Raw genomic sequence first — 67,270 nt, 5'->3', positions numbered from 1 at the left:
CAGACCTGGCAGCCGTCACAGAGCGACGCCGAGTCTCCGGGCTTTGGTGGCAGGAGCCCATCTGGTTTGAAGTAGTACAACAAGCAGGGAAGGGCCCTGAATCAAAGGCCCGATGTGTGCTTTCTGAAATCCAGAAAACGTGTGAGGTTGCACCAGGAAAAAGTCGCATCCTGCCCTCACCAGGCTGGGCGCCACCACCTGCTCCGCGGCGGGCCAGGGCAGATGCAGAGGGGCTCTGTGAGGAGGGGCAGGAAGGGCCTGAGGAGAGCACACGGCCTCTTTGGACGCCGCGGGAGGAGGAGTAAAACACGCATGTCCCAGTGCCCGAGGCGCACGGGGTCTCACTGTTCGCAGAGAGCTTCCTGCACAGGGCGGGGGTCACACCACAGCCCGAGGGGCAGCTGAGGCCGGGGGCCCTGGAACACGGGCCACATGCTCTCCTGGCACCCAGCTCCTGCTCGGGCCGCGCTGCCACACTGGGATCACCTGGGAGCCACCACTCTCGGTCCACTCGCTCAGCAGCTGTGGCCACGTGGCATTCTCCAGTGTGCGGGCGCTTTGATCTGCGGCACAGCCGGAGCTCAGTGCCTGGGCCTCGCACAACTGTCATCACAGGATCCCACACGCTCCACGGGCTGCCCCAGCCGGGGGGCGCCCCCGGGGCGGTGCCGGAGCCGCCACGTCAGGTCTGCTCTCCCTCTGCAGCTCGAGGCGCCACCCGACAGAGTCCCAGCGTGCTGCTGCTTCTGCACCCCACGTGCCTCCCTGGGGGAGACGCCCGTGACCAGCCCCTCCAAGCAGCGTGGAGTTCCCAGGACTCCCTTAGACAAGGGGGCCAGTGCTGTGGAGGTGGCCGCGGAGGCCCTGTGTGGCTCTGGGCCTGGTCTCATCCTCTGCAAACAGGGAGCAGGGCTACCGCAGGGTCTTCCGGCTGCACCCCCGGCACCCAGAGGGCTGAAGTGGGTATGGACAGCCCACCCCCACTTAGTCAAGAGCTTACCCACTTCCTGTGTGGTGCGTGTGTTGTTTTCTGAAGGGTTTGGAGGAGGGAACCAGGGACTGGGTACCCCAGCTCTTGTCCTCCTGAGTCCGGCAGCTGGACACCTGGGGCCAGACCAGGGGAGGGGATCGGGGCTTCTGGACGAGCTGGGGAACCTGGAGGAGGGTGCTGGGGGGAAGCCTGGGAGGAGACAGCAGGTGGGACGAGACCCCGAGTGACAGCGTGGCTCAGAGGGGCAGGGCGGGCGGTTGGCAGAGGAACCTAAAGCGAGGGGGATGGCAGAAAGGAGGCCACTGTCTCCCGTGGCCTGAGCGGGGTGACTAATCACCACAGACTGCAGCTTACGAACAGGAGGCATTTGCTTCTTGCAGACCTGGAGGCTGGCAGTCTGAGATCGGGGTGGCAGTGTGGCCGGGCTCTCCGAGGGGCTGCTTCTGGATGCACGACGGCAGCGTTCCTGCTGTGTCCCCACGCAGCCGAAGGTGGTAGGGTCCTATCTGTCTACCGTCTGTCTATCCAGTTTATTTGACAAGGTCTCACACTGTCAGCCAGGCTGGAGGGCAGTGGTGCCATCATAACTTGCTGCAGCCTTGAACTCCTGCGCTAGAGCGGTCCTCCTACCCCAGCCTTCCAAGTAGCCGAGAGAACAGGTGTGTGCCACCATGCTAATTGTTTTAATTTTCTGTAGAGATGGAGTCTCACTGTGTTGCCCAGGCTGGTCTTGAATTCCTGGCCTCAAGTGATCCTCCTGCCTCAGCCTCCCAAAGTGCTGGGATTACAGGCGTGAGCCACTGCACCCCATCTGGGGTCCCTTTTATGAGGGCGCTAATCTTATCCATGAGGGCTTCCCTCATCACCCAATCACCTCCCAAAGGCTCCACCTCCTGACACTACCACCTAGGGGTGACTATTTCAACATAAGAATTAGGGGAGACATATTCAGGCCATAGCTGTTACAGAATGAAACTGACAGAAGCCATTTCATAGGGGAGTCCAGAGGTGGCTGCCCACGGGAATGTCATCGCCACAGGGATGGCAGTGCTGGCGCCTGCAGCTGGTGGGCACTCGCCAGGCACCCGTTAAGGAACAAGTGCGTGAGAGATGGGGGTGGCCAGGGCCAGCCTCACAAACACAGGGCGGAGCGGAAGCCGCCCCCGAATGCCTTGCTGCACGCTGTCATTTACGGGATGTTCTCGACAAACTCTTCTACGGGAGTGGAGGGGAGAACATGCCTCTGGGAACTGTCACCCAGCGAGGGAGCGCCCTCCTCTGCGGTGGCCAGTGAGGTGACCTGCAGCTCCCATTGAGTACTTGCAACAGGGCCAGTGAGGACCTAAGTGTACGTGGCTGGCCAGAGCGGTGGCTCCCACCTGTCATTCTAGCACTCTGGGAGGCCGAGGCAGGAGCTTAGGAGTTTGAGACCAGCCCGAGCAAGAGTGAGACCCCGTCTCTACAAAAAATAGAAAAAATTAGCCAGGCGTGGTGGTGCTCGCCTGTAGTCCCAGCTACTCAAGAGGCTGAGGCAGGAAGATGGCTTGAGCCCAGGAGTTTGAGGTTGCTGTGAGCTATAATATCACTGTACTCTAGCCCAGGTGACAGAGTGAGACTCTGTCTCAAAAAAAAAAAAAAAGGTAAATGGCCATGTATGGCTAGTGGTGACCCTGTTGGACAGCAGGGTGCTCCGTCTCCCCTGGCCGTCACGACAGGAGGAGGGACATCTGTACGTGGCAAGCAAGCTGCATACCAGGGGCTTGGCTGTGTGTTCCCCCCCACACTTACAAACTCTGGGCTCCAGTATTCATTCAGGGGAGGGCTTCTCCTTGCTTTAGCTTTGAACAAAACCAAGGTGGAGGTCTGTTTAATGACACCCCTCGCCCTGTGCCCACAGGACACCCTGGGTGTTGAGAGTGCAGAATGGCTGCATTCCAACGGGAGAGAGGGAGGCCTGAGACGTGCCCAGTGCCCTCCGCAGGGCAAACCCCGGCCGCCACCCCTCAGGCACAGGGCATCCCTGGCCTCCCAGGACAAGGCGGGGTGTGATGCAAATGGACAACGCGGCCCCAAGTGGGGATCACACTGTCACCTGCGGCTGACCAAAGCGAGATTTGCAGTCTGCAGGCTGGGGCAGGACTTGGGCATGGGCCTCAACAGCTGCCCCCAGGGGTGCGTCCCTCAGGCTGTGTCCCCAGAACCTGCTGGCCACTCGGGCAGATGCTGCAGAAGCCTCACACTCTGGTGCCAGATGCCCTCTGAGGCTTGGGGTGGGCCCCGGCCACCCCCTGACTTCCTAGACTGGCCTCTGGTAACAGCTCGTCCCACCCAATTGCTGAGCCCCTGGTCACTTCCCCAGGGCAACACATCCCGGAACGAAGAGCAGGTCGGGTCCAGGGCTGACATCTGGAAATGTCTGGGCATGCCCTCAGAGAGGTGGCACCCAGGCGCAGTGATGGCCCAAACAGCCTAGAAGGCAGCAGTTGCCACACTGGGACAAACACGGAGGGCGGGAACAGAACCTTGGCCACGTGCACTTCCCGTTCATCTGGTGTCCACGTTAGCGGCCCTGACGTCGGTGGCGGTCAGCCCTTCCTGCCGGTGCTCAGGAAGGGAGGCATCAAAGGGTTCCTCTGGCTCCATCCCTGGTGTTGAGTTGATGGGGAGAGGTCCCTTAGCCACCTGGCCTGGGAAAATGCTTCATAGACAGGTTTTAAGATGACTCATGGCCACTGTCATTGTGCCCCTGTCCAGGTCACTCCGTAGGGACACTCACAGCGAATAAAGTCAATAAACAGGGGAAAATGCAGGCTTGGGCTAGGCTAGGCCAGGGGAAACGCTACAGAACACAGCTGCCTGTTTTTGCCTTTCCATGACCCCATCCGGGTCAGGGGCTTCTGCGCCTCCCAGCCCCAACCAGCTCTGTTCTGTCATAACCGTTGTCTCATCCCCCGCTTCCACGGAAAAGCCTCTGTCCCCAAAACCAGTCAGGGCACAGGCCATAGTCCTAGAACAGTGACAACTGCAGGTGTGAGGAGTGTAGTAAAAAGGCAGGAGGAAAACCTGGGGCTGGTTCCCCAGCCCGGGAGGCCGGAACGCGGGAAGCGGGTGCCGTTGGAGGGTGGGGGTCGCGCAGGCGCGGGAGGGGCAGGCGCCGGAGGGAGCAACGCCTGCCGGTAGTGGGTCTGGGAACCCCTTAAGTCGCCCCGTTGTCCGAGATCTCCCCAGCGATCTAACTGGGCGCAAATAAATGGACACGCAGGCAGCTTCCAAAAGAGGCGAAACCGTTTATCAAGTTGGTGCCGGCGCGGTATCTACAGTATCTACACATATCTACACGTATCTACACCGCCTGCAGGCGGGGCTCTCTGGTCGTCTACACTGCAACTGCCGGCGGACCGCGGGCGACGCAGTCCCAGGGAGAACAATAAATACCACTTCCTTCCGCTTCTGACCGGCGCTTTGGCACTAGCGGGCCGGGGACCCCGTGACCCTCGGGGCCGGGGAAGGACCCGCGGCGGCTCCGGGGACTAGGGAACCGGATACTTCGGTGGCCCTGGGGCCGGAGGGTGGAGGACCCCCGCGGCTGGAGGCCGGGACAGGAGACCGGCCGGCCCTGGGCTGGAGGCGCGTGTTCCCCGCGGCCCTGGGCGCCGCGCAGGCGGAGCGCCCGCGGTTATCTGGGGCAGTAGTCGTAGGAGCCGGGCGGCGCGGCCCCGGCCGACGAGTACATGTTGGCGGCGGCGGCGGCGGCGGCGGCGGCGGCTGCGGCGGCGGCGGCGGCCGGGCTCACGGCGGGGTGGTGGTGGTGGTGCGGGTGCGCGTGCGGGTGGTAGCCGTGGCCGCGCAGGCCGGGCAGCGGGTAGGGCGCCGGCCGGCTCTTGGCCCCGAGGTAGTGGTCGTAGGCGGCGGCCGGGTACTTGTAGGGGTGGTGGTGCAGCGGCTCGGACGCGCCCGGCGCCTCCAGGCGCAGCTCGGGGTGCGGGGGGCTGGGCCGGCCGCCGGGCGCGCCGGGCAGCGGGACGAGGCCGCCCGCGCCACCGGCCCCGGGCAGCGCGGGGCTCAGCACCCGGGCCAGCAGCTGCGGCGGGTGCGCCGGATCCCCGAGCACGGCCGGGCCGCCCGCGTCGCGCTCGAATTCTCGCCGGGCCTCGGCCGCGTCTGCGGGGAGGGCTGGGGTGAGCGTGGCCGGCCGGGCCGCCAAGGAGACCCGCCGAGCCACGCGAAGCCCTGGCGGGGAGGCGGTGCTTGGCCGCGCTCGGCGTCCCCGACCCTTCTCCGCGAGCCCGCGGAGACCCCCGCGCCCTCCCCGGGGACCGGCGCCCCTCCGCAGGCGGCAGCGGCGGGCGGGGCGCAGCCGTCGGGCCGGGCGGGCGAGTGCGCGCTTGCCCGCCGCCGCCACGGCCGTTGTGCAACCGGCGCGAAGGCCGCGAGCGCCCCGGGGGTGCAGGCGAGGCCGGGCGCGGCCGCCGGCCCGGGGCGGAGCGCGCACAGGGCCGCGACCCGGATCCCACGACCCAGGCCCTACCTTTCTCCGCGCCGTTGGGCTGCGTGGGGGAGGCCACGGGGTTGCGCGACCGCGCGAAGGCGCTCATGAGCGGCAGCGCGCTGGGCCGGTGGTTCCGGGGCCTGCGGGAGGGAGCGGGAGGCGAGTCAGGGCGGCACCTCCGCCAGACACCCGGGTGCTCATTCGCCTCCTGAGGACACTCACCAGTCCTCGGGGTCGCAGTCCCGGAAGCCTTTGGCGAAGGGGTTGCTGGCAATCTTGAGCTGCGTGATCTGCAGGGAAGCAGGTGTGAGCCCTGCAGTCCGCGGCCCACCCGACCTCGGCAGAGCACAGGCGAGTGTCAGCAAGAGCTGCCCACGTCTGCTGCCTCCCTCCTGCCTTGGGCATCGGGAGCCTCCTCTCCCACTAGAGCACTCCTCTTTGGTGCGCCAAGTGAATGAGGATGGAGACCCTGTGCCCCAGGATGGGAATGTGGTCACCTCTACCCCCCACTGTGCAGTGGGGGGACTGAGTGGGTGCCCTAGGAATCTGGGTAAACCTCGGATCATGCCCCTGATGCGGAGTTTCCGGACTGGTTTGGAAAACAAACTTTCAGGCCGCTGTGACAGTTGCTGCTGGAGAGGTCAGAGGAGGCCAGGCCAGCCAGCAAAGGAGGAGGGGGCTGCCGAGGCCCTCAGGGGTGGGGCTCCAGCTGGGCCCAGCTCCACTGGGACCCACAGCCTGCAGGTCTCAGCCCTCCCTCCCTCCCTCTGGCAGCAACTGAACACGGCACCCTCTGCCCGTCCCCAGGGCCTCCTCCCTGCAGGCCCTCACCCGGTGGTTCTGGTAGGCAGTGACCGCGGTGAAGCGGGTCTCCTCGAACACAAAGGTTTTGAAGTTCTCCTCCGCATATTTTTCACTGTCTTTGCGTGGGTCCACATAGACCACATGGAATCGGGGCTGGTATCTGTGCATGGAGTTCAGAATGATCTGCAAGACAAGATGGGGACCAGCTCCTGCTGTAGGACTCGCCCCGGACCCGGGTCGGAACCAGGAAATGCTGGGTCTGAGTAGGTGATGAACATCCCGGATAAGTTGGGCAAAACCCTTAACTTCGGGGATGAGGCTCAGACCCATTGGGGACTGCCAGGAAAGCCACTCTAAGTGGCAAAGGACCGATCGATCGATCCATCGGGGTTTAGGTTCTCTTTCCTTAGGTCCCTGACCATTGCTGCAGGGCCTGCCTGTGGGGGGTGGTCGCCGTAGGGTGGAGCTCAGCCCGCAAGGACTCTGTAAAACCTCCAGCCCCCATGCACGCCCCGCCTTCCAGTTAGAGAGCCTCCTGCGTAAGATCAGCACTGGAGTGAGGGAAGGAGAGAGAAGCCTCTCCCAGGCCGGGTGACTCCTGCCTGGAGGCCCGCTCTCCCAGCCTGCCCCGCATCCACACAGCAGTTCGGCCCAAGCTCTGCCTAAGCCTCCAGCCAGCCCTTGGGGACTCCGGAGACTCCACCCGGGACAGCCGGGAGCCTGGGGAGGGGGCGTCGCTCACGTGGCCGTTGTCGTCCAGCAGGTTGTTGGTCAGCTTGAGCTTGTCGAAGGACACAATTTGCTTCATCCACTGCGCACCCTTGGCAGGCGAGTCCGGGTGGTAGTGCACGCGGCCCGGCGTGGCGGGGTCCGCCTTCCCAGCCACCAGCCAGGAGGAGCTGTGGAAGGCGTACCTGGAGTGGCACCGGGGCAGGGGTCATGCCATGTGAGGCGGAAGGCAGACGGCCTCGCCCCTCATGTGCCAGGTGAACCCCAAAAGTGCCTCTGCGGAGTTTCCCCAGCTGTGAGATGGCGACCTGTGGTGCCACAAGGGCTGGGAGCTTTGCCGAGGGGATTGCCGAAAAACCAGAAAAGTCCCACCTGCCCCAGCGCACAAAAAACAACGAGCAGGGAATCCAGGACTTGCAGGCTGGGCTCCCCGCTTCTCCGCATTTCGCTACATGCGGGTCCACCCACCCTGGGTGCCGAAGCGGCAGGAACCCGGATTCGGCCTCCCCAACTCTCGTTCCTTTATTAATTGCTGTTAATTGTCCGGGTGGCTGAGGCCCGCCCTAAGTAATCTCTGGCGGCCACCCCACCTTTCCGGCCCAGCTCCAGGACCCAGCGTTCCCTGGGGATGGGGGAGGGGGACAAGGCAGTCCAGTTGGCCTTGTGGGAGAGGGAGACACGAAGAGACGGGGACTGTGTGCTTGGCCCACCCGCCCCAGGCCATGCAGGCCCAAGGGTGTGAGAGCTGTCTGGAAACTGCAGCTCGAGGGGCTCCCAGCCTTTGGGACCCCCTGGGTCGGAGTGAGTCTGGAGTTGGACAGCGGCGGGGGAGGGAGCAGGGGCAGCGGCACAGGTGCCCCGGGAGGGCCTGCTTACTGAACAGCTTCATGGTGTGGGCCCTTGCAGTTGGTCACCGGCGCTTCCCAGGGTGCCCTCCCAGGTCCTGCGTGCACGCAGCCGGCCCAAGTGGCCCCGAGGGCTCACTCACCGGTAGCGCTTGTCATCCACCGGCACGAAGTCCATGAGCAGCATGTAGTCCGCCATAGGATCCATGCCGAAGAGCTTCACTTGGAACGTGGGGAACATTCGCCTGGGGTTGGTGAGGCCTCAGGTCACCTCCCTTGGGGAAAGGCAGCCCCCTCTCCTTGACCCACCCACCAGTCCCTGGTGGCGGCCCTTCCCTCAAGTGTCAGAGGGCTGCCCAGTGAGCCCAGGCCGTGGCTCTCGTCCCCTTTCCCCCAGGCTCAGCTGCTCTGGCCCGAGTAGGCCCCTACTCCACTGTGGGCACAGCATGGCAGGGCAGCCGCCTGGGCCCTTTTTCTGAAACAGAAATGGCTAGCCCGGGCTGGAGCTGAGCCTTGGAGCCCCAACCTTCCTCTGCCTACTTTGGCTGCATAACCCGGCCTTGCCCTCGCCGAGATGTTTTTGTCTTGGGGACCTAGCCGCAGCCGGCCAGGCGCCTAAGATGCGCCCTTGGCAGAGCCTCTCCAGCTCCAGATTGAGGCGGCTCCCGGCTCCAACAAAGTGAAACTGAGTAGTCCGCGAGATTTCGAGGAGTCCCTATTGCCCTTTCAGCTGGGTCTGCAACTGCTCCCCAATCCCTCCAGGGTGGCCAAAGCCTTGGAGCCCACAACCCCCGACTCTTAGGCCATGGCCCCATGCTGGAGTCTCCCCACATTCCTCAGGGACACAGGCAAGTTCCACTTTCCCCAAGACACATAACCCCAAGACACAGCTGCCCAGGGTGGACTTGCCTTGTGCTTTACAGTCCCCCAAACCTCCCCTCCTCTGGCCCCCAAGTCAGTGACTGGCTGGGGCTCTTGAAAGGACGTCCTGGATGGGCTGCTGGCCGTGGGCCGGCCCCCGCCTGATGGCGCAGCAGTACCGGCCACTGGGCCCTGGAGGACGGCAAGGAGGCTTGGCCTCCACTTGCCCTCCCCACTGCCTCCCCTCAAGGCAGCTGCCTGCGGGCAGTGGGCAGAACACGGGGGCGAGGAGCCAGCCCTCCCGACAGGCCTCTGCCACCGCCGCTCAAAGGCCCTGCAGGTCCCGGGTGCTGCGGAATGTCCGTTCCTGGGGTGAAGCACAGCGCCAACAAGGCCCTTGCTGGGCTGGCGGCTGGGCTACCACTGTCCTCAGAAGGGCGGGTGTGCCCAGGGACAGCAAGGAGATCCCGGGGAAAAGCCACAAGGCCGGAGGAGCATAGCACAGGCCCCGGGTTCCCCAGGGCGGCCGGCGGCCGCGGGGAAACAGAAACCGAGGAGGCTTTACAAACAGGCCCTCGGCTCCCCTTGGCTGTGCGGACGCGGAGCCGGTGTGTACATTAGACACAGCCCAGCACCCGCCTTTGTCTGCTGGTCAAATCGGGTGCATCCGCAAAACTCGTTCCCCTTCTCTCTCGGCCCTTAATAAAACAAATACAGGCCCATTGGAAGGCGGCGGGCCGCTCGTCGCAGAGCCAGGCCCCACACCGCCCGAAATTGAGGCTGGAGAAAACTCCTAGCAACCCCGCTGCACAGAGCTAGCTGCTTTTTAGGGTCCTAGTTTTCTCCTGAAATTGTCCAGACCGTTGCCAGACTGCAGCTCTCTACCTCGCCCGCACAGACTGAACTCCGGACCCAAACGGAGTTCCTCTGAGCTGGGAGCTGCTGGGAGCTGCTGGGAGCTGCTGGGCGGCCGCCCGCTCCCAGCCCCGTGCGCTCCGAGACGCCGCTTCCCGGCGCGCGGCGGGCCCCCGCGGGTCGGGCGGGCCGGACCGGTTCCCTGCCGCCGCGCGGTGCCCTCCCGCCTCAGCTGAGGCAGGCAGTGCTAGGAGGGGCGCGCGAGGCGGCTGTCGCCGGAGCCGGGACCGCGCAGAGCGAAGGAGGCGGCAGGGCGGAGAGGGACCCGCAGGTGGCCGGCCGCGCCCCCCACCCGGGTTCTCGGCCCCACTCGCGCGGATCCGGCCGAGGCCCCGCGGCCCGAGAGCGGCAGCACGCGGGGAGGGTCGCGCGGAGGGGCGCCCTGACCTGCCGGCCTTGGTGACGATCATCTCGGTGCCCAGCTGGTTGAACTCGTCCCACAGCGCCTTCATCTCCAGCTGCACGCTCACGCTGGCCACCTTCGCGTTCTTCTTTACCGGCGCCTTGGCGGCGGCCGCGCAGCTGGCCCCGGGACCCTCGGGCTCGGCGGCGCTGGTGGCGGCCCCCGCGGCGGGCGCGAACGGGTAGGCGTGCGGCTGGGGGCCGGGGGCGCCGGGGGCGGCGGCGGCGCACGGGTCGTAGCGCGGCGGCGGTGGCTCGCGCGGGCCGTACGGGTCGGCGCCGGGCGACGCGGCGCCCGGGAAGCCCCCCGCGGCCCCCAGGCTGCTCAGGCTGCTGGCCGTGAAGGCTGCAACGTCGCAGAAGTGCGAGAGCTGCGTGAGCCACGGGCTGGACACGGCGGAGATCATGACCCGCGGGCCGCCGCCGCCGCCCCGCCGCCGAGCTGAGCGCTGCCCCGCGCCGCGGGCCGAGTGGCGGGCGCTGCGCTGCGTGCGCCCCGGGCCGCGCCGCCCCACACCGCGGGCGGCCCCGAGGAGGGCCCCGCCCCGCCCCGCCCCGCGTCCCCCCTCCGCCGAGACAATGGCCTCGCTCCCCTCCCCCGGCCTCGCCCCTCCCCCTCCTTCCCCCTCCGCGGCCCCCAGCCCGCCCGGGCCCCCGACCGCCCCGACCGGCTCCCCGGAGCGCCGGCCCGGCCGCGCCGCTCTGCTCCCTCCCGCGTCGCCCGGCTCCTCTCCCTCGCCAGGCTTTCTCTCTCCGATTCGTTATTCCTTTACCTTTGTCTTCCTCGTTTAGACTTTCCCTCCTGATCATCTTTCCTTCTTCCAGTATCTTTAGTTTCTCTGTATTTCTCTTTTGCTTTCTGCCTCTTCCCCTTTTTCCTATGTCCTCGCCTGTCTTTGCACTCTACTTTTTTGAATCACTTTTTGTCTTTGTTTTACTCTGTCCTTTTCCTTTGATTTCTCTATGTCCTTCTCTGGTTTTCGTGACTTTTCCTCCTTTTTTAAAAAAAGTTAAAAACCAAAGTCTTTCTTTTTTTAAATTACTTTCTGTCTTAAGTTTTTCCCTCATTTTCCTCTTCTCTTTCGTTCTGCCTCTCTTTATTTCTCTTTCATGTCTTCCTTTTTTCTCTCCTACCTTCTTTTTGAGGTTGTCTGTGTTTTCTCTCCTTTTCTCAATTTCATCTCCTCCCGGCCGCCCTCACCGCTTTTTCTCTCCTTTTCCTTTCCCCCGGCTCCCTTGCAATCCCGCCTCTCACCAACTGTCCTCCCACCTCGCCAAGCTCATGGCCACCTCTGCTGTCCTTCCTGGCTTCCACTCGCCCTCCCCCCAGCCTGCATCTACCTGCGTGCCCGTGCCCGGCTGTCTCGGAAACTGGGCCCCCAGGCTGGTGGAGGGACAGGCTTTGGGTGGGGTGGCCTCAACCCCAGAGTCGCAGCCGAGAGCCTGGAGCCCACCCCAACAAGAGTACCCTCCACTTACTCTGTGACCGGGACCCACGGCAGCCCAGGCAGGGGGTCTGGCGGGCAGCCGGTGTAGACACGGTCAGGAGGCTCACCTTCCATGTCCCTGGTGACGGTGCTGAAGTGCATCCCGGCTGGAGATCCTGGCAGCTGGCGAAGCTTCGCCCGGTCGGGGCCCCCCGGACCCGGACCCCGGTGGGAGGTGCGCTCTGCAGCCTCAGCTGCAACCAGAGAGGCGATGCTGAACGCACTGGCCCGGGGAGACAGCGGGCTCCGTGCATCCATAGGCGCCCGGCGGCCTGGCCGGCGCCGCCTCTGACTGCTTGCGCCCAGCAGCACCGCACCCAGCCCAGCCCACGGGCCGGGGGCGGGGGCCTGCAGTGCCATTCACAGCTGCCGGCCCTGGGCCCAGGGGATTATGGCGTCATGGGCCCCCCACCTGGGGCTGGTATCGGGGCCCAGATGAGTGCAGCACCCTGGAAATGCGGGGCCCTCCTGCTTTCCAGGCTCTCTGCCCCTCGCCTCCGCTCCCAGGGACCTCCGGGGCCAACGCCCTTTGAACATCCCACTTCTCCTGCCAAGGCCCGGCCTCCCTCTGAACAGCGAAGCCACCATCATCTTCTACAGCCCCGGAGGAGAGAGAGGCGGCTATGCCAGGAGCACCCAGCCCCAGCCCGAGGTGGCAGGGCACGGATGAAGCTCCTAGGGCTGCCTGGGTCAGCCCTGCCCCTGCCCTTGGCCCCTCCCGCCTCCCCCTCCTCCCTGACTGCCCCTGCACCTGGGTGAGGAGAGGGCAGCTCGGCTCCGCGCCGGCCACTGGCAGCCCCAGGGCTAGAGCGTCCTCCGTTCCTCGTTTCTCAGCTCAGCAGGACAGGACCCGGCCCAGCAAATGCCCCACAGCCCCCTGAGGTCAGCTCGCTGTTGTGGCCAGGGACCTGAGCGGAGGGACGCCGCCCAGGCCGCGCAGCCCGGGAGCCCGAGTGTCACGCGCACCCGCGCGCACCGCCCGCCTCTGGCCAGGACGCTTATACATCCGGAGGGTGGGCAGTGCCCGCTCCTCCGACCTCCCTGCGCACCGGCCGGGCGCAGGGAGGGCCGGGGGCGGGGCCTGGCCAGCCTCGGAGCCGAGGACACGTCGGAGAAGTCAGGCCGCTGGGTCCAGTGCTGCCGCCTCGGCCCCGTCAGCTGGCCTGCCTGCGGGGGAAAGGCCCTGCAGCTGAGGTGCCCAACCAGGCTGGGCAGAGCGAGGCGAGGCCCGCCCCTCAGCCTCGGGGCTTCTAGGCCCAGGCATCCCTAATGCCAAGGCCTGACTTGGCCCATGCAGTCCCCACCTTCTGTCTGCGGGGCCTCCTCTGACCAGTTCCTCGTGTCCATGGCCTTCCTGTCCAGGGGGTCTCTCCAGCTGGGTGTCAAGCCCGGAGCCTCCCTGGCCCCATATTAAGGTGCCGGGGGTCAGGGCCTCGGAGTCCAAGGCCTCTCTGGGTACACCCCCATTGTAGGCCTGGGCTTGTGCTTGGTTGGGATGGGAGTGGAAGGCAGGCAGCTTCTCCCAGGGTTTTACAGTCCCAGGGCCTCAGACCTGGGCTGGGGAGGGCACTGGCTGGGGGCTGGGAAGGCACAGGGAACTGAAGACCAGGGGCCGGCTCTGGGGCTGAGACCCAGGAAATCGTGTGAGCCCGAGAGTGCTGTGTGTCTGGGATGTGGTGTGTCTCACTCCGAGCGCAGGGAGCCCATGTCCTGCCCAAGGCCTGCAGCTGGAGTTTTGTGGACCATGTTGGGAAAGCGAAGCTGTCACCAGGGCTCTTCCCCAGCCCTGAGTGGCCATTCGGGGCCATGACGGTGACAGTGACTTGTGTCACTCAGTGACAGTGTCTAGTGAGGAGTGCTGTGTGGGGACCTGCTGAGCCCCTGGCACCTTTCCCTCTTCCCTGAGCAGAGCCAGGCTGTTGCCCCCAGGCCCCTAGGAGAAGCTGCTGCTAGTGGAGGGGAGGACCCCAGGGAGGAGGGAGGAGGGAGCAGAGCATGGGCGTGCTGGGGGGGCCACCCAGAGAGGCCCTGGGCCCTGCAGGCTGTGCGTGGGTCCTGGGGCAGAGGCATGGAAGTGGGGGTCCTGCACGTGGTTTTGCGTTATCTAGGGCGCACATTGCCCCAGACTGCGGCGGTGCCCGAGGTTGTGTCCTGTGCAACTGAGGGAACCTTCCACATGTGGGCATGTGAGGGCAGCCGCCAGATGTTGAGCCTGCGGGTGAGGCCAGCATTGAGAAGGGAGAAGTGAAAGTGAAAAACCCTGGGGCCTCCTGAGACTCTGTGGCAGCCCCTAAGGCACAGTCCTGAGGTCCCCAGACCTCTGCATCTGAGGCGGAGCAGGGAGCAGAGCCCTCCCAGCCCCCAATTAACCCCTTCGTGCAGAAGCCGGACCCTCAGCGGGCTGGTCGGCAAACGCTCTGCCATCGGAGTGGAGGAAGCCGGGGGGACCAGGCGGGCGGCGCTGGGAAGAGGCGAGGGGCCCCGACCACACTGTTCCAATGCCTGACCGACTCCGCCCCAACCGCCGTCAGTACTCACTCGATCGATTTCGGAACCCCGATCCCGCTGCTCACAGCCAGGGCCCTCCGGAGCCCTCGGCTAAAGGGGCCTGAAGCCCACGAAGTGCGAGGCCGCCGCCTCCACTACCCAGCGGGGCAGGGCTCCTTGGACCCTCCCTCCCTCCTGGGCGCTGCACAGCCCGCTGGCTCCTCGCCACCCGCCGCTGCCCAAGCCGCCGTGCCCGCCCGGCCGCCCGCCCGCCCGCAGCCTAGAGATAGCACGCCCGCAGTCTGGCCTAGGCCCCGCACACAACGGTTCCGCACGGAGCGCAGCGCCCTGGCACAGGCCCGCGACAAGCGCTCCTCCCTCACCTGGACCGGCCGCGGCTCCCTTCCGCCTCGCTCCCCCTGCCGGCCGCACCTCCGTGACGGCGAGGTAGGAGTCCTGGCCTCCTGTGCGCCACCAGAGCAGGGGCGGCCTGGGGGCTCGAGCTGCACGGGGGCTGACTCCTCAGGGCGCGATGCAAGGCTAGGGCCTGGGCGGCTTGGTCCCTCCTCCGCGTGCAACCCAGAGGGAGGACAAGCCCCGCATTTCTTCGGGCCAGGGGCTGCGCGGCGGGGGCTACCAGGAGACCATTGTACAGGCCCGAAAACCGAGGGTCGGGGACCAGAAGCTTGGCTGAGTGCAGGAAGCTGGAGGGGCGGCATGGGTGAAGACTGGCCGCAGCGTTTGCCTTGCCCTCGGGCCCTTTGCGCAGCGTGCAGGGTCCTGCGCGGCTCCCTAGGGCGTCCCAGCACTGCCCGGGGTCCGGGATGCGGAGACTCACACTCCCTCCTCCGCCCCTGCGTCTTCGGAGTTTCGAGTGAAGCGAGCCCTAATTTCGGAAGTTTTCTCCCCAGCTCGGAGGAGGCTGCCCCTGGAGAATCTTGGCCGCGCGGCTGTCCGCCCAGCTCCGCCTCCCTGGGCTCGCTGGCTCCCCTGGGGAGCCGTCAGACAGGCGCCCTCACGCCCACCCAGCGGGACCCCACTCCTCTCTTCCTGTCTGTCACAGAGGCTCCGCGCCTTGCCCGCCGCTCAGCACTCACTCAGCACCCTCTGTTCTCAGCCCTGGAAGGACCCGCACACCCTCCGGTCTCTGGCGGGCCCACAGCGCACCGATCTCCCAGCTCGTGTGTCCCCAGACAAGGTGCCCACGACCCGCGCCCCCAGCATGGGTCCCAAGCTGTTTGCAAATACGCACACAGGCGACCTACGCGACATCGGCACGGGGGTGGCACCCAGGAGTGCGCAATGCTCGGGGACCCTTCCTCCAGGCGTCAGAGCAGGGAGGGAGCAGAATCGGGCTGCGTCCTCCGGGGCGCAGAGGGAAGCGCTGAGAGGAGCCGAGCTCTGCTTGACCCTGCTAATTCGTTTTAGGATTGATCGCCTGCAATTGCTTCCAGCGCCTTCCTGGACGCAGCCTCGGGTCTCGGAGGAAGGCTGGGCGGGGAATCAGGAGCGGCCCGCACCGGGCCCTTCCACCGCCGCCAGCCGCTCAGCCGGGCCCGGCTGCCCAGGGGGCTGGTACTGAGCTGCCCCGGGGCCCAACCTTCGCGGGAGACGGGAAAAGCAGGCGCGCCCCGGAGGTTCTGTGCTCTCTTCCCGGCGCAGTTCCCACCTCTCGACTCTCGGCCCTCCGCAGCGGGTACTTGCGCAGCGACCCGGGCCCTCCCCTCGGGCACGCCCCATCGTCCCTCCATCCCACGAAAGTGCTCGGCCGGCGACACCGGCGAACGCGACATTCCGGATGACCCTCGTGGGCATGGACGGGCCGAGAGCCTGAGCCCTGGAGGCGGGCGGGTGAGAGCCGCCCGCCAGTGCTACGCGCAGGGCTGCTTGGCTGTGGCCTCTGTCCCTTCTAGGGCCCCCAGTCGACAAGCGCGGAGAAGAATCTTGAGCACCCCTGTTGGGGGAGGGGCGGCCGCGAGGCTGCGTTAAAAGCGGGGTCGCACGTGTCGCCCGCTCGCGGCAGCGCTGGCGTCTGCGCAGACGCGGTGGGTTTACAGACCCCCGGGCGGTGCTGAGTCAGAACTGGGGGTTTTGGTGGTGTGGACTGAGTTGGAGCCCCAACAGGGACCAGGCCCACAGGGAGGGAGGCAAGGAGAGGGGGCGGCTTCCCTGCCCCACCAGACTGTCTGTTGTGCCGCGGGGACACTGCCTGGTGGGGGTGGGGAGGTAGGTGACCCCTCTTACTTAGCCTGGGATCTCAGTGGGGCCCCTCCCCGGCCTGTCACTCAGGTGGCCCCTACTGCTCCTTGAGTCTTCCCTCCCTGGGCTCCTCCCTTGAGGGCTGGGGGCTGGGCCCCCCAACACAGGAAAGGAAGTCTCTGTGGAGCCCCCCTCCAGGTGTCCTCTGCGGTGTTTGCCCAAACTGCAGGGGCTTGGGAAGTGCTCTGTGACTGGCCCTCAGCTCCGGGGATGGGGGGCAGCTGGGTGCTAGACAGCAGGCAGGAGCCCTGCCCAGGAGCCCCAAGCCCACAGTGGGGTTCACTAGTCGGGGGGCCAAGGACTCCAAGGAGTTGTCCCTCTAAGCCTGGCCAAGCAGAATGGCCTGGGAGTTAGGAACAACCTGGTGTGTACACTCTTCCGGCTGGGTGGCTGGTGGGTGCGGAGAGGCGCTGGGCAGGGTGGGGTGAGGTGTGGCCTAGGTGTGGCTTGGCCCCAGGGCAGGGCCTGACCCATCCCAGAGCCCTAGTGCCAGGCCCTTGGGGCCCAGTGACTGCAGGGTGAACAAAGAGGGAAACTGAGACCCTGAGAGAGGCAGATGTGGGAGGGTTATTGGGTGGGTAGGAGAGAAGACAGGACAGAGAGGCACAGCCCCTGGTGACACCAGCCTCCTCAGAGCTGGGAGGGGATGGGCCAGGGTCCGCACAGCCACACATGCAGCTGGCCCCCAGCCTCCCATCTGCCCAGGCCTGGCTGTCTCCCACCAACTGTGGGTGCCGTGTTCTGGGCCACGTTCCCAGGAGGCCAGGTGGGGGAGATGGTGAGGGGCTGCCTAGGCCGGATGGGTGATGGCACCCCCTGCCCCCTGACCTGGCCGGGCACCAGGGCCCCCTGCAGACTGGAAGTTCCCACAACTCCAGAACAAACAAACAGACAGACAGACTGATGGACAGCCAGGCCCTGGGCCCCTCTCCAATTTCTGAGCCTGTTGATTTAGCTGCCCACTTGGCGGGAGGACCCAGCCACATGGGGAGCTGGCTGTCCATCTGTCTGTCCATCTACTGGCCACACCAGCCCCTCCTCCCCGGGTGCCAGCAGGCAGAAGTGAGGCTCGGAGACGGGTGCTCTATGTGCAGGCTGGTGAGGAGGCCAGGCCTCTCCCCGGGGCGGGGAGGGGATGTGGCAAACGGCCCCTGCCAGCCCCTCCCTTCCCTCTGTGGCCCTGGCAGGGGAGCCACACTTTCCAGGAGAAGGGACATGCCCCCAAAGACCTGCAGGTGTGCCGTTAGAACATGGACACTTGCAGGCTGTCCCCCAGGTCCCTGTGGGCAGCAGGGGTGCCGACTGGATAGCAGTCCCCACCTCCCGGTGCTCAGGCACCCACACCGCCACGTGCACACACACAAGCGTGGGCGTGAGCACACGTGTGCACACACCAGGCACATGATCAAACACACATACACATGTGAGCACACCATATACTGTGACCATGGCCACACCTGTACACATGCACACGCTGGACACAGACACGGAAGTGAGCTTGGGCACACACTGCACATGTACAGACGCCTGGGAGCATGGCGTGCATGCACACTGTACACAGACGCACGCCTGTGAGCACCGGCACACGTACACGCGACGCCGACACAGACACCAGCACAGGAGTGCACACATGTGCCGGCTCATCACTCACAGCGGCCACTGTGGCTCCTCTTCAGTGACAATGATGCTCATTTCAGTAACTCAAGTGATCCGAGGGCCTTAGATTGACGTGACGTGGGCCAGGCCTGTGTGGAACCTGGTGCCACGTGATAAGGGAGAATACAGCATTTCAGTCCCCTCGTGTCAGACCATCCCCTGAGGGTGACACACAGATCATGACCCTCAGGAAAAGGTCCGATTGGTGGGCCGATGCCGTGGACATTGGCACAGGAGAGACTCCCACAACGGAATGGGTCGACGACAGGGACCCTTTCCGGCGGAACCCCCTGGGAGGCCACTTTCCGTGCTCAGACCCCAACCCGGACCCTGGCCTGGCGGTCCGTGAGCCTGGGCCACCGTGAGGAGCGAGGACCCCAGACCGCCAGAGGCAGCGAGGAGTGGCGACAACACCGTGTTACCGGGCTCGGTGAAGCTGTGCTCCCGGAAATCACTGGGTATGTTGCGTTGCTCCTTAAAACCATTTAAAATACTCAAACATATCAAACTTGGAATTTCCATTAAATGCTTGATTAACTCAAGTTGTCCACACAGTCAGTGTGCCAGCCAAGAGAAACTGTGTGTGGAAATCCGGTCCGAGTGCAGACGCTGGCAGAGCCCCCGGGCTGCGGATCGTCCCTGCCAGCCCCTGTCAGCCGGGCCCATGCCCAGGCGCCTGGTCCAGCATGCGGAGCCACCGCGCCCACCGCTCTGGGTCGGCCCACCTCGGCCTTCTGCCTCTGCCTGTGGGAGCCGGCCGTACCCCTGTGGCCTTCCCAGGGAAGCCCTCACGGAGCTGGGGCTGAAGGCAGGTGGCCTGCCCAGGCTGGGGCAGGTGTTGGGGACACTACTGTCACAGCAGAGTCAGCATAAGGGCAGGATAGCTTGATGGCAAGGCTCCCGCATGGGACCCTCAGCGGAGAGCCTGTGGAGGGCCAGCACTCCATGGGCAGCGGCGGCCAGACCTCCCTCCCACTTTCCCGGGGAAGGAGCTGGTCGAAAGGCCAGGCATAGCATTTCATTTCCAGGGAGAGCAGGGCTCCTTCAGGCAGGGCCCTGTCCCCTCTGCCCTTTGGAGCAGGGAGGAACAGGGCGGTGGTGTGTCTTAGTGGTCAGGACTGGGGCCAGGAGTGAGCCTCATCCTGCAGGGCTCTGTGTCCGGGCACAGCCCTTGACCTCCCCAAGCCTCAGTGTTTTCATCTGAGAAATGGGAGAAATGGCTCGAGGGCACACAGGGTGGACCAGGTGAGCTCAGGTGGGCTCCTCTGCCAATGTCACCATTGTTGCTGCCTGGCCCCCTTGGGCCACCCCGAAATCCCAGCTGGTTCCCCCAGCAGTGTGAGTAGGTGGTTGCACCCTCCCCCTTCCTGAGGAGCCTCTAGGCCCAGCAGGGGCTTGGGGAGGGGCATCCTCACCGTGCCCCTGGGAAGCCCAGTTATGCGCCGTCTCCTAGCTTCCCTACTGGGTCCCTGTGCCCGGACTCAGCCTCAGTTTCCCCATGTTCACGAGTGTGCCCCAGCCCCACCCAGCCCTGGCAAATCCCTCCCTCCTCCGCGGCTCTGCTGAACCAGGTTGGAATTTCTCAAAAGCAAACAAACAGGCAAGCTCAGAGCTGCAGTTTGCAGAGCTCAGATTCCTCCCTGGTCTGTCTGAGCCAGCGTCAGGCCGGCCTGCTGCCCCACGGCAGGCTGGACGGGGGGGGGGGGGGGGGGGCCCTCAGCTGAGCACCCCCTGCCCACCAGTTGCTGGACCTGCACAGGGGCCTGCTCGGAACCTGTGTCCCAGACCCAGCACGGACGCAGGAGGCTGCAGCCATCGTGCTGAGCTTGGGCCGGAAACGGCAGGGCTGGAGGTGAACGGGACCCACTGAGGGACAGGGCTGGTGATAGTGCTGGTGCCGCAGGCATGGCTGGGGGCATGGAGGGTGAGGACTGGAGGGGTTGGGCTCAGAGGAGGGACAGGCCAGGGTGGGTAGTGGGCTGCGGGGGAGGTGACCGGACGTGGTCACCGGAGCAGCGGTGATGTCAGGCCCAGAGCAAGGCTGGGCAGGGCGTGGAGGCTGCGTGGGAACGCGGGGGTGGGGGAGGCCGGCGGGGACTGGGAGGGCACCCCAAGGGGCCATGGGGCTAGTGGGGAGGGCCGGGGGAGGGGAGGGGTGGGAGGGGGCTCTCGCCAGGTGGTCTTAATCTCCTCAGTGAAATAGGAGTCCTGAGGGGGAGGCGGGAGCTGGAGACAGCTGCGGGGAGGGGGCCGGGCTGCCAGCCCCTGCCTGCCGGGCCCCCTCCCCAGTCGGTCCCAGGACGGTCCTGGGCTGGGACTTGGAGCCGGTCCTTCCACGCACCCCTCCTCCCCAGCTTCCTCTGGCTGGATGACTCCAGTGGCCCAGAGGGTCTGGCATGGGTCCGTGTATGTTGGGGGCGTCACCTGGGCCTTCCCGCTTTCCTGGCAGCTGGTGGTGGGTGGGGGCAATTTTGCCTCTACCAAAGCCCCCTCCCACAACTTGGGTCCCCTCCAAGCTGCTGTCTGCTCTGAGGTTTTGCCAGTGGGCCTGGGGGCTGCAGGGCGGAGGAGGGAGTGGACCCTGGTAGGCCTGGCCCCGCAGCTCGCCCCAGCCAGCCGAGCACCAGGACCAGAAGGACAGGGGCGGGCAGCCGCCTCACTAGGCTTCCATCTCCCCTCTACCCACCGAGGGGGCCGGCGAAGTTGGCCTCTGCCGCCGGGATAGGAGGGCGTGGGCGGCGTGGAGGCACCAGCTGCCCCGTCCTGCCGAGTGGGTGCCTGGCACCAGCTGTGCTGGGCAGACAGACAGACGGATGTGAGCTTTCACCGGTGCCCCAAAGCCAATCCAGCCCCTCCCTCCAGGGTGTTGGCCAGGACCGACTGACCCAGCGGCCACCCCATCCTGGGCGGGGGCGTGGGCGGGCGCCGGGCTGTCTCAGGCTCCCTGGGAACAGCCAGGCCCTGGGCGGTGGGTGTGAGTGTCTGGGGTGCCCACTGCAGCTGGAGGTCGGGCCCAGCTGGGTCCCGCACTCGCTGACTCCTCCTGTTCCGTGGGGCTGTCAGGCTGGTGCTGGCCCCAGGACACTTGCTGTTGTGTCTCCACTCCCTTCCAGGCCAGGCTTGGGGTCACCAGAGCTTCAGGGGACAGGGAAGGTGGCCCTGAGAAGACTGGCCTGGCCCGTGTGTGTAGAGCAGCATGGCCTCAAATGTCATCAGGGCGGCACACGAGTCCTGCTGGGCCAGCCCTCGTGAGCTGAAGGCTGGGCTGGGGGCTCAGAACCCCGGAGGAAGGGGGGACTGGCCCCCGAGCCTCCCCTCTCTCCGGGAGAGTTCCCTCATGTGCCCCCTAATGTCCACCCCCGCTCCTCCCGCCTGGCTCTGCACATGTAAGGCCTGTGACTGCTGATCACTCCCACCTTACAGTGAGCTGTTGCAATCAGGTTCTCTGCTGACGTTGCTGCGCCCAGCCAGAGTCTGAACTCAGGGCAGAGTGTCTTTCAGTGTGGGGAGGTGAAATGGGGCGATACCCTGCGCGTCGGCTGGGCTGTCCCGGGGCAGAGGAAGCAGCCCAGGTCTAAGGGGAGACAGTTCTGGAAAGAGGTCTTGCTTCTAAATGAAGAAGTGCTATGCAATCATCACAGTTGCCTGGGGGGTAAGCAAACAGGGGGCACCCAAGGGGGAAGGGAGGAGACCCTGAACTGTATGGACTGAATCTGAAGGGCGTTTCCCTGATTCCAGCGCTGGGCACCCGGCTCTGCTTCCTGGGGACAGAGGCCCCTGTGACACTCAGTGTGCACCTGGTGTCTGCCGTGGAGCAGGGGTTGGGTAGCTCCTGGCCCAGATGCTGCAGCAGTAGGGAGAGCGGGGGCGGCGGGCTGGGGGGGGGGATGTTTTGTGGGTCACAGGATATGGGCAGAGGTCTGAGGCTGCAGCTGTATGTGACATATCCCAGTTCCAGCCACCGGAGCCTTGAAGGTGTCGTGAGAATTGATAAAAACGAGTCTCGGGCGCCGAGCACAGCGTCAGCAGACGATACTGTTCCGTATACCATGTCCGCACATGTATGCGCAGCTGCCTCGCACCATGCAAATTACACCGTCAGGAAGCAGCACGGGCCATGGGGGTTGCTGAGGACCCTGCCCCGGGTCTGGACAGCAGCCTCTGGGTATAGGATGTCACCTCCTCCATTCTACACGTGCTGCCTTTTAAAATGTGGCCTGAAGAGTCTCCAGCTCTGATCTGAGCTGGACGTCTTCACATCGGCGCCCAGGCCCTTCTGGACCTCCTGGCATCCCCAACCCCAGCCATAGTCAGTGTATGGCCCGAACCTAGTCCAGAGCCACTCCCCGTGGCCAGTGTGGACAGCCAGGATCAAGCATCTTGGATTTCAGACAGGGGGACCCCCCACCTGGTGGCAGCTGACACCTGAGCCCAGTGGCAAGGGGCAGGGGTGAGTGACCCGGCTAGACACAGCTGCCATGGGAACAGTCAGAAAATTTCAGTGTCACTGGCTCTAGTGCCAGAGGGGAGACCGAGGCAAGGCCTGGGCATCACACGGGGCCATCCCAGCCTGGCTCCGCCCCTGCCGCCCTGCCTCGCCCTGCTGTCCACCCGCCCGCCCAGGCAGAAAATGGCCACTTCCTCTGGCCCCCGCCCCAGGGAGAGACACGGAGCTGGCAAAACAAACAGGCCATTCCTCCCGTGGCCGGCGGCTGGTGATGGATGGCAGAGGGGCTGGCCGTGCTGACGGACGACCGCCCGTCATGTGTGGGCCGGGGCGGGCCCGTCCCCGCCTCGGTACAGGCACAGACACAGACTCCTGAGCCGAAGTGCCGGCCTCGCCCCAACCAGTGGTGCTCCCGGCGCCGGGACTCAGGGGGACTGAGAGGCAGCACACGGGTCCCCGGAGCCTCCAGCCCTCCATGCGTCTGCGCAGTGGGGGCGCAGTCCAGCCATTGCGGGTGCGGTGCTCCAGGGCACCTCCTTGGCTCCCAGCAGTTGCCCAAGGGCAAGAGCCCCCTCCTTGCCCTTCCGCAGCCTGGGCTGGCTGGGCTGGGGTCCCCTGAAGCCTTTCCCGGCACCTGTCTGTGTGCAGGGGCCCGGGAGGCCTCCAGGCTGGGCCGGCTCCTGGCTCTGGCTCCTTAGAGCCCTGGGTCTGCAGGACTGACGGGGCACCAGGCTGGGCCCAGCCCTGGGAGGGAGGAAAGGCCCTGGGGGGCTGCATCCCCAAGTTCAGGAGGGCCGGGAGGGCACACAGGAAGGCTGCAGCATGAACAGAAGCTGGGCCATGGGCTGGGGATTGGGGGCCTGGCAGGGCCACACTGTCCTGGCCCCCAAAGGCCCAGCGTCCTCCATCATGGTCAGCTCATCTCCAGGGTCATTGTCAGCTCCTCAGAGTCTGCTGGGGCCCAGGATTGTCACTGCAGAGATGGGCAGCTGAGGCTCAGGGGGGTCAGTAGGGAGCACAGGCCCAGGCCGAGGGAGCCCGAGCGCGCCCTGCGCCCTGCGCCCGCCCCTGCCTCCAGGCCAGGCCGGCTCAGAGCCTTCCGGCCCCCCTGCCGGCCACCTGTGGGGGCCTGAGGGACACCTAGCGACCGAGCCCGAGGCCTGCTGCGGCACAGGCCACCCAGCTGGTGGCTGGCTGGAGAGGAACGGGCAGCTGTGGCCAGGCCTCTGACCCTCCGGCTGCCCAGCACCGCCAAGAGCACGTCTGGCTGAGAGGAAGCTTCCGAGACCCCCACTTCCTGAACCTCAGAGTGGGCTGAGGCCCCACTTCCGCCCAGAGCCCCCAGCCCTGCCCCAGCCCTTCAATCCCAGTCCTGTAGCCCCACAATCCCGCAGCTACGTGCTTCCTGTTGCGGGGGTGGGGGTAGTTGGGCTGGGTGACCAGGACACTCGCCCAGGTCTGGGGTCAGCAGGGCAGGAAGCCCCATTGAATAGGGTGTGGAAGGCCCGGTGGGTGGGGGCTGAGCCGAAGGGTGACCTCCCCTGGGGACAGGGCTGCCCATGGAGCAGGGTCACGACCTCTGCCAGGAGGACCCACGGGATCCAGGCTAGCCCACCGGTTCAAGGCCGGCCCTGGGGGCTGCAGCCAGGAGATGCTCCCACGCAGCCGCCGGCTTCTGGGACTGGACCCAGGGTGGCTAGGCCCACGGTGCCCATCGAGAGGGGCTGCAGAGCAGCAGGCGGTGCCCAGGAGGGACTGTCCGAAGGGGGTACCTCGGCACGGGGCGGGTGGGTTTGCCTCCCTCTGACCAGGGCTGTGGGGCGAGGGCAGGGGGCCCGGGGGCTCTCAGGCCTGGTGGCCCAGTGTGTTCCCACTGTGCCTCCCAGGCTGGGTGAGGCTGAGACAGGGGCAGGAAGTCTGGGGTCTGGCCTGGCTGGCAGAATGGGGCAGAACCAAGGCCCACGCAGGGCAGGAAGTGGCCCTGGACTCCAGCGGGAGGGGGGGTGGCCTCCGAGGGGCCATTTCCTCCCTGGAACATCCTGCCTGGGCAGCAGGAGGGAAGAGGGCTCCAGCCCGGGCCACGCAGGAAGGGCCTGGGGCTCAGCATCCCCTTGCCTGGGCCCCAGGAGCTCCCGGGAGGGAATGACCTCATGGCGCAGCTGGGCCTTCCCCGGCCCCCACCCGGCCCGGGGCCCCCGGCCTCTCCCCTCGGTGCTGGCAGCCCCGCTCTCCCAAGGCTGAGCTCAGACCCCACACCAGCCTCAGTGTCCCACGGGGACCGTGGCCCGAGCCCTCCCAGTCTGCGTGTGGGTCGACCCTGCAGGCGGCACCCGGGCCTCAGAGCTCAGCTCGAGCCAACAGGCCCAGCTGCCCCTGCTCCGGGCCAGGGAGGGGGTCAGCAGCACCCCCGGGGCCCCATGGCCTAAATATAACCCGAGCAGGCGCCCGACCGGGAATAGAGACCTCTGTCAGCCCCCAGCAGGTGCTAGTGGGAAGGTCAGCGTGATTGGCAGGGGTGCTGGCAGGCGGGCAGCCAGGAGGGGGTCATGTGAGTGTCCGGTGGCATGGCCTGAGGGTGGGGCAGCGTGTCCCCTGTCCTCACAGGACAGCTGGGTGCTCAGCCCGCCCTGCTCAGGGCAGCCCTGGACCCTGCCCCCGCCCGTGCCCCACATCTGAGGCTGCTGCCAGGCCCCAGGAAGGGCGGGTCGGCCCGGCACCGGCAGCGTGGCCAGGCCCTTACGCACAGGGCCGGCCCTGCCACTCTGGCCGGGCACCGTCTGGCCTCTACACCCCAGGCCCGCAGCCCCCATGGGAACAGACCCGTTCATCTGACCACACAGGGTCACTGAGGCACGGTCTCTGGCCCTGCCCGACGTCCCTCTGTACCTCGCCTCTGCAGGGCTCTTCTGTCCCCTTCACCCTCAGGCTCCACCCTGTCCTGTGTGCTGTCCTTGTCCTCCCCCCCAAGAGAAGCCCCACAAAACCCTCTTCTCCTGGCTGCTCTGAGCTGACAGCCCAGCTGACAGAACTCGATCCAGTGTCCTCTGGAGTCCCCGCTGGACCTTGCCTCCTGTCTCAGCGTCTGGGGTTGGCAGGTGGGGCCAGGCTGGAGCAGGGTCCCTGCCCTCTCCCACTTGGGCCCTCAGGCCGTGTCCTCTCTGGCCCTGCTGCTCCGTCGCCCTAAGCACGGCTTTCTCTCCCTCTCCTTCCTTCAGAGAGGAGGCGCCCAGCTATCTGCACATATGCTGGAAAACACACGCACACCTGAAAGAGAGGGAGCCTTCTGGTTTCCAGCTGTGGTCCTGTGCAAGGGCCCTGGGGCAGGAGTGGCAGACTCAGAGAGGGGAGGCCTGTCTGAGGCATTGAGGGACCAGTGGCCTGGCCTGACCCTTGGAGAGGGAATGGGGCAGCGCAGGTGGAGGGGAGGGTGGAGGCTGATAAGCTTGAGACACCCAGCTGCCCCGGATCCCCCTGAGGTGTTTGTTGATTGAATAAGTGAGTGTTGCCATCTCAGAGGACAGAATCCCAGAACCTCGGGCTCTAGGATAGAGTCTTGGGTCTAGAGACTCTGACTGAAAAGAACCCCAGGGAATGAGTCATACCTGGCCAGCCTACTGCAGTCTTCTGCCCTACTTGCATACTCCTGGTGATGAGACACTCACTCCCCAGAGGCACCCTGTGGCGTCTGGGACAGCTGGCTCAGAGAGGATGTGCAGGGCCAATGCCGGGTGCCTGTGGCGGGCCTGGGCTGGGGGATGGATGGGGCAGACGAGGAGGCTGCATGCTGGCTGCACAGTGGCACTACACTCTGAGCCCCCCAGGCTACCCCTGCTGCCCCTCAGGACCCCAGGGAGGGGGCAGAACCCCAGCTCTGAGCCCCCGTCCATACGGGACACATTGGACATGGTGGAGGCTGCAGCGTGGGCATCTTTGTTCTTCCCCTAGTTTCTCTGGTCTGGAGCCTGGGACCCCGAGTAGGGCTGGGGGCCTGGGAATGGGGGCAGGGAGGAGGGAGCCTGAGGGAAGGGATTGGGCCTGGGCTCAATGCCACCTTCCTGCCCATGCCTGCCCTCACCTGTGAACAGGGGAGAGAGCTCCACCTTGAGCCGCCGGGGGACGTCCACATGGACTTTGAGGAGGGACTTCGAGGAGGGAGCTGGCTCTGAGCCTGTCTGCCTCCAACCTCTGGCCAGGTCACAGGCCTGGGAGGGGACCCAGGTCACAGGCCCTAGGAGGGTGCAGCCCCAAAGGGGATTCTGTAGTCGGAGGATCTGGGGCCAAGGGTGGGAACAGGTGCCTGGGGACCCCAGCCTTGGTTCTTGCCCCTTTGGCCTTCCTCGGAGAAGCCCGGGAAACGACTCTGTGTGCAGGGGTGGGGCAGTGCCCTTCTGCCCTTGGTTTACTCTGGTTGTTTGCTTGCTACTTGTGGGGTCCTGCCCTCTCCGCACCTCTGGGGGGCCTGGTGGGGGTCTTGTGGGCCTCACCCCCCTGCTCCCCATGTTCCACTGCCCCCCACTTCCCCACCTCCCCCTCAGCCGCCTGGAGTGCCTGGGATATGCTCTCCTCCAAATTCTGCCCATGTGCCCGTTCCCAAGATTTATGTGGGGAAACTGAGGCCCAAAGAATGGAAGAAAATGCTGAGATAAAACCTCGGTGGGGCACTAATGGGGCCACGCGGGCAGCAGAGGGCAGGGTGCCGGCTGTGACCACTGGGGAGAACCGGCCTCCGAGCAGCCTCCCGCAGCCCACACGGCACAGCTCCCTGGCCCCCAGCCCGGCGGGCGTCTGGGGGGGCCTCTGGGCTCCTGAAGCAGGGAGTGGGGCCCCAGAGGCCCTGTGTGGACTCCACTCCCAGCTCTCCCAGGGCTCAACACACATCCGACAGTTACCATCTCCATTTCAGAGTTGGGGAAACTGAGACACAGTGACCCGGTGTGTCTGTCCTCATGGCGTGAGCCCAGGCCTGTCTGGTGAGGTGTGGGGCAGTGTCAGGCTGGGGACCACTCCAGGTGGAGGCTGGTGGGCTTCCTGGGGAGTGAGGAGGGGCGGAATCCCCCCGTCGGGGTGCCGATGCACTGTGGGGCTGGTGCGGGGGGTGTGGCATCCCAGGGCTCACGGTTCAGGCTCCAGTGGGTTTTGAGGGTGCACAGGAGTTCACCAGGGCAGCAGGGCCATCGGGGAGCAGGCCAAGGCCCAGTGGTGGCACTCGCCAAGGCCCGGCGGGGCAGCCGGGTCAATGTGAGCGGATGGCGCCCAGAGGGCTGGGGACGCTGGGACTCACACTCCGTCTGTCCAGAGCTCCACCCCTCGAGGCAGGAGGGCCTGTAGGAGCTCAGGCAGATTCGGGGGGTGCAGAGAAGAGACCACACAGCAGGGCTGGCTGTTGGCTCTCCATGAGACCCTGGAAGGGCTTTCTGCCTCTGAGCCTCAGTTTCCCCACCTGTGAAATGGTGGAGATAGCCCCTGAGGAGGCTCTTGGCTCTGACAGTCCTGCTGGCTCAGGGATGGGAGTGTGGCCCACCTTTCTGACCCTGAGGTGAAGAAATCCTGTCATGTGGCTTTTCTGTCTCCATGGAGCCGGCTCCCACCTACAAATCACTACTCCACAAGCGCACCCCAGGCAGACATCACCAATCAACCCCAGATCTCTGGTCCGCTCGGACAGAAGCTTTGGGTTTCACAGCCCTGAGCTCCAGGTGGCTTCTGCCCGTGGCTCAAAAGTAGCACCTGAACATGCCCGCCCAACGATGGTGGTGGGGAAGGACAGTCGGTGGCATCCCTGGGCTCTGGGTCGAGTGGGCAACGGGAGGGGGAGCCTCAGGTGCTCCAGGGTGTTCCAGCCCCGCCACCCCTCCTGTCACCAGAAACTTCGGTCCAGGGAGGGGCAGGGTTGGTTCACGGGGGTGGGGGGTGAGGGGGAGTGGGTGGAGGGGTCCCCTCCTCCCCGCTGGCCCTGCCCTGACGAGGCATGGGCGGGCGCCTCAGCGCGGCTCAGGCTCCAGAAACATTTGCTTTAAGTCTTAAAATATCAGGTTCCCGCATCACAGGGCTTCCCTGGGGGCTGCCGGCGGGCGGGCGGGATTTTAGGAGTAAGAAGATTCCCCCTCCGCCCCCGCCAGCCGCTCTGCCCGTCCCCGGCCTCAGCTGAAGCCAGCGGAGTGTTTGCGGGGCGGCCAGCAGGCCCCTTCCCCCTGCACGGGGTACCCCCAGTTCACCCCATGGCCTCTTCAGGCTCCTGGACGGGCAGTGTGAGCCCCGCCCCCTGAAGCTCACTCTTGCTCCCTCATGGATGCCTTCAGCCAAGGGTGGTTCAGATGGGGAAACTGAGGCATTGGGAAGGAGGCCTCCCTAAGGGGTGAGACTGTTGTTCGTGGCGGTGGAGCTGTGCCCCCCAACCTGGTTCCCAGCCTCGTGCCTGATGAGGGGGTGCCAAGGAGGAGGCTTGAAAGGAGGAGAACACCAGGTTGGTGCAGGGTCCAGTGTTAAGAGTGGCTTCCTAGGGACAGGGACACTTGCGTGAGGTCTTGAGGGCCGAGGAGGAGTTCAGGATGATCCTGGTGGCGGGGACCAGCCCCACAGAGGCCCGGAGGGTGTGGGCTGGTGCCAGGCTCGTGGTGCAGAGTGAGGGCCTAGGCGCAGGCAGGGGACCGGGAAGCAGATGGGTTCCCTTCCTCGAGCACACGCCAGGGGGGAGGTTGGCCTGGGCGCCAGGTGAGGGGGCATGGGGGGCTCAGGGGGTTTTGGGTGCTCAGAGCAGGCTTTGAGATCTGCCGCACATGGGGCTTGGGGGCACAGGAGAACCCTCCGTGCTGGCTGGTTCTGCCACTCACCTTGAAGTCCCCACTGTCCCCACCTCTGCTGCCCCAGGGACCACCACAGGGGAAGATGCAGCCGCCCACTCCCTCCCAGGCAGACCACCGGCCTTGGCCCCAGGGACCGGACTCAACGCAGAGCGGGAACTGGAGCCAGGCAGCAACAGCTGGCCCCGCTCGAGCATCCCCCGGGGCCCCCGCCTGTGTTCCCAGGCCCCCAGCCCAGCCCGTTCCCAGGCTGCACCCCACCCCCCAAAACACACAGCCTGGTATGTGGGCAGAGGGGGCTGTGAGGGGACCACCAGCTGGGAAGTCTCGCCTGCCCCCCGGCTACTGGGACGCGGGACCTGCCCCGCAGCCCCCGCCTCTGCTACTCTTGCTTGTGTGCGTGCGTAGTCCAGACAAGTAGAGACCCCAGAGGGGGCACATGGGGACGAGACCCCCGCCGTTCATCGAGCCATGGCACCCAGGCCTGCAGAAGTGCAGAAATTATAGTTTGGTGGCCACTGTCGTCCTGGAGGATCAATTCCTCCACCTGCGTCCCCAGGAGCTGGTCTCAGGGAGCCTTCTGGGTGGTGCCCTCTTGGTGGACAGTCAGGGGCGCCAACTTCTGTCTGTGGCCAGAGAGGCTGTGCTGGGGCTGTGAGTGCCCGTGTGTCTGCCTGGCACCCTCTGAGCCCCCAGCCACCCCGTTGCACTCGGCCTCCCACACCCCAAGCTGGGACGATTCTCCCATTTTACAGGCAGGGAAACCAAGGCCCAGAGAGGCGGGGAGGCTGTGGCCGTGGCAGAGCCCAGAGGGGTGTGTCTGTGGGGGTGTCCTGTGGCTCCTCAGCCACGGCTGCCAAGTGACACAGATGTGGGAGCAGGCAGGGACAGACACCTGAGGCCCACGCTGTCCGTGTCGTCCCCACCACGGCCGGGCGAGAGAAGGCAGGGCTGTGGCCCCTCCAGCCTCCCCGAACCCTGAGGAGCCAGGCGCTGTGTCCCGAGGGGCAAGAGCCACAGCCAGGGGAGGGCTGAGAGGTCGTTGGCGCCCCTGCAACCCGAGCCAGCGGCCGCCTCTGGGAATGGGCGTCTGACCCCTCTGCGGCCTCCGGGATCCCGGAGAAAATCCTCGAGGCCGAGTTAATACCACGACCAATTTTTATTTCAACAAAGTTAATTCTCAACAATGTGATACCGAGGGAGAGGGATTTTCCTCCTTTGGGGGGAGGGGGCGGGGGTCCCGACTAGGCGCCGCCCCGCCCCTCCCCCTACAGCTGTCCCCACTGCCGGGACAGGGAGCAGCCGCCTTGGGGGTGCAGCTGGACCAGGAGCAGTTGAGGCTGCCCCCAGGGGTGACCACTCCCCAGGGAGTGCTACCCCCTCAGGCCTCCAGGCCCTGCCTGCACACCCCCCACAGGCCCCTCCCTCCTAGACACCCCCCCCCCCAGAAGGGCCAGGGACCTCCCACCAGCGTCCCCATCCCCGCACTGAGGACCGAGTCTGACGAGGGCACGGTGTGTGCTCGGGAAGGTGTGCTGCGGAGTGCTTGAGCCGAGTCCCTAGGGGACCCTCGGCCATGCCCTGCGGGGCTGTGTCTCAGGGCGCGGCAGCCACGAGGACTCAGACCCCACTGGGGTGCTCGCTGTGGCTGTGGGCAGCACTGAGGGCCTGCGGCACGGGGCAGCCTCCCAGGCACCTCTGCCCGCCTGGGGCTCCCTGAGGGGACAGAAGGGGAGGGACTAGCGGTGGAGGGGGGCACTCAGGCGCGACCTCGCTGACCCCCCAGCTGAGCCTGGGGCTGGACCCGGAAGCCACCCCTCTGCCGGATAATCGATGGTCTGGAGGGCCCAGAGCCCTGTCAGAAATGCCTCCTGACGATGACCACATGGGCCGCCTGGCAGCGACAGGCCCTGCCTGTTGCCACTCGCTCTTCCCCGCTGGGCAGCAGGGGATGCAGGCCCAGAGCCCCTCGCCCCTGCTGCGCCTGTGCCCCCGCACCACCCGCAAACTCCAGCCCTGCCCAGCGCCTGCAGGCCCTGGCGCTGGAGGGTGGCCCTGGCGCTGGAGGGGTGGCCTTGGCACTGGAGGGTGGCCCTGGTGCTGGAGGGGTGGCCCTGGCAGGCACCCGCGGAGCCCACAGTGAGTGGGGACGGACAGAGGAAGGGCCGGGCGTTTCCAGCAGGGGGACCAGAGCATGCAAAGGCTGCAGGTACTGCCCGAGGGCAGGGGTGGGGGCCCAAGGGCACCCGCCGACAGGCCAAAGTCAAACCAGATGGGCTGGGGGCCCCGGGGGGCAGGCCGGCCATTCGTCACCGTTATCTGCCCCGCCGGCGAAATCACAAACACATTTTTAAGTGAAGGACTGGCTGCCACCGGCCTGCAGGCTCTGATGCCGCCCAGCTGTGGCCATGGGGGGATGCCTGAGGGGGGGGGGCCGCCACCCCAACCTGAGCCCCCAGGCGAGCACTGGGGCTGCCTGGGGGACAGAGGGACTCTGGTGGGGGATGTGCCCTCTGCGTGGGGCTTTCGGCTCATTCCATAGGATGGCGCTGGGGACAGGCACGGGAGGACAAAGGCAGAAACAAGGGCAGTGATGAGGAGAGGTGGAGCAGAGGCAGTGAGCCTGGCACCTGGCACCAGAGACCCCCCAGCCCTGGAACCCCTCCCGTCCCCAAGCGTGCAGCATCAAGCCAGTCTCAGTGGGGCTGTGGTCTGGCCTGTGTGACGTGGGCAGGGCCTCGCATGGCACAGGTCGCCCGTGGTGCGCAGGGTGGGGCCAGCCCTCCATGTGGCCATTGGTCCGGGAGCAGGCACCCGGCACCCCCCGCAGCCCAGCACCCTGGATCCCTGGGCAGGCCCTTGGGGGTGGGGGGCGCCGGGAGAAATGGCCTGTGACGGGGGTGGGCGTCCCAAGCGGGAAAGCAAACAGTGTCAGCGGCTAATGAGCGGGAACCGGGCCTGGGGCTGAGGGCCGGGGAGGGGCACGGCCATCGCTCATCCTGACAGCGGGCGGTGAGGGGGGGCCGGGGACCAGGGGTGGGAGGGAGCTTGAGAGCCGGCAGAGGGTCCTCTGGAGGCCCGACCCCGAACACAGATGGACAGACGGACAGAGGAGAGGCCGCCAGGCACCCGCCGCCCAGCCGTGGCCCCGACGGGACTGCCTTGCTCCACTCTCTCCCTGTGAACCCTCAGCCCTGCCCCACCCCCAGACTTTGCTGACAAAGGAGGCTGCACAGGGAGGGGTCTGAGCCCAGGACCCCCTGCTTGCATGCTGGGGAGCAGGAATCTGGGGTCTTGAGGCTCTGCACCCCTGGGCCTCAGTTTCCCCATCTTTGCAAGGCAGAGGAGGGAAGGCATGCTCTGAAGGGCCCTCCCTGCCTGACTTTCCCACACGCTGCTCCTCCTCCCTGTGCCTGGCTGCAGGGACCCCACCCTGCCCACCAGTCTCCCCCAAACCTTGGTGCTCTCAGGAGGCCCCGCAGCAGGGGATAGCTGACTCTGCACCCAGGGACAGGGGCCTCCATGCTGTCCCCAACGCACTGAAACTGCTCCCCCGTTTTAGAGGTGGAAAGGCCAAGGAGCAGGGGGCGGGGTGCAGATGGACAGGGCGGGGCATCGACCCCTGGGCCCCAGCCCTCCTCCAGGCAGAGTGGCCTGGCCTCTCAGCCCCTCAGCCGCCTTGGGCACCCTGAAGTCACAGGGTTTCTGAGCAAGGCAAGACGCTCCTGAGCCCCTCCTGGCCCTGCCGTGCCCCTGCGGCCCCACAGTGCCCAGCAGAGTGGCCTGGCCGTATCTCCCTCCGAGGTGTCCCGGCCCTTGTCCGGCCTCAGCCGTGAGGGAGGTGCAGCCATAAATTCACACCGCCAGCCGCCTGCGGGATAAATGTGTCATCGGCTGCTCGATTTACGAGCGCACCCCTGGCCCGCAAGGCAGAGAAAACAAGCCTCTGTGTACACACCGCTCGCTGGGCAGGGGCAAGCCGCTGCGGAGGGACACACAGGACGGCGGGGGGGGGGGGGGGCAGAAGGAGGTGTGAGGGCACACGCAGAGGGGCATGGGACGCAGACACAGGCTCGTGGGGGGTGTGGGGACATGCACACGCTAACACAAGGTGGGACTGTACCTCTCTGACACGTCCACACACTCACACGCGCACAGTGGTGCGACTCAAGCACTCCGCGGGTTTGCCACCCGGAAGCATGTGGGGTTAGCCTCGCGGGCAGCCCACCCTAGGGGTGTGATCTCTCCCACAGAAGGGAGACTTCTCTGGACGCTTGGGCGTGCTTGTGCGCGCGCGCGTGTGTGTGTGTGTGTGTGTGTGTGTGTGCGTGGTCTCCACTCACCCCAGACAGCCCACGAGGAGGTGGGTGGGGAGGGGACCAGGGCCACTGCATGGGGAGTCCCAGGCAGAGCCGATCCCGCCTGCCCAGGGAGGACAAGGAGCGGGTGCGGACACGGAGAAGTGAGGGAAGGAGGGGGTACTGCCTCAGCCCTGCTGGGGTCCCGCCTGCTCCAAGGCTTGAGCAGCCTCGTCTCGGAGGCCACTGAGCACACCCAGGTGCCAGTACCCAGAGAGAGGCCACACAGCCTTGTCCCTTCGCAGCCCCGCTGCCATGCCTGTACACCGCCAGGCCCCCCTTGCCCACCTGGACACCGCAGGGCCAGTCCAGGCCCGTGGCTCTGTTGGTGTCAACGGAACTCCAACACCAGTCGCCTGCCAGGACCCAGCCAGGTGCCGCGGCTCGGCCTGAGAAGGTGGGAAGGATGGCCGAAGGGTCCGGGGAGATGCGGGGCGGCGACCTGGGGAGGATTCAGGGGGGAATTTGGGAAGATTCAGACAGGACTCAGGGCCTCACAACAGCAGCACTGAAGTCTCGCCAGGACCCAGGAGGTCCACGGAGTGTGGGCCGAGGGTCCTTTGGTTGGCCTTAGAGCTAAACGCCCCTCCACAGGCGACCTGGGGATGCCCCCGCGCTCCAGCCAGGCTTCCTGCTGGCCTTGCACAAGAGCTCAGGAGTGCGGCCCTCCGGGAGGATTCCCGTAGCAGCAGGTCGGTCCCCAGCCCACAGTGAAGGGGCAGAACCATGGCACCCGGCACCCCAAGTGAGGGAAGGCCAGGTCACTGACCCCAGACTAGGGCCCCAGAGCAGGCACCTGTCTGGGACCTGCTGAGCAGGGACCCCAGACGGGGGACTCAGAGATCATAGCTCCATAGACCAGACACCTCATACCAGAGATTCCCAGGGCAGGGACCCCAGCACAGGGGTGCCCAGGTGAGGCACACCGTGCCAGGTGAGGCCCTGGGCTCCCATGAACAGGCCTGTCTCCACTTTTCCTATTAAGAAAGTCAGGGGTTTCCTGGACACCCCTCGGCACGGACGCCTGGAGGCTGCCTTGTCTCAGGGTGGCCAAGTCCACAGGCTCCTGCCCCACTCTGGCCCGTGTTGCTGGTGCTTTCCTGGGCCAGCCCCCCACCCCCAAGCTACACCCCTGCAGGAGGGCGCTGCCGTCCAAATGCAGCAAGCACCTTCAGTGGGCACGAAGGGCATGGGCGGGCATGCCAGGACAGGTGGCTGTCAGGGGCTCCTGCCCTCCCTGGCCCGGCGTCTGCACAGACTGGCTAGAATTCTCCAAGGGCATCTTTAAGCATAGAGAAAGGCAAATTCCCAGCACAAATCATATGGAACTAGATTTCCATGCACATGCCCGGGCAGAGCTCAGCCTCCGGCCTGTCCAAGCCCCTCCCCAAAGCCCCTCTGCAACCTGGGACCCCCCCCCACCCCCAGAGGCCCAGGGACACAGTTGACCCAGCATGGCCCAAGACAGAGGCCTTGGTCTGTGCCATGGCCACTGCTGCGCTGGGACACTCACCCCCAGCTCACAAGACCCCCCGCCCCGGCCCCAGGCTGTGGCCTTTGTCCTGGGGGTGGGCACCCCAGCTCTGTACACACAGCCCAGGCAAGAGAGGCAGCTGCCGTGGGGACCCTCTGCCTCCCAAAGGGTCTGTGCCCCACTTCCTGGGGCCCATTGGGCAAAGCTCCTCCCACCTCTGAGGGCTCCTTTACCCTACTGGGGGCACAGTGACTTTGTGGGTCCTGTGTGGCAGGGACAGGGACAGAGGAGAGAGCCGCACCTGTCTGGGCTTGGGAGGGCAGGGCAGGCTGGCCCCAAGGTTGCATGTGCCCTCGCCCACCCTGCCCCTTGCGGATCTGTCTGCCAGGAGCCCCTCAATTTGTCTGACACACTTAAACACCGCAAGATGTGCCCCAGGATGGGGAGGGAGCTGGCCTGTCCCTCAGGCTGGCCCCATCAGGCGGCCTCTGCTGGATGGGGTCTGGGGCCAAGGGACTCCACACAGGGATGCATGCTGAAGAATGAACGGACGATGGGTGACGGGCTCCCCTGCACACTCTGGCACCTTCCTCCCCTCTCCCTTCTCCCTGGGACATCCTGGAGAAGCCAGACCCCCTACAGGCTGAGCGGGCACCCTGTGCCCTCCCCTGAGACAGCTCTAGTGTCCAATTTCAGGGTTTGGGTCAAGGGGACGGTCCATGCGACCAGGACCAGGCCCCCCCAGGGGATACTCAGTGCCTCTTTCAGCACAGAATTCCAAGAGCTCTGAAGGTCTTTCCAGATAAGGAATCCCCCACCCTGTCCCCAACCCCACCACTTCTGAGATGGCCCCTGGTGACTTCACGGTGGACATTTGTTCCCTTGTGCACAAGTGGCCTCACCTCCATCTCAGGGCCCTGAAGGTTCCTGCAGGACAGAGCCCTGAGAAGTGTCCTCAGCTGCCCGGCTGGGACTGGGGGTGGGGGTCTGTGCAGCGGGGGAGGGGGGAGCACGGCCCACAGCTTCAGGGAACACTCCTCAGCTCTCTCAGGCCTCTTCCCCCCCGCCCCCCCGCTGGGTGCGACTTCACACCTGCCCTGTGGGAGGGCTGTGCTCTCACCTGGGGACCCACCTGGCCGGTCTCTCAGCACCCTTTGTCCAGCTGGCCCGTGGCACGCTGGTGGGGGGGCGGTGACAGGAAGGCAGGACGAAGGAGGGACACGGCGTTTTCCCTGGGGCAGAGCAGACCCCCAGGAGGCTTCCCTGGGGAGGGCCCGCTGGCCCCCAGTTCCCATGGGGCCTGTGACAGGGGGTCTCCTGGTGAGGACAGTCATTCCCTGTCTGCGGAGAGAGATGAGGGAGGTGAGGTGTGCATATGGCGTAGACAGCACGGGGTGTAGACGGCTCTGGGCCAGTTGGACTGTGCTGGGGGGGGATCCCCCAAGGGCTGTTTAAGGAGGGAGGGACACAGTCAAGGCCAGACCCAGTCACCAGGACCAGTGACCCCGAAGACCTCCCTTGGCTGGGGGAGTGCTGCCCGAGAGCCCCCTGCTGATTTATGGTCCTGGGGAGGATGGAGTTGTGGCTGCCAAGGCCTCCCTCCCTCCTCTGCCTCCCTGTTGGGGGTCGGCTGGGGTGGGGGTAGGGTGGCTCTCAGCTGGTTTCCAGATGGGCTGTGTGGAGGGGGTGCCTGGGGGGACAGACGCCTCAGCAAGGGACCTGTCCGGTATTAGCACCATCGTCTCTGCCCTGTCTCTCCCTCTCTGGGCCTGGCTCTGTCTCTGTCTCAGGCCCTATCTCTGTCACATACTGCTCCCCCTCCCCACCGTGGCCGGTGGGTGGGGGTGGGAGCCGGTGATTTATCACCAGCCGCCTGTCTTCCATCGGAAACGCCGGGGGTGGGCGCAGACGCTGCGCTGAGCTATGGGCCCCCAGGGCCCTGCCACCCACCCCAATGTTGTTGCTCCGTCTGGGCAGCGGGCGCGGTCCCCCCCTCGTGGCCAGGGTTTTGGCCGCCCCCCCCCACCTTCCCAGGACCCCTCCCCTCGGCAGTCAGGCCTCCGCGGTGGGGGTCAGCCCTCCGAGGCGCCCCCTCCCCAGCCCGGACGGGCCCACGCAGGACCCGCGCTCAGGCCCCGCCCCTGCCGCTCGGAAGGAGGCGGAGCCTCTTTTCCCGAGTCACTGCGGGCCGGACCGTCCGGGGCAGAACTGGGCAGCTCAGGCCCCTGGTAGCCTGCCCCGCCCCCGCCGAGGTGCACACAGCAGGGGCCCAGTAAGTGTTTATGCAGCAAACACCAGTAGGAGGCGGGAGGGCGCACCCGGTTGACACCCCCGCGCCAGCAGAAGAGGTCCCTTATCTTTGCGGGTGACAGCCGGTTGGAGCCCGGGCAGCGAGGGGGCCGCGCTCACCTGCCCCGTCTGTCGGCGACCACGCGGCGCCCCCTCACGAGGGGCGACTTGCCTGTCCCTCTCAGGGCCACCCCCGCCAGCCTGGTCGTGTTTCCCCCGCCACTCCCCAGGCCCCCGTGTCCCAACGGACCAGGTCGTCATTCCTCGGAGCCCCCCGGTCCGTGCGCGCCCTGCCGCGGCGTTTTCCGCAGACCGCGGGCGCCCTCTGGTGCCAGCGCGGAGTGGAGCGCCCGAGGGGAGGAAGCCCCGGGCGCTGGGCCTGGGGGAGATCACAGCTGTATTCACCTGAGGCTGCTCTCTCGCCCGGCTGGGGCTCGCCCCATCCAACCCCTTGGCCACTTACTAGCTGGCTGTGTGCAAGTCCCAGACAAACCCGAGCCCCAGGTGGACCTTGAGGGCACAGGCATGGACGGTGTCCTGAACCATATGTGGGGCCAGGGCGGGGCTGGCCCTGGAAGTAAAGGAGCGGAGGACCTGGCCCTCGGTCTAGGCTGGGGTTCTGGGAGCCCAGGGAGGATGGGTGGGCAGTGGTGTGGTCAGAGGGTCCTCCGGCTGCAGGGCAAGGGACTCCGAATCAGCCAGCCCGAGGACTGGAGGTATGGGGTCTGCGCAGGGCCTTGAGAAGCCCCTCCTCCTGCTCCCGTCTGGAAGGATGGTCTGGGGCCACAGAGGGACCAGCTTATCAGTGGGGAGTGCCATGAACTTCCCCTGCCCCGAAGGGCCATTCGGGAGCGCTGAGCTGGGGCCATCCACTTCCCCACGCTCCTCTGAGGCTGGGGCTCCAGGGTCAGCATGCAGAGGGTCAGCTCAAGGTCAGGAGTTGGGATTGGGGGCTCCCAGGCCACCTGAGAAGGTTAGCTGGACAGGCCAGGCGGGTGCCCCCCTGAGGTCAGCACCTTGGCACGAGCCCCTCTGGACCACAGAGAATCACCAAAAGGGTAGATCCTGCAGGAACCATGGGGCTCAGCTGCCTCTTTGGCCAGTGAGCAGGAAGTTCTTCCTTATGTCTGACCATACTGTGATTCCAGCGGCTTTCCCCATCAGGGGAGCCCCCGTGCTTTCTGAGTTCTGCCCCCCAGGCCCCGGCACTACCCTCTCATTGAGACACTGGCATGGAGACACTGTGGGCAGTGGGCTTAAGCTCCTGTGGACCAGTTCCCACTGTCCCTGCTGAGGCATGTCCCACAGCCCAGAAGGGCCTCCTTCACTTAGCTTGGGGTCACCTAGGACTCCAGCCTCTTTTTCCTGAGCCCTGCATTTTCCCCCAAAAGGCCTTAGTGACTGGGAGGTAGGGGAGGGGGTCCCAGGGCCCTGTCCCAGCTCTGCTCCCAGGGCAGACACAAAGAAAGCTCTGGGGCCCAGTAGGGAGCCCCCCTCAGGGATTTGGCTTCCTCTCCTGGAAAGTGGGGAGCACACCTGCTCCCGGTACCCTGTTGGGGCTGAGTTTGGAGAGTTGCTGATGTACCTTGTTGTGACGACTGTTACCTCTGACCTCCACCAGGAGTTCTGGAGGTGCTGGGCCACCCGTGGGGAGAGCAAGGTGGACAGTTCATCTGTACGAAGGGGGCCACCCCCTGATGTGGCGATAAGGCCGGATGGACAAGCGGACAGTCTGCTTCAGCCCACAATGAGCCGGATGCCCTGCACCTGCCCACAAAGGAGGGGGTGGCTCCTGCCTCACGTCTGACCGGCAGCCTCGAGATAGCATCAGCCCTGCAGGAGGGCCATCTGTCTTGTCCCACAAAGGCCGGGACAAAGGCTGTGTCAGCGGCAGCCTCCCCGACCCGGTCAGTGGTGGTCAGTAGTGGCCAGTGAGGGCTGGGGGCCTTCCTGTGCCAAGCGGCCGGGGCCTGAGGCTTCTCTTCTGGGTTCCGTTTGGGATCCTAGGAGAATAGTCTTCATTGTTTATGGGGCCAACGGATGGGGGTCACACCCGGGGCAGGAGTGGGATCCTGTCCTAGGCACTTCCAGGCTGACTCCAATAGAGAGGAAGGTGTCACCTCCCCATTTGGGCACCGTGTGCCCTTGTTAGCAGCCTGTGGTGACCTAGGCATCCCAGGAGGAATCGGAGGGCCTGGTGGCTGAGTGCTGGGGGTGAGGGCAATGGGAGGCTGGGGACTGGAGGGCTCTGAGAAGCCCCTCACTGGTCTGGGTGTCAGGGGGGCCTTCCTGAGGGAAGTGGCAGCGAGGGGGGACTTGCTGGAGGTGCAGAAGGCAGACAGGGAACAATGGTGTGAAAGGAACTGTGTCCTAGGCAGAAGGAACAGCGTGTGCAAGGGCCTAGCCAGCAGGCAGGGCCGCACGCACAGCCTGGGGCATGGGGAAGCAGCACTGGAGGGAGATTTGGGGGTGTCCGGAGGGGTCAAGGTGGTGGGGAGCCTGGCTCACTCCAGGACACAATTATTCCAGAGACTCTGCGACCTCTGGCATCCACTCACACCGGCAGGGCTCCACACCCCAGCAGCCGACTTCTCACTCGGGCGGCCCAGGGAACCCCAGATGGACCAACCTCCCACGCACCACCCTTACCCTGCAGAGGGACCAGCCCCAACCCACCCGACTGCCCTGAGCACTGTCCACACAGCATGGTCCCTGCACCGCGGACACCTCAGCCCCTAAGCTGTGCTCAGGGTGTCCTCACCCGGCACCATCCAGGGAACTCCTACTCTGAGCATCCTTGGACTGCGAGGCCACACTGCTGTGACTGTCCTCACTGTCCCCATAGTGTCCTCATTGCCCACAATGTCTTCACTGCCCTGTGTCCTCATTGTCCCCACCGTGTCCTCACTGCCCCGTGTCCTCACTGTCTCCATACTGTCCAGTATATAGTGTCCTGTCTTACAGAATCCTCATTGCCCTGTACCCTCACTTTCCCACTGTGCCCACATTGCCCTCACTGTGTCCTCACTGCCCCACACTGTCCTCACTGCCCCACGCTGTCCTCACTGCCCCACGCTGTCCTCACTGCCCCACGCTGCCCTCACTGCCCCACGCTGCCCTCACTGCCCCACGCTGTCCTCACTGCCCCACGCTGTCCTCACTGCCCCACGCTGTCCTCACTGCCCCACGCTGTCCTCACTGCCCCACGCTGCCCTCACTGCCCCACGCTGCCCTCGCTGCCCCACGCTGCCCTCACTGTGCCCACATTGCCCTCACTGTGCCCTCACTGTGCCCTCACTGCCCCACACTGTCCTCACTGCCCCACGCTGTCCTCACTGCCCCACGCTGTCCTCACTGCCCCACGCTGCCCTCACTGCCCCACGCTGCCCTCACTGCCCCACGCTGTCCTCACTGCCCCACGCTGTCCTCACTGCCCCACGCTGTCCTCACTGCCCCACGCTGTCCTCACTGCCCCACGCTGCCCTCACTGCCCCACGCTGCCCTCGCTGCCCCACGCTGCCCTCACTGTGCCCACATTGCCCTCACTGTGCCCTCACTGTGCCCTCACTGCCCCACACTGTCCTCACTGCCCCACGCTGTCCTCACTGCCCCACGCTGTCCTCACTGCCCCACGCTGTCCTCACTGTCCCACCATATCCTCACTTTGAGTGTTTTCTATACCTTCCCACGTGATCTCCCTAAATCTGGCAAGAGAGAGTTCATGCACTGACCCTTGTTTGCCCCCAGACCAGTTTGGGTATGTGTGAAGATGTGATTGTGTCCCCTTGAACCGCCCCCAGGACACTTTCCGGTGCTTTTTGAAGGGAAGTTCCAGGTCAGTGGTGCAGAGACCGGCCACGTCAGTAGGAGAACGGTTTATTCAGCACCGGAGTTTGGGAGGGGGATTCGGCGCGGGGGAGGTGCACTTTGCCCCACTGCACCTCCTAAGCCTGCAGGGCGCGGGGGCCTGTCTTGCGAGGAAGCAGGACGGGCGGCAGTTCCATCCGACGTGGATCCGGTCCTGCAGGCCCGCGCGGGTGTAGGAGAGTGGGCGGCGGCAGAGGTTGGGGCGAGGGGGCTCCAGGTTGGGGCGAGGGCTTCTCCGGCAGAGTCCCGTCGAGTCTGCGGGCCTGAGTTGCTCAGCGCCAGTTCGCTCCTCTCAGGACGCGCCGGCTTCCGCGGTCTCCGCCACCAGCGGGGCGGTCAGCGACAGCTGGTACGCGGCGCGGTCGCGGGCCCAGGCGCGCAGCCTCCGCAGGCGGCACAGCAGCAGCGCCAGCAGCAGCGCGTGCAGCAGCCCAAGCCCGAGCAGCGCGAACTGCGCCGCCAGCGCCCCCCAGCAGAGCGGACCCGGCGCGCAGGCGGCGCGCAGCTCGTCCTCGGCCAGGTAGGGCAGCAGGCGGCCCCGCAGCGCAGGGGGCTCGGCGCAGCGCAGGTCACGGTAGAGCGCGCGCTCGCGCTCGCGCTCGGGGCGGCCGGCCAGCCAGGCGCGCAGCGGCACCAGGTGGCAGTCGCAGCGCCAGGGGTTGGCGTCCAGGTGCGCGGCGCGCAGCTCGGGCAGCGCGTCCAGCAGCCCCGGCGGTATCGCCGTCAGGTTGTTGCCCGTCAGCACCAGTTCGGTGGTGCCCCGAGGGAAGGCGGCCGGCAGCGAGGCCCACGTCAGCCCGCGCTGCCTGCAGTCCACGATCGTCCCCGCGCAGCTACAGGGCGCGGGGCAGCTCGCGGCCAGGCCGCTCGGCGGCGCCAGCAGCAGGAGCACTAAGCTCAGCGCCCCGCGCGGCCCTGGAAGGGAAGCGCCCCGTGAGCCAGGCGGCCAGCGGGGCACCTGGGCGGCGTCCCTGAGCACCCACAGCGCCAGGACAGGCTCCATCCAGCTCCCGAGGCTCGCGGCCACCTTAGTCTGCAAGCGTCTCCACCCTGACCACCCGCGCGCCATGTGGAAGTCCCCTCTAAGTCTGACCCAGGTATTTCCCTGCTGCAATCCAAACGACCAGAGCGCCTCCCAACCTGGGTCTGCACGGGGAGCCCGACCGGACCCAGACTCACCGGAGCCCATGGCGAGAGGACCGCAGCACGGCTGGCTCTGGGGCGGGAGGCGTTAGCGGGAGAGCGGGGCGATAAGGCCGCCCGCCCCTGCCAGGCCCCAGCGCGTCCGCTGCCCAGACCACAGTGCTGCAGCCTGGCCAGAAATAACCCCGAGGCCGCGTGGGCCCGCGCTGCGGCCGCAGATAGCGCGCTATCGCCATGGCCCACAGGCCCCTGGGCTTCCGCTCCCATCCGCTCCCAGGGGCGCACGCAGCACTCGGACACCCGTTGCTACGTTCACCAACATTATTCTCCTGTCACCAGGACAGGATGCAGCATTCACAACTAAACAAAACGGAGCATAGTGTGGAGGGGAGGGGTCATGCGGGGGTGGAAGAGTCCGGGAGGCCCGGGGCTTGGGGCGACACGGCAGTGCTGCTGGGGAGACCTCGAGGTGCGGGCAGTGCGCGGCCGTCCAGGCACAGGAAGTTGCCAGGGGATGGCCCACCGCCCGCTGTCCTTGGAGCCGTCCAGGACTGTGGGGGAGGGGCGTGGGCGGGCACAGGCGTCCCCTCCCCTTGTCCCCAGCTTCAGCCTCCGGAGGGTTCCCATTCGCTGTAGCCATCCGACCCCGCCCGCTGGGCATGAGTGAAGAGGTAAGGAAGGACCGGGCCCACCTCGGCACAAAGTGGGGTCCCAGCATACGCTGGGTGGCCCGCGGGAGCAGGCCCAGGGCGGCTCCCCAGTCCGCTCTGCGGGACCCTGGGCATCCGTTCCCCTCTTCCGCGGTTTGTGCGCCTGCCTGAGTGGGGCCTGAAGTCTGGGTACTCTGACTTTCCGGGAGGAAGAGGGGACATCTCAGAAGTCGCACCCAACTTGGCTCCTGATTCCCCAAGGCCAGAAGGGCCCAGCTGGGCAGGGGCTATGGTCCAGGCCCCTCAGGAGCAGATACCAATAACCTGGGAGGGGTTGATGCTGAGAATAAATTAGGGTCAGCGGGGGCTGTGACCCCGTGTCTCCAGGTTGGGAACAGTCCGATCCGGGCCACTCTAGGTTTAGGGTTGGGTCCAGGTCAGTCTAAGAACCAGGTGAATCCAGGGTCGAGTCCAGGCCCGCCGGGCTCCAGGGGTGGGAGGGGCCATCCCGAGACGGCGGTAGATCCCGGGGGATGCGGGGCTGGGGTGGGGTCACTGGTCCTGCATTTGCTGCTTCATCTTCTGCAGCATTTCCTGCATGCGCCTCAGCTGGGGGTGGGGACAGCGGAGAAAGGGGTGAGAAAGGACGCGAGGCCTGGCCCCGCCCTACGCACCCTGATGCCCCGCCCCTCCTCCTATCCCTCCAACCTCCTCATCCTTCATCCTGATGAGCTTCTCAGTCTCTGCGTCCGGGGTGGGCAGTGGCAGGATGGGAATGGGGCTCTCCATGCGGCTGTCCTGGGTCAGTTTGCTGTGGGGTAGGATGGGAGGCTGGTGGGCTAGGCCTGGCCTACCCCCTGCCACTGCCAAGGCCCCGCCCTCCGGCTGGGAGTTGCTTTGGGGGTTGGGGCAGGGTTCGGGTGTGGGCGGGCAGCAGGGATAGCCCCGGGTTAAGGAGAAGTGGCCGGGCCAGCAGGGGCGAGGGGGCGTACCTGGTCATCTGCTGGATGCAGTGTGCACGGTAGTTCTCGTAGTGCACGTCGCACGTCACGTCCTTGAGGTCGTGCATGTGCGTGCGGATGAGCATGTTGCGCAGTTTCACGAAGTCGCAGTGCGCCTGGTTCTCCACTGTGGCAGGAGCAGGTGGCGGGTGGGCGCCGGCCCGGGCAGCTTTCCCACCCCGGGCAGCTTTCCCACCCCGTGCCCCATCCCCCGAGCCTCAACTCACCCTCCACGATCCCCCAGGGGTACAGTCGCCCCCGGACCCGCTGCCCCTTGGCCTCCACCACCGTGTTGCTGCCTATGACGGCGAAGGGCGCGCTCTCCTAGGGGAGTGGGTTAGGGCTCAGCCCGGTTAGCGCAATCGCAGGGTCGGTGGTTGGAGAGGGGCATGGGCGCTCAGCACCGGCTGTCCCTCCAGCGTCACCGTCACCCACCTCTCCCCAAAGGGACCCTGGCCTCTCTGCTGCCCGCTGAGGCCAGAGCCCGTGCAGCGTACAACCCCAGGGCCTCTGCCAGGCTGTGCCCAGCCAGGCATGCTGCCCCCTGCCCCCCTCCCCGCACCAAGGACCACCCTGTCCAGCTACCTCCCTTCTCCCCAGGGCCGAGCCCATGCATCCTGGTACTGATGGCCCTGCTGGTACTCTGCTCCTGCCTTGATGGCCACCTGCCCCTGGCTTGGTCTCCTTCATCACCGTCTAGCTGCTGGGGCACCCAAAGCCACCCCCACCCAGAGCTCAGACTTCTAGGTGGGAGCCAGGTCCTGCCACAGCCCTGTGGCTACTGGGGAGGGCCCTTCTGTTGGTGACCCGTGGGAAGAGGATCACCTTTGGATCTGGGCAAGTGCTCCAAGACTCACTAAACACCTACACGGGGCCAAATGACCCACCACAAGCCAGGCGGGAACAGAGGTGCCCCTCACCCTCTGGCCCTAGGTGAAGGGAGCATAGGTCCTCTACTCCCAACAAATGACCCCTGTTCCCAGCCAAGTCTGACCTGGGTGCCTGGCCCTCCTCTGGCCCTGTGTGAACAGGGCAAGGCCCTCTAGCCTCCGGTTCTCTGACCCCTGCCACCTCTGTCACTCTGTCCCCACCAGACTGCATGGCTACCTTCAATTCCCGGTCCTGCTGCTTGAAGTCCTCATCCTCATCGGAGTCACATTCGGGGAACTGGTACACGTGGATCCCAAACTTGTCAATCTCCTCGCGGATCTGCGGTGGGGCAAGGGCTGTCAGGTTTGGGGCCGGCCAGGTCTACCTGGTCCTCTGGGCCCCAGAGTCCTGGGCCAGACCCCTGGGCCCCAGCAGGCTCACCCGCTCCTTCAGCTTCCGGATCTCACTGGGGACGAGACAGTCAGCTTTGGCGATGAGAGGCACGATGTTCACCTTCTCGTGCAACGCCTTCATGAAACCCACGTCCACCGGCCGCAGCCTGCCGAGGGCAGCCGGGGCACAGGCATGGTGAGGGAGTGGTGGGAGTGGCGGTGGCACAGGGGCATACGCTGCAAGTGGCGTCCCGAGCCCAGCCCTCTGCCCACCACGCACCCGTGCCCAAAGGGAGAGATGAAGTACAGGCAGCAGTGCACCCGGTTGTCTTGGATGTTCTTGCGGTTGAGGCCACTCTCGTCGCGGAAATACTGCTCAAACTGCTGGTCCACGTAGTCGGTGATGGGCTTCCAGCTAGGGGCGGGAGACAGTATGAGGCCAGGCTGCCAGGGCTGCCCTTGGGCACGTTCCCGGGCAGGCTGTGCTCACCACTCCGAGTTGTTGACTGCGTCCCCGAAACCTGGTGTGTCCACAATGGTGAGCTTCAGCTTGACGCCCTTCTCCTCAATGTCCACCGTGTGCTTCAGGATCTCTACTGTCTGGTTGATGCGCTCTGCAGGGCAGGGGGCATGTTTGGAGGGGCCTCTTCCCCCCCCACCCCTTGTCCCCATTCATCCTGGTGCCTTGGCCCTGGTCCCAGGGGACCCACATCGTGAGAGGAGAACTGCAGGGGCTGGACCTGGAAGGGGACCCTTCGAGGGGTCCCGAGGCAGGAGTCTGGGGATCAGTGCCTGGGCTGCGGTGGGGGCCACTCACCCTCAGCACTGAGCAGCTTCCGATCCTTGTACAAGTCGGTCAGGAAGAGGCTGTGGACCAGTGTGGACTTCCCCAGGCCCGACTCACCTGCACACAGGTACAGTGAAGAGCTGGGTTAGGTCTGGGGCCCCCATGACTGCCTGGCTGGCCAGCAGCCCCAGCCTCCACACCCAGGGGCCCGGCCCACTCACCAGCCACCATGAGCGTGAAGTCGAAGCCCTTCTTCACTGACTTGCGGTGCACCTGGTTGGGCAGTGTGGCAAAGCCCACGTACTGCTTGTCGATGTCCTGGGGAAAGGTGGACAATCAGGGCTACACTGGGCTTCCTCCTGCAGCCCAGTGCCCTGTCTCCTACCCAGCTCAGGATGCAGAGACAGCAGAGAGCACAGTCCCCAGGGTGGGTCACTGGCAGAAGTGGGGCAGGGCCTGTGTGCAAAGGCGGGGAGGTGGGAAGGCAGGAGGGTGGCACTCTTGTCTCAGCCTCAGCAAGGGCTCTGCAGGGACCAGAGACTGTGTGTGTGGCGGGGTGGAGATGTCAGGCAGCGGCAGGCACAAGCCTGTCCTTCATCCGTGGGCAGAAGGCAGCAGGGCTGAGACCCCTCAGACACACCCAAGGCCCTACGGGCGGGAGAAGCCCGGGGCCTGGACACTCATCCCTCGGAGAATATTAGGGGTGGGAGGCCCTGTCTGGCCCGGATCCAGCCGCGGGGGTGGCCGCAGGAGCAGCGCGGAGCAGGGGCTATTTATAGACCTCGGCGCCGAGCCTCCCCCGCCTGCTGGCCTGGACGCCCACCCCCCACGGCCCCTGGCCCTGCCGGCCCCTACCATGTCCCGGAGCCTGCGGGGTCCTGCCCGGGTGGACGCACCCGCACCACCCCCACATTGCACCCCCTCTCCACGCACACACCTTGAGCCGCCGCTGGGCCTGGGTCCGCGGCGACAGCAGCTGCTCCACCAGGCGGTCCTGGGGCGCTGCCAGCGAGTTCATGGCGGCGACCCCCCGCGACCCTGCCGGCCGCGATCGGACCCCAGACCCGGTCAGCCCGACAGCCAGGTGATCGTGAGGGACGCACGCGAGGGACTTACACACGGTACTGCCCTGAAGCCGTGTTCTCGGCTCCGTTTGGCGGACACGGGAACTGAGGCTTGGAGAGGGGACGTCGCCTATCCGGGGAGCCGCCGACCCGAGCCATCCCCCTGCCCATGCGGACCCACCCCGAGCTGTGGCGGCGTCGCAGCCTCAGGCCCGCCGGCTCCCGCACCCGGCCCGGAGGCGGGGCCACGCGGGCGCCCGCGGAGCTCGCGGCGGGGAGCGGCGGAGACGGCCCCTCCCGCCGTCGCCGGGAAACAGTCGCCTAGAAATTGGGCCGCGGGCGGAGCCACCGAGAGCTGCCGCGGAGGGCAGGGCGGAGCAGAGGCGCGGGCGGGCCGCAGCGCCGCGTGGACCCGGAGCCTCGCCGCGCACCCGCGGCCTCGGGCCTGGCGTCCGGGCGGGCGGGCCGCGCACGCGGCGGGAGGGGGCGCCCGGGTCGCAGCGGGAAGCGGGGTTCGCGGCCCCCGCGCGCCCAGGTCGCGGGGTCTGTGGCTGCCCAGCGCCCTGGTTCCGCACGCAGCTGGCGGGGGCGCCCGAGTCGTGCGCGCGGTGGGAAGGACGCCAGGTCGCCGCGGGTCGCGGGTCCGCGGCTACCGCTCGTCCCGCCCCCCGGAGATGCGGCGCTGCTTCCGCCCGCCAGAGGGCGCCGGAGGACGCTCCCGGGACCCACGCGCGACCCGGGGGAGCCGGCCCTATTAACGCCGGTCTCCGCTCTCGGACTCGCCCGAAAGCCTGCTGGCGGCGTCTGGCAGCCCCCAACTGCCCACGGGCCCACCCCCCCCCCCCCGACTTCTCCTGTCCCCGCCCACGCTCGGGGCTGACCTCCCCAGCGCGCGCGCCCGCGTGTGTGTGTGTGTGTGCGCGCGCGCGTTAGAGGAATTTTTTTCCTTTGTGGCGCCCCAAGACATGCGGGGAACAGGATGTGGGCAGAGCCCACCTCTCTCTGGCAGTCCAGACTGCCGCCCCCCGGGAGTGGTTTAAAGGGTGGCAGAAAGGGAGGGATGGGATGCGGGCAGCCCAAGTAATGGGCGCCCCCCCAAACTTGGAAGCCCCAGCCAGCCCACCAAAAAAGCACCGCCCACCCATGTGCCGCCTCCGCAGCCCCCAGACGTCCCCTCCGCTGGCGGGGGTGGTGTTGGGACTGGGATGGGGAGGGTGGAGTGGGACCTGTCCCCCACCAGCTCCAGTGGACAGTCCCTTGACCTTCTGAATTTCCCCACCCACCGTGACCCACAGAACTGGGTTCAGGGGACTGTAGAGCTCCTGCCAGCTGGGGCTGACCCCCATGAAGCGACCCCAGGGACCACAGGAGCCTCCTGATTGGAGAAACCACTCTCTGTGGGCCACCAAGTCCTTCCTCACCCCCTACCTCCAGGACCCCACCAGAATCCCAACAAACCAGTGGCAGGAAAGGGGCCCTGGAAAGGCTCCAAGACCGGCTGGGGTGTCAGTAGGAGCAGAGCCCCTACCTCTCCCCATGCAGGCCGAGGGACCTCCACCCTGTCCAGGCCCTGGTCCTGCTATGGGGCCTGGAGGCCGCTGGCACCTGGGGACAAGGAGCAGGTCCACAGCTGGTAACAGGAGATTCTTTCACTGTAGGACAGGGGGGCAGCCCCAGCCCCAGCCCCCACAGCCCATCCCCCAGCCCTTGCTCCCAGAAAGCCTCCTCATTGGTCCCAGCCCACTGCAGCCCTGACCTGCTGGAAGCCTCTGGTCTGAGTGCCACCCAACTTCTACCTGTGGGTCTACGGTGGACCCAGCCCTCAGCCCAGCACACACCCGGACAGGCCGGTATCTCAGGTCTAGAGCGTCTCTAGGAAGATAGACAGTGCCGGGCCTGAGCCTCAGGCAGGGAGGTGTCTAATGGAGTTTGTGGCTGGCAGCCTGCCTCAGTTTCCCCATTGGTAAGGCACAGCCTCTGGGGAGGCCCAGGTCAGGAGGGCAAGAGTCTCACTCCCAGCTCCCAACCCCCTGCCCATCACCCAACTGGGCCCCATGGGGCCGTGGATTCCCTGGGGGAGCCCCCAGGAAGGGGCCCACCACCCCCTTTCTCTGGTCCCTGAGGCACAACAAACACTGCTCAGGGCTTCCTGAGCCATATGACACAGCCTCGCCCACCCGCTCCCGTGCCTGAGACTCTCGAGGCATTTCCATTCTTAGAATCCCCCGAGTCAGCTCTGGAAGCAGCAGCCAGAGCCGAAAGAGCCCCATCACCATCTGAGAGGAGGTGGGGGGCACAGAGGACTGACAGATCACCCCCCACTGCCTCTCTACCCCCTTTTGCAGAGTGGAAAGACGGCTTGGACAGCAACAACCACCACCTTCACCAACAGTGGGACCAGTGAAGCTCCGTGTGCTCCCGGCTCTCCTGGCCCCCAGTGGCCACCCCAAACACCTAGCCCTGGTCCTGTTCCCACCCCCACCCCCCACAGTGACCTCTCCCTCTGGGCCTGGGGGCAGGGGATGGGGTGAGGCTGGCTCTTAGCTGACCTCAAAGAACAGGCAGACACAGGCTGGGGGAGTCACCCCTCAGCAGGAGGGGGTCCCCATCCCTGCAGCAGTGGGCAAGAGAACCCAGTTGGTACTGAGCAGCAGACCACGCCCAGCCCAGCGCTTCGGAGCACCCTCGGGCCAAGCTGGGAGCACCGCAGGCCCAGGAGAAGCCGTGGGGACTGGTCTCCCAGCCTCTGGCTCCTTTCCTCTCCCTTAAACAATAGCCTGGCACGTGTGTCCCTGCATCTTGGGCTTTGTCTGACCTGCTGCGATGGGGAGGCAGCCCCCAGAGAAGCCCCTCCCAGCGAGCCTCACCCATCCCCGGCAGGGCGTGTCCCTTCCAGGAGAGGGCACAGGGCAGCCAGGGACTCTCCAGCTCTTGCTCTGCTGCCCTGCCTGCTGCACCCTGGGCTGGGACTCCAGGGTACCGCCCAGCATCTGTGGCTGCTGTGAACCCCCATCCCTGATGGGGGCTGCCAAGGCCACCGTATAGGGTTGTTCCTTTCTTCTCCAAACATGGCTGAGTTCCAGCTAGAAAGGCCACCAGCAAGGCAGCTCCAGAGTCCCCAGCCCACCTGGTTACCAACCCCTGCCCCACCCTCAGAGTCTCATGGCTTAGTTGAACCCTGAGCTCATTTGGGTTTTCAGCGGGGGTGCCCAGGCCAGCCTTCCTGGGGAGTCCTGCATTCCTGGAGGGTGGGGACCAGGCCAGCCCTTTTGGGAAGCCACAGCCTATATGTACCACTGGGTGCGAGGCCCAGAGCTGAGCACCAAGATGACTCAGACTGGGCCTTGGAAGCTCCCAGTCTGGGGAAGAGGCCCAGCCACAAAGCAGTACACTGAAATTTGTGTGTGTGTGTGTGTGTGTGTGTGTGTGGGAGGGCGGGAGGGGGGGCATGAAGGTGCAGGGGAGGGGGGTGGGGTGGCCAGAGGCTGCCCTGTGGGGCTGCTGAGGGGCTATGCGCTAGCTGAGCCCCTTCCCCCTCCCCAACCCCTGGCCATGGCCTGCCACGACCACGGCCTCACCCAGGACCCCCGGTACATGGCCTAGAGGCCAGGTCAGCAAGGAGGTGCTGGCGCTGGACCAGTGGGAGGGAGTGCTCGGCCCATCCCCCTCCTGGGGTGGGGCGCACGGATCCCGCTGCGAGGGTCAGGGGGCCAGGCCCCCTCGCCAACCCGTCCCTCCCCCTGCAGCCCCAGGAGCCGCAGCACTGCCCCCGACAATCGGTTAGACTGGGCTGAATGACGGCCGGCGGGGGCGGGGTCGCGCCTGGGCGCCGGCGGCGTTGGTGCCACAATGGGTGACAGCCGGCCGGGTCTGGCTGCAGGCTGAGCGGCGGCGCGCACGTACCTGCTTATCCTCTGCGGGGTCGAGGTCGGGTTGCGGTCCGGGTCCGGGTCCGGGTCCGGGTCCGGGCGGGTCCGGGCCGGCGGGCGGGGGAGAGACGGAGAGACACCGTGAGAGGCGGGCGGGCAGCGGGGACAAAGGCGCGCGCGGGCACGCGGGCGGACGCCGGGCTCACCTGGGGTCGCCAGCTTGCTCTTGTACCGCAGGCCTGTGCTCATGGTGGCCGCCGGCGAGAGACGTGCGGCGGCGAGCGCGCGGGCGGGGCGCGGCGACGAGCGGAGGCCGAGGCCGGGCTGCGGGGTGACCGGCCCCTCCGTGCCGCCGCCGCCGCCGCCGCCCCGCCCGCCCGTCCGCCAGCCAATCGGCGCCCGCCGCGCCCACGCGCGACCCGGCGCGGCCGGTGGGGGCGGGGACCCAGGCGCCCCCTCCCACGGCCCCCGCGCTGCCCCCTCGGGCGACGCCCTCGCCTCCCGCAGCCCGGCTGCGCCCCTCCCCTGTCCCCCGGCCCAGGCCCCGACTCCGCGCTCCCTCCGCTCTGGCCCGGACCCCAGTCTGTGCCGGGCCTCGGACCACCCGTCTTGGGCGCTTCTGCGGAGCCCGCCCCTGGCTGTCTATGGCCCCGCTGCGCGCTCCGGCCCACCCCGCCGAGGCCGGCGGACCCCTCCTCACTCCATCACGGTGGACTTGGGAGTCCTGCTCCCGGCTGCAGCAGGAAAGGCCACGGCCCCGCGCAGAAGGCCGCGCCCAGCTGCCTCCCGCCGCCTGCCTGGTGCTGTGCACACCTGCTCTGGAAGCAGACACACCTGGGCAGCTGTCCGGCCTCTCTTTTCCTGGGCTATAAAATGGGATTATTTGTGAACAGTAACTGAGCTGAGGGTGAGACAGGACTGGCCCTGCCCCCTCCCCCCAGCCCTTCCCCCGCTTCTCTGCAGACCCACAGGAATCCCTCCTGGCTTGTGGCCCTATCACAGTTTCAGGTACCCTCGGCTTGGACATCCCCAGAGTGTCCCCAGGTGGCACATCTGAAGCCTTTGACTCCTCAGAAAGGGAGTATCAGGCCTGTGGTCACCACCTCCGCAAGAAAGGGTCCCGTGAAGGGAGCCTGCCTGCTGCACCCAGGTGGTGGCCCTGGGTGAAGGGTGGGGGGTGCTGCTAGGGCTCCTCCATCTCTCTGTCACCAGCACCCAGCACAGAGCTGTTTGCTCAGTAAGTGAGAGTCCAGAGTCTTCACTCTGTCACATTCTGTGGCCAAAGCCCAGCCCCCTCTACCATGAGCCCCCCCCTCCAGTCCAGAGCTGGACCAGTGCATACTGCAGGGACACTTCAGCATCCCACCCCTCCTCCAAAGCCTCAGGCCCCGTTGTGTCGGAATTCAAACTTTTTCATTTATAGTCTATGTTACGTGACACCCGTCTTAGGTGGGGACCACTGGGGCTGCTTGTCGTAATCAAACACATTAATCATTTTGTAGGGAAACAGAGGACTGTCCGTACAAACTGGGATAAATAAAGACCACGATAAATGGCTGCACAGGTCCAGTTTGGCCACTGAGCTTTGAAAACATTTCGGTTTCAGAGCTTTGGGGGATTTGGTATTGTAATAAAGAAATGGGGGAGGTGGGATGTTCACAGGGCCAGGCAGGGTTTCTAAGCATCAGGCCGGAGGACTCGGTAGAAATCCCATCTCAGAAGGCCTGGCTTTGCAAAATGTTTCAACTGGTCAGTGAAAAATGGCGCTTGGATATTTAGCACCTTCTGACCTCTGCAAGCCTGTACTCAGGGGGACAAAGGAGGAGAGACGGGAACCCTGTCCTCAGTGGGGAAGCATGCCCTGGCCAGTGCGGACCCTCCCTGGGGCTCAGATGGGAGGGTGCCTCTGGGCAGCCCTGGGTCAGCGGTTTGACCTTGGCCGTGAGGGACGTGTACAGCAGGTCAAGTGTGTAGCTTGGACAAAAGGTGGGAGGTGCACGTGCGTAAGAGTAATAGATTTTAAGAGGACTCTGGAGATGGGAGACAAACAAAGGTGAGGTGTTCCAAATACATGTGATTTTTATTTTTATTAAGGTAAGCGTATCCCAAAGATTACCTGCAGAAGTGCAGCTGAATTAGAGACCAGTGTTTTGTGGCAAGCCAGTGTGGACTTGGTGTGATCTATAGAAATGGAAACAACTCCCTGGAATGGCGAAAGCAAGGACAGCTTGGGTCCCCGTGCAAAATGCCCAAAGGGGCCGGAGGCTGGAGGCTGGAAGGAGGAGGCACGGTCTGCTCCCTTACCTTGGGACTGTGCTCACCCGCGGCTGTGAGTCGGGGGACAGCCCGAATCCCTCCACAGACCTACCGAGGCTGTGCCCTGTCTAGCTGGGAGACCCCCTGGCTGGCAGCACCCATGGCTCCGCCGGCAAAGTATCCACCACATGGGACGTTTCTGAAGTCAGGAAAACGGGCCAGCAGGGCTGGGGTCAGCAGATCCTTAGGACGTGTCCCCAGTTCTGCCAGGTGAGGCTCTCAGACTCTGGCTAATGCACTGGGGCTAACGGCACAGGCAAAACCCCTGTAAGGGTGCTGTCCGTCCAAATGCCCAACCCTTGGGGCATGTGTGATGTCAGGGAGGGGACGGGGCTGCAGGGCAGTGGTCTGGACACACACCTACCTCTTCTCGATGCCAGGCTTGGAGGAAAACTGCCTGCCCAAGTGGGTGTATTCTGGCTGTGGTACAGGGAGAAGTAAATAAAACACTCCTGTGTGGAAAAAATGCTGTTTTTTAATTCATAAGGAAAAGAAGTTAATGAATTAAAAAATAAACTACACCCAGAAAAATCTGTTCAACCGACTTTGGCTACAAATAGCTTGGTGCTTTTCGGAGAAAACCTCTTTTAGTTAACAAATTCTCAAGAGGCCGCCTTTAAAGCGCACTGTGTCTCCTCTCGGCACGGGCAGTGGAGTGAGTGGCTTTTCTCTGGTGCCTCGGGGCTGGGACGGGGACGAGGAAGGTGCAGGGGGGGAAGTGGCCACAGAGACAGCGACAGAAAAACAAAGCTCCTGCCGTCTGTACTCGGGAGCAGGGGATGTGGGCAGCCTTCACCTGCGCCGGATAGGGGTGTCTTTGTGCCCGGAGTAGGAGCAGGAAGGGGAAGTCAGAGCATGGCGACCTTTCCGAGAAAACGGCCGAGACTAGAACCCAGGACCGGCAAGCCCAGTGCCTCATTGCTTCAGTGAGGTGTGACCTGGTCCCAGGCGGCCAGGGCCCTGCCCCGGTCAGGCAGCCCATCAGAGCTTGAGCTCACGTCTCTTCTGCTTCCCGAATCCCCTGTCAACATGATGGAGCCCGGACAGCCTTCCAGATCTGCTTGTGTCGACTGCGGGTGTTGTACCCACGCCCCATCCCTGCTGTCCCCAGCGCCCTCACCCAGCCAGCTCTGAGATTCAAGCCGATCCCTGGCACCTGGGGGCTCCGAAGCAGGAGGTGTGTCCTGGTGCCAGTGCACCCTTCCCTAGCCCCCGCACCGAGGAGCACCCTTCATAGCCCTGCCGGCCCGCGGCGCCCTCCCTTCCGCAGGATGCGGCCCAGGGGGCTCCCAGCACTCAGCCCCCGTCTGGCACCCGGGAAAGCTCAATAGCGCCAGTTCATGCTGGGTGGGGGCACAGACACCTGGGCCTGGAGTCCCAGGGCGGGTGGGGACGGCCTGCCAGGACAGCTGGGGTCTGGGTGGCTGCACACTTTGCGTTCCCAATCCTGGACCCTCTGGCCGCCTGCTCGGCCCGGCTGAGGGGGATATGTGGGGACCTCCCGAAGGCAGTGGCTGTCTCCAAGGACAAGGGGAAATGTGTGCATGGTGAGGGGACCATTGGAGAATACTTCCCTTGGTTTCCTTCTTAGAAGAACGTAAGGGGTCACAGCACAAACTGGTCCTCGTCACCAGTGGAAGACAGGCCTGTTGAAAGCGCACAGAATACGCAGCAGCTGCCCCTGCCCAGAGGGTGCCGCCTGGCCGCGGTTAAAGCCGCCTGTGTCTTGCAGGGGTGGACAGAGCGGGCTTCCCAGGGGGCTGAGCCTCGCTCCACACCAGTGCCCGACTCCCTGGGCAGCTGGAGCAAGTGCCACAAAGGGCGCCTGTGCTCCGAGCCAGCAAGCCAGCCGGGCACCCAGAGCGGCAGGGGTCTCTGAGGTGGGGGGTGGGGCTGCGGCCACATCTGATGAGCCTTCAGAGTCTCCTAGGGCTCTGGGATGGTGCGTGGGAGATGTCACAGAGAGCAGCCCAGGGCAGGGGCCTTGAGCGCAGCATGACTCAGTCGGGAAGAGCGGTGCCACCATGTGCTCCTGGGCGGGGGCCTCCCAAAGGGATGCTGCCCGTGGTTCACGCCCAGGGCTCACAGGACCTTCCCCAAGGGGTCCTGGCAGGCCCTCTGTCCTCGCTGCAGCTCTGTGGTTTTATGAAAAGCCCGAGGAGGAAGAAGAGAAGATGAACGAGATGTGAAATGGCACCCAGGTCGGGACTCTCCTGGAGTTAAAAACATCCCACAGGAACATACGCCTGTGAAAGGCAGAGAGCAGGCCGGAGCGCCGTGACCCAGATCCGGCGGCTCACCCCACCCTGTCCACCCCCTCCCTCCACCGAGGGCCAAGTGCTGGGGCCCCCAGGGCTGGCTCCGGCTCCCACGGCACCCCACCTCCCGGCCAGGCCAGAGACACATCTGCAAATCCCTCTGGAGTGAACCAGACTCGGCTGGCCGTCTGCAGCCGGTCCCAGCACTGAGTGCAAATGCATGGCCTGTCACACACCCAGGCTCCCACAGGGAAGGTGGCTACCAGGGCCATCCTCTCGGGCATCCGTCACCTGGTTTCCAAGTGGAGGGGAGGGGAGGGGAGAAGGACTCCAGGTCTCAGCTCATTCCTTACCAATATCTCCTCCCACCTCTTGTCCTGGCCACATGCTGCTGAGCGTGCCTCTGCCTGTGGAGAAGAGCCGTGTGGAGAGCTCCGCCTGTCCCAAGCCGGGCAGCACACACTGGCACAGAAGGGCGGAGGGTGGGGTCGGGGTGTGGGCCTGCTGAGCCCAGATGACACGCCCGGGACCCTTGGCAGAGTGGGACTGGCCTGCGTGGGCGTGGCCCGGGTTGGACCCCACTTCCCATCGGGCACTCGCTGCACACCCCCGGGCCGGAGCCGTGCGCGGAGCTGGTGGGAGACAGACACACACAGTGCACATCAGGCTGCTGCCAACCCCCCTCCACCTGCCTGGGGGGTGGGAGCGTGGGGCCAGACCTCCACAGCGGACGGCCAGCCTGGGCCAGCCCCCGCGCACCTGCGGTCTCCAGCTGTGACGCGCTGGGCTGAAGGGACCCTGCCCCTCCTCTGTGCAAAGGCTGCCTTTAAAGCAGGGTGCTGCCGGGTCCCTTCAGATAGGGGCACGGCAGGAGACGGAGCCCCGACAGGGCCACTTTTGCAGGAGAGGAGGGGCTGCTGCCTTCACCAGTGGCTCAGAATGGCGGGCAGGGGGCACGGGGCTCGGCCATCAACCCTGCCCGATTCTGACCAGGTCCCCTCAGGGTGGCTGACCAGATTTAGACCAAAGAACCATCGCCAGAGTGCACCTGGGAGCTGGGCCTGGGGGCCCAAGCAGGACTGTGTAGGACAAAGCAGCCGCTGGCCTCAGTCCCCTCCCTGGGGCTCTTGCCAAGGGGCTCATTCTTGCAGCCAGGACTCTGCACAACCCCTGCAGCTGCCGGCCACTCTGGGTGGGTCCTGCCCTGCTCTGGCCCAGTTAGCAGCTGTGTGGCCTCCCAACCTGTGGCCCAAGGTCTGGGCACACGACTCCCAGACACTGTGACAGACATTGGTCAAACCAGGGGTCCAGCCAGAGACCCTGTGCCCTAGGTGTGCCCTAGGAAGCCCCTGCCCTGTGCAGGGCCTGCCTGTTCCGAGGTGTGGGGCAGAGGCCCGGTTCAATCTCCCTACCTGTGCCTCAGGGGACCATCTCAGCTGCACCTGTTCTTCGAGGTTATTTTGAGGATCACAGAGAGAGACTGTCGACAACAACATGACAACCCGATTCAAAAACGGACAAAGGGGCCGGGCGCCGTGACTCACGCCTGTAATCCCAGCTCTCTGGGAGGCCGAGGAGGATGGCTCAGGCGAGACCCCGTCTCTACTAAAAATAGAAAGAAATTATATGGACAACGAAAAATATATATAAAAAAATGAGCCAGGCATGGGGGCACATGCCTGTAGTCCCCGCTACTCGGGAGACTGAGGCAGGAGGATCGCTTAAGCCCAGGAGTTTGAGGTTGCTGTGAGCTAGGCTGACGCCATGGCACTCTAGCCTGGGCAACAAAGTGAGACTCTGTCTCAAAAAACAAACAAACAAACAAACAAACAAAAAAATGGACAAAGGGCTGGGCGTGGTGGCTCACGCCTGTAATCCTAGCACTTCGGGAGGCTGAGGCAGGAGGATCACTTGAGGCCAGGGGTTCAAGACTAGCCTGGGCAAGAGGGAGACTCCATCTCTACAAAAAATAAAAATAAATAAAAATAAAAATGACTCAGATGTGGTGGCCACACCTCTAGTCCCAGTTACTCGGGAGGCTGAGGCAGGAGGATCACTTGAGCCAGGAGTTTGAGGTTGCAGAGAGCTGTGATGACACTACTGCACTCCAACTAGGGAGACAGAGTGAGACCCATGTCAACAACAAAAAAGGACAAAGAATTGAACTGACATTTCTCCAAAGGGGAGCTGGCCAGAGATGGGGGCAGGCAGAGCGTCTGAGACTCACCACCCCAGGCTTCCCACACCCGCAGGCCTGTCCAGCCTCTTGTGGGCCACCCTGTGTCCAGCCGGAGCCTCTGGCCACCTTCAAAGACCTTTCTGAGTGCCACACTGAACACACCATCCACTGTCCCTGCCCCATTTAAACCAACCAGTCTGTGGGACCACGTTATGGCAGCCTCGGCAAACCGATATAGGGAGTCTGAGTCCATTCCAGCTGCCGCAACAAGGCACCTTAGACCGGGCGGCTTAAACAGCAAACATTTACTTCTCATAATGCTGGAGGCTGGACGTCCAAGATCAAGGCACCGGTAGGTTCTGTGGGAGAGGTGAGGGCCTCTTCCTCCCAGACAGCTGTCTGCTCTCTGTAACTTCCCACGGCGGAAGGGGCGGGGGTCTCTCCCAGGCTCCGCGCTCACGACCCAATCATCTCCCAAAGGCCCCCTGACACCATTGCCTTGCGGGGTAGGATTTCAACATAAGAATGGGGGGGACACTCAGACACACAGGGGCACCCCAAGACGTTGACAGAGTGTGAGCAGGCAGGGTCCCCGGGCTGCACTGCCATGGTCTTGGCTTCAGTATCTCACGTTGGAGGGGAGAGCCCAACCCTGAAAGGACGAACCAGACCCGGTCAGGACCCGCTTCGATCAGAAGTGTTTCTTAGACCCCTGCAGTTTCCCCCTGAATCAGTGAGAAATTCCCTCCTGGGAGCGCTGTGTGCCAGGCCCTGGGTGGGGTCTGTCGTGACGATCGGCACGGGCCCAGGCTCCCCTGCGCTCTGTCTGGTGGAGCCCCCAGACCTGCACCCCACACTGGTGACTGGCACCATGTCGAGGGGGCTTCACAGAGGAGAGCGGGAGGGCGGGCGGGAGCCCAGAGGCAGAGAAGAGGGGCTGGGCCACTCCAGGAGGGCCAGTGTGTGGCCGGGAGGGGGAAGTGGCCGGTGTGGCGGACGGACGGCAGTCTGCACCAGGCCAGCCCTCTCGGCCACGGGACCTGGGGCGCGTCTCTGCCCTTCCAGAATGGCAGATGCCCACTTGCCCCCTGCAGGGTGCGGCCCGGGTGATGGTTAAGGACCTTCCTAGTTCTCAAGGTTGCTATTCTCCACCCCGCAACAAAGCGAGACCAAAACAGCTCACACAAAAGGGAGGAGAGAAACCGAGAAACGACTGGGAGGAGGGCAGGGCCCTCGTGGGGAACTCCTTGCGTGGAACTGTGAGCACAGTAGGTCCAAGCAGCCCAGAGCCTGGACCCTCGGGGCAGGGACTTCCATGGGGCTGGCACCGTCTCTGTCCACAGGTGATGGGGGGACAACAGCTCTTCCAGAGGAGCTGCCCCAACTGCTGGGGTCTGAGACCACCCAGGTGCTTTCTTACAGCAGCCCCCAGCAAGGCACACGGAGCTCTGGAGGGGACTGCAGTCTGGTCACTGCAGCAGTGACACCAGAAGGGGCTCATGCTTGCTGCTGACGCTGGAGGCAGAGCTGAATCTACCTCGCTCCTCGGTGTCACCCCACTCTCATGCCTGGTCCCCGCAGGGAGAGGCTACTGGAGCCACAGGAGGGGTATGGCAGGCTCCCAACTGCTGTCCAGTAAACACAAGAGACGCATAGCTAGGGGACTCTGCTCCAGCCTGGAATAAAGGCTGGGGCCAGACCCAGTCCTGCTGGGCCACCACTCCGGACCCTCTGCTCAGCACTGCCCTGGTGGGGTGCACAGCCCTCCGGCCACCAGAGCCTGTCTGCCTCCGTCCTCCTCTCGACGATGTGCAGTCTGTCATGGCAGCTGACACTGGACTTTACGCTGGGACTTGCATCGCTATGACAATGCCATGCATTTTGAAAATTCACTCAGTTCAAATGCTCTTCAAAGAAACTAACCACTTTCTGTTGTCATTTGAAAGATCCTGGAATGCACAAAGAGGAAAGACAGCAAAAGGAAAAACAAAAAACCCATAAATACAAACAGTAAGGAGGAAATAGTAATGATTAATTCTATGACACTGCCCCCACGCTCGCCCCCGATAACGGTGACATAAAAGGCAGCAGCGGGTGCCATGTGGCAGTGAAGCTCCCCCGTGGCCCAGAGCAGAGAGGGGCGTGGCTCTCAGCCCCAGGCAGGTGCCCAGAAGTTCCTTAGCTCCCTCCTCCCTCCTCGCCATCGTCCCCAGGTCTGAGGACGCCTGGTCACTCTGCCTGTGGGGAACCTCAGGGCCCTTGTGCAGGGAAGGACGCCAGGACTGGAGCTCGGGCTCCTCATCCGTACGTGGGACAGCAGTGGGACCCGGCTCCCCGGTGCAGCGAGGTCCAAATCGGGTGATCTGCTTAGCGTGGTGCCACAGGGAGAAAGGTCCAGAAATACCAGTTATCGATTGTGATTTTAAAACTAATAAAATGTTTTATCTATTATATTATCTATCTCTGTGTCTGTCGAGTTATCTGTCATACGACCAACATGGTGCCGTGGACGACAGGCACGCAGGGGAAGCAGGCGTGCCCGCGCAGCGGGTGGCACTGTGTGTCGACGCAGCGTTCCAGAGGACTCAACCCCGACTCCTTGCCTCGCCTCGCTCAGTCCCGCTGGCGGTCACACCGGCCTCCCCGCCAGGCTGTAGGACGCTTTGATCAAGCAAGTCACCAGGGTTTATATATTTTTAAAACTAAAGCTGTTGAGATGGAGTTGTAAGAAATAGTATAAAGAGAGCCCATGTACCCCTCACCGGTTCCCCCAATGGTGCCATCTTAAAAAACGATATTATAATATTACAACACCACAACCCAGATACTGTCATTGATAAAGGTGAGATAGAGAATGTCCCTGTCACCCCAAGGATCCCCCGTGGCCTTTTGGCAGCCACCCCTACTTCTCTCTCTTGTCCCCTCCTGAATCTCTGTCAATCTCCACTGCTATGGCTTTGTCATTTTATGGATGTGACGTTAATGCAATCATGCAGTGTGACACCTTTGGGGCATTAGCTTTTTTCACCCAGCGTGATTCTCTGGGGACTCAGGCAGGTCACTGTGTGTGTTCCGCAGTTCACCCCTTTCTTTGCCGATGAGCGTTCCACGGTGTGGGTGGACCAGTTTGTTTGACCCTTCACCCACGGAAGGACATGTGGGTTGTTTCCAGTTCTGAGCTATGAATGAAGCTGCTATGAAGATTTATGTTCAGGTCTCTGTGTGAACACACATGTTTGTTTCTCCGGGTTAAATGACCAATACTGCGATCGCTGGGTCAGTTGACAGTTGCGTGTTTAGGTGTTTAAGGAAACTGCCAAACTGTTTTTTTTTTGAGACAGGGTCTCATTCTGTGGCCCAGGGTGGAGTGCAGTGATGCGATCATAGCTCACTGCAGCCGCTCACTCCTGGGCTCCAGTGATCCTCCTGCCTCAGCCTCCCAAGTAGCTGGGACTACAGGCGTGCACCACCACGCTCAGCTAATTTTTCTATTTTTTATAGAGACAGGGTCTTGCTGTGTTGCTGAGGCTGGTCTCTAACTTCTGGACTCAAGCAATCCTCTGGTCTCGGGTTCCCAAAGTGCTGGGATTCCAGGCATGAGCCACCACACATGGCCCTCACTGTGGTTTTAACTTGTATGTCCCTAGTGGTTAGTGATGTGCTTATTTGTCATCTGTATGTCCTCTTTGGAGAAATGTCTATTCACGTCTTGTGCCCATGTTCTAATGGGATTCTTACTATTGTTGAGTTTGAGAGTTCTTTATATATTCTAGTACTAGTCTTTCATTGGGTATGTATTTTGCAAATATTTTCTCCCAGTCTGTAGCTTGTCTTTTTATTTTTTTAACAGAGAAACTTTTTCACAGAGCAAAAGTTTTAAACTTTTATGGAGTCCAATTTATCAAAATTTTATAGTTTTACATTTTATCTATTTATTTTGTTCACTTTCTTAGAGACAGGGTCTCCCTCTGTCACCCAGCCTAGAGTGCAGTGGTGCATAATCATAGCTCACTGCAGCCTCAAACTCCTGGCCTCAAGGGATCCTCCCGCCTTGGCCTTGCAGAGTGCTGGGGTTACAGGTGTGAGCCACCGTGCCCAGCCTCATTTCCCTTCTTTTTTTTTTTTTTTTTTTGTTTTAAGTGATTTTATTAAGGTAAAATTTTATACGATGTGAAATGCACAGATATTAAATGCTCAATTCAATGAATTTTGACAAATGTACAGACCCATGTAACCAAAACTCCATTCAAGACTGTTTTCATTACCGGAGAGAGTGTTCTCTGTCCCTTCTCAGTCAATTTCCACCCCCCACTCCTCCCCAGTCCAGCCCAGGCAAAAATTGACCTGTGTTCTATCATCACCAATGAATTCTGCTTATTTTAGCACTTCAAATATATAAAGAGCTCTGGCAAATCAATAATGGAAAATATGTATATATTCTGGGTACAAGTTCAATGTCTGATATGTTACCTGCAAATATTTTCTTTCAGACCATGGCTTGATTTTTATTTTCTTAATGGTAGTTTTTGAGAAACAGACGTTTATAATTTTGATAATAATTTTTATAAATTTCAGTGTATCGATTTGATAATTTTATATTTCATGTTTTTTGTGTCCTCTCCGAGAAATCTTTGTTTATGGGCTCTAAGATCATGAATATATTCTATGTTTTTTTCTAGAAGCTTCATAGTTTCAGTGTTATGTTTAGGTCTATGGCCTGTCTTGAATTATTCATCATTTTTGTGTATGGTAGAGATTAAAGTTCATCCCTCCCCCGCTGCATTAATCCAATAGTTCTAGCACTATCGGTTGAAAAAATTTGGCTTTCCCTGCTGACTTGCCATGGCGCCTCTGGTGAAAATCAGTTGGTTACATATCGTACATACAGGGTCTCTTTCAGCACTCCCTGTCCTGTTACGAAATGGTTATCTATTGCTGCATAACAACTCAAAACTTCCTGACTTAAAACATCAATTCAGTCATTTTATTAAATTTTTTTTTTTTTTTTTTTTTTTTGTAGAGACAGGGTCTGACTATGTTGCTGGGCTGGTCTCAAACTCCTGGGCTCAAGCGATGCTCCCACCTTGGCCTCCCAAAGTGCTGGGATTGCAGGTGAGAGCCACTGCGCCCCGTCATTTTATTACCTACCACGGCTTTTGTGGGTCAGGAATTCAGGAGGGCTGAGCTGGATAGTTCATGCAGTTTCAGGCAGATAGCGGGTGAAGCTGGACATCTTTCCTTCCACGAAGTCTCAGAGCTTCTTCGTATCATCTCGGGGAAGTGGCCGGCCTGGGTCCGGAAGGCCTGGCGGCGTCAAGGCCTGTTCGCGCGGGGCTGATGCGGCATCGTCTTCCCCTGGCGCTTGCGGGAGACCGCAGGTTCCTGAGAGCGTGAGGGGTAGAAGGCACTGTCTCGGCCATCTTTGAAATCTCTCTCTCTTTTTTCGGTCAGTCTTTTATCTCTCTGTTCGGCAGAGTGGATAATCCATATTGACCGTCTCTGGCCAGCGGTGTGGAGGGACGGGAGCGGGCGTGGGGCACTGCCCAGACCAAGGTGCGGAGCAGTGGAGTCCTGGGCTGGGGAAGGGCCTTCCCCGCGATGCAATTACCCCGGGTCACAACCGGGCAGCACGAGGGGTGGGGGCAGGCGTGGGGAGGGCTGGAAGGGGCTGCAGTCGGCGTCCCTTGGCCAGTGACCCCAGCATGCCTCTGAGATGCGTGTGCAGAGGTCCCACTGGGGCTGTGTTGGGGGCCTGGAGCCCACTGGGGACACCGCCCGGGGCTGCAGTGGGGGCGGGGGACTCAGGGCCCGAGCAGGAAGGCCAGGCCGAGGCCTGCTGGGCAGAGGGCCGCAGAGGCCCCACCCCGCCCTGCACACTGCTTGGGCCGGGACAGAGAGCCCCACACACGGGTGTTTGGGTTGGCCCCGGCTCCTGGGAAGGACGGTCAGAGCTGAATGGAGCCGTCTCAGGCTCTGGGAGAGGCGCTGAGTGAGAGGGCACATTCCGTGGTGGCGGTGGGGGCCTCGTGCTGTCCCCGCCGGGCCGCGGAGGGGGAGTCCTGTTGTGTTTGGCTGGCTCTCTCCGAGGCAGCCGTCCTGGGGGCGGACAGAGAGCCTCCGCGACCCCAGCCCTCTTCCTGTGCAGACGACCCCTCCCCCCCGCAGCTCAGGATCCAAGGAGAGCCCTAAGAAATCACTCTTGACAGGAGGTCAAGCTGCTGTGACCCCGGCCCACAGTGGCCGCACTGCCTTTGGCAGATTCCCCAGTGCCTCGGGTCCTTCGAGGGGCGGGGACTCGGTCTGGGGACCTTGGTGGCCCGTCACCCTCAGGTGGTCTCCTGAGGGTATCCCCATCGCTTTCCCCACGGCTGGCCTTTGTAGGCTGGGGTCTTGGCTCAAGCTCCACCCACCCCAGGGCCCTGGTTCGGCTTGTCCCGACGGCGCTGGCCCCGCCCACGGCCTCCCTGGGCCTCTGCTGCCCCACGGGCACCATTGCTGCCTCGGCTCCTCTGTGCCTCTCATTTTTCAGCACGTGTTAGTCTCTCCCTCACGAAACTCAACCCCCGACAGCAGGGCCCCCCAGCCTTGTCCCCGGGGCTTCCCCACCGCCGCACCAGGTACAGTGCGGAGGAAAGGCCTCTCCCGCAAAGAAACTGACTCAGGCGCGCCTTGTGGTCTCTCTGTCCATTTGCGCCGGTGTAGGCGGTGTGAAGGCCTTGCGGGGGGAGCGGGGAGCTGCGGCGGGGCGGCGTGGCTGTTGCCCTGCCCAGGGTGGCTCTGCAGCCCTGTCCCAGACGCCACACTCCGGCTTGGGCTGCCCACCAGGCAGCAGCTCGTGAATGTCTAGTAGCATCGCACCCTGCACAGACGGGCCCGCTCGGAAACTGCTGTGCCTGCTCCGGCCTCTCCTGTGGACAGGTGGTAGAGCCTTCTGCTCAGACAACAGCCTCCAGGTCACCTGCTTGGCCCCTTGCCCTCTCCTCCACCTCGGATCCGCCAGCAGGTCCCGCCAATTCTACCCCCAGCTGCATTCAGCATTTGCTGGCTTGGCTCCGTCCCTACCTGCGTCAGTGCCCTGGGGCTGCCGTCGCAGAGCCCCACAGATGGGGTGGCTTAACCACAGACAGTTCTGGAGGCCAGAAGTCCAAGGTCAGGGTGTGGGCAGGGTTGGTGTCTTCTCAGGCCTCTCTCCAGGGCTTACAGACGGCTGCCTTCTCCCGATGTGCTGAAGGGGTCTTCCCTCTGTGCGTGACTGCGTCCAGATTTCTGCTACTTATAGGGACACCAGTCATACGGAATCAGAGCCCACCCTTAGGAATTCATTTTAACTTAATTGCCTCTTTAAAGACCCTATCTCCAAATACAGGCACATTCTAAGGTACCGGGAGTTAGGACATGGGCGTTTTGGAAGGGGGGACGTCATTCAGCCCTAACATCACCCGACGTCACCCTCATCCAGGCTGCCTCAGCTCCGGCCCTCCACACGGCAGCGGGGACCACTGGGTCGCACACTCCATTCCTAGCCGTGCACACAAGGCTCCCACCTTCCCTCCAACACGGTGGCCCTCGCTCTGCCGGAGTCGCCGGGTCTTCACTGTGAGGCCACCCGGTCCTTCCCCATCACAGCACTGATCGTTCACTTGTGTTTCGTCTTTTGACAGACTTGTCTCTTACTGAGACAAGTCACAGACCATACAATTCACCCACGTAAAGTGTCCCATCCAAAAGTTTCTCAGACATTCCCAGCTATACATCGATCACCACTTTGTCACTCTAGGACATTTTGAACTGAGGTGTAATCCACACGCCACAGGACCCTGACACACACTACATCAGCGAGCCACAAACGCACAAACGCTGCACCGCGGTTCCCGTAGCTGCGACACACAAAGCAGTGAGGTGTGTGGGCAGAACGCAGCGTGGCAGCTGCCAGTGGGGGCAGGGGACATGGGTGTCACTGTTTGACAGGGACAGAGGTACAGCTTGGGGAAGATGAAAAAGCTCTTGAGATGGAGGCTGGTGATGGTTGCACAACACTGTGTGTGTGCTTAGTGCCACTGAAATGTGCACTTAAAAAGGATCAAAATGGTAAACTTTATTTAATGTATAGTTTACTACAATTTTTAAAAAATCATTAAAAATCAAGCAATCAAAGAACAAAAAGCTGCAAAACAATGGGCATAAATGCTGCTGTGTATATCAAGAAGACGGCAAAAGAAAAAAATGCCGTGTATGCCTGTGTGTGTCTGTGTGCTCGCAGGAACCACCCTGGACGGATGCCAAGAAGCTGCCCCGCCGGTGGGAGCCACAGGCAGGACACGGAAACACTTTTATGCTCCTGGAACTTTGAGTCTTGGGACTCTGTTACCTATTGGAAAAAGTTGAAAAATAAGTTTGCCGAAGGAGGCCGAGCTGAGGAAGAAGGCCAAAGCCTGCAGCGGCGGCGGCTGCCCCACCCCACGGGCCGCGCCGCGGGTGGGGGCTCACAGGGAGAGGCCGCAGGCCCGGGGACTGGGAGCTCCTGTTCTGCAGGGAGCTGAGCAGTGGTGACATGCCAGGCCGGGTCAGCGGGGAGGAAGCGACTCTGTTTGTTCCTTCCCTGCTCACCTCACGTATCTTCCGCTTGGAAGTCCAGCCGTGTGCGTGTGCCCGGCGGTCCCAGCGGCTGGCCCGGGCGGATTTGCTGAGACGGTGCAATGCCGAGCAGAAGCGTCCCGACAGCCGCGCTGGCGCCCGGAGCACAGACTCCAGCCAGAAGCCGCCTCTCTCTGCTGCACAGGGATCTTAAAGGAAGGATTGTCCACCGACGAAAGAGTGATGGAATAAACAGAAAAAGTGAGGGTTCAAGTAAAGGCAATTAAAATCGACTTAGTTGGCAGCCTGGAATGTGGGCACCGCTGCAAAGTCTTAAAAAGAAAAACAGTCCGTTTTATTCAGAGTTTACATCCCAGCAGCCCTGGAAGTCAGCCCCTTAACCTAGTTAAGGAGCAGTAACAAGGTCTCTCTCTTGCTTTTGCTTTTATTTTTACCTTTCAGAAAATTTCCCAAGGAGATTATTACCAAGCTGGTTGGTGGTTTGAAAGTGAGAAGAAAATTCACTGTTCGGAATAAGAAGCCATTTCCTGGTCTCCACTGATGAGCAGGTCTCCGTTAGCGAAATGAGAGAGAGGCACACACATTTTCCTAGATCAAATTTCTAAAGAAATGGAAATTTCTTGTGCTTTCTTGCCGAAATGCCAGCTGCCTCTGGTGTTTTGATAAGACAGCGAATTCCCTCTGGAGAATGAGAACATGCTGGACCTGTCTTGTGTGTGGAGGGCTGAGGGGTGATAGGCACGGCGATGCGTTGGAAGTCGGGGCCCTCTCGTGGGAGAGGGGGCGGACACGGCCTGGCGGACGCAGCAGGAACCCGCAGCGCCGGGGCAGCTTTGGCAGCAACCATGCAAACTCAGGATATCCAATCTTAAACGTTAATTGTATGTAATTAGAATCAATTGCAAATATAATTAGAATGAATAGTATAATTATATATTAGCCATATAATTATACAATCATCTTACTTATTGATGTTATTAATATAT

General features: G+C 63.9%; 3 protein-coding genes across 6 annotated transcripts; all 3 read right to left on the bottom strand.

The window, feature by feature from the left end:
- Nucleotides 1-4,258: 4,258 nt before the first annotated feature.
- TBX1 (T-box transcription factor 1) lies at nt 4,259-14,436 on the bottom strand. 2 transcript variants are annotated; one of them, XM_069497221.1, is made up of 9 exons: nt 14,394-14,436; nt 11,592-11,717; nt 10,022-10,382; nt 8,002-8,103; nt 7,027-7,198; nt 6,312-6,467; nt 5,703-5,770; nt 5,520-5,620; nt 4,261-5,152 (listed from the first exon to the last, which is right to left on the bottom strand). In XM_069497221.1, exons 2-9 carry the CDS (start codon nt 11,623-11,625, stop codon nt 4,668-4,670), a joined length of 1,479 nt encoding a protein of 492 aa, XP_069353322.1. In that variant the 5' UTR covers nt 11,626-11,717; nt 14,394-14,436; the 3' UTR covers nt 4,261-4,667. The 2 variants fall into 2 exon arrangements, with proteins under 2 accessions (XP_069353321.1, XP_069353322.1); XM_069497220.1 differs by lacking the exons at nt 11,592-11,717; nt 14,394-14,436 and having other exon boundaries at nt 4,259-5,152; nt 10,022-10,508.
- A 27,016-nt stretch (nt 14,437-41,452) lies between these two features.
- Nucleotides 41,453-42,349, bottom strand: GP1BB (glycoprotein Ib platelet subunit beta). Its single transcript, XM_069497160.1, has 2 exons — nt 42,340-42,349; nt 41,453-42,075 (listed from the first exon to the last, which is right to left on the bottom strand). Exons 1-2 carry the CDS (start codon nt 42,347-42,349, stop codon nt 41,453-41,455), a joined length of 633 nt encoding a protein of 210 aa, XP_069353261.1.
- Nucleotides 42,350-43,262: 913 nt separating this feature from the next.
- On the bottom strand, nt 43,263-51,269 carry SEPTIN5 (septin 5). 3 transcript variants are annotated; one of them, XM_069496925.1, is made up of 12 exons: nt 51,143-51,269; nt 50,971-50,981; nt 46,225-46,321; nt 46,034-46,120; nt 45,707-45,830; nt 45,497-45,631; nt 45,266-45,383; nt 45,062-45,163; nt 44,182-44,278; nt 43,946-44,081; nt 43,662-43,764; nt 43,263-43,562 (listed from the first exon to the last, which is right to left on the bottom strand). In XM_069496925.1, exons 1-12 carry the CDS (start codon nt 51,183-51,185, stop codon nt 43,506-43,508), a joined length of 1,110 nt encoding a protein of 369 aa, XP_069353026.1. In that variant the 5' UTR covers nt 51,186-51,269; the 3' UTR covers nt 43,263-43,505. The 3 variants fall into 3 exon arrangements, with proteins under 3 accessions (XP_069353026.1, XP_069353027.1, XP_069353028.1); XM_069496926.1 differs by lacking the exons at nt 50,971-50,981; nt 51,143-51,269 and adding an exon at nt 46,941-47,318 and having other exon boundaries at nt 43,946-44,070; XM_069496927.1 differs by lacking the exons at nt 50,971-50,981; nt 51,143-51,269 and adding an exon at nt 46,941-47,027.
- Between the last annotated feature and the right edge of the window lie 16,001 nt (nt 51,270-67,270).

The sequence above is a fragment of the Eulemur rufifrons genome, chromosome 21, assembly GCF_041146395.1.
Source record: "Eulemur rufifrons isolate Redbay chromosome 21, OSU_ERuf_1, whole genome shotgun sequence".
Taxonomy (NCBI): domain Eukaryota; kingdom Metazoa; phylum Chordata; class Mammalia; order Primates; family Lemuridae; genus Eulemur; species Eulemur rufifrons.
This window is presented reverse-complemented; position numbering and strand designations above follow the sequence as displayed.

Coding starts and splice junctions, on each gene's coding strand:
- TBX1 (XM_069497220.1), bottom strand. CDS start 10,443: ATGATCTCCGCCGTGTCCAGCCCGTGGCTCACGCAGCTCTCGCACTTC. Junction 5,621..5,702: donor GACTGCGACCCCGAGGACTG/GTGAGTGTCCTC, acceptor TCCCTCCCGCAG/GCCCCGGAACCACCGGCCCA. Junction 5,153..5,519: donor GCCCAACGGCGCGGAGAAAG/GTAGGGCCTGGG, acceptor CCCTCCCCGCAG/ACGCGGCCGAGGCCCGGCGA.
- SEPTIN5 (XM_069496927.1), bottom strand. CDS start 47,021: ATGAACTCGCTGGCAGCGCCCCAGGACCGCCTGGTGGAGCAGCTGCTG. Junction 46,322..46,940: donor AGGCCCAGCGGCGGCTCAAG/GTGTGTGCGTGG, acceptor ACCTTTCCCCAG/GACATCGACAAGCAGTACGT. Junction 46,121..46,224: donor CTTCACGCTCATGGTGGCTG/GTGAGTGGGCCG, acceptor ACCTGTGTGCAG/GTGAGTCGGGCCTGGGGAAG.